General features: G+C 53.1%; 1 protein-coding gene across 1 annotated transcript; it reads right to left on the bottom strand.

Annotated features, from left to right (window-relative positions):
- Positions 1 to 48,307: 48,307 nt before the first annotated feature.
- LOC100903266 (uncharacterized) lies at positions 48,308 to 55,572 on the bottom strand. Its single transcript, XM_029111195.1, has 7 exons — positions 55,447 to 55,572; positions 53,175 to 53,323; positions 52,248 to 52,485; positions 51,578 to 51,908; positions 50,857 to 51,018; positions 48,498 to 48,738; positions 48,308 to 48,344 (listed from the first exon to the last, which is right to left on the bottom strand). Exons 1-7 carry the CDS (start codon positions 55,570 to 55,572, stop codon positions 48,308 to 48,310), a joined length of 1,284 nt encoding a protein of 427 aa, XP_028967028.1.
- Between the last annotated feature and the right edge of the window lie 12,231 nt (positions 55,573 to 67,803).

Raw genomic sequence — 67,803 nt, 5'->3', positions numbered from 1 at the left:
GTCTCTAGCGGGCCGGGAGCGAGCGCCAGCGAATAAGCTGTCAGGGAAGGTCGGGACCCGTTGTTTGAATGCGGGAGCCGCTTCTCCTCTCGCTAATTTAGCCGACAAAACGGACTGAATTGTGGACCGCGGGCGGGTGACCCGCAATCCCGCCGGCCCCGCGTGGAGCAAGCGTCCGCTTTCACCACGAGCCCCGGGGCCCGCCTCATCATACCTGAGCCCGTCGATGACCCCCAACAGCTCTCGGGCCCTTGTAGAAAGTTCAGATTGCTCTGATCGACGTAACCCGATCTCTCCGGATTCCAGCGGTGTCCCTGTTGCATCTGCCTCAGAAGCAGGGTGTTTACACCCGAGCTTCAATTCTCCCATCCTCGTACGTTTACCGCGAAAACCTTCGAGGTATTTGACAGAGGCTGAGTCACCTGGACTAAGACATGCCCGCGGTCTGCTCCCGCAGAACTCCCTGAATTGGGGTTTTCGCGAAAGCGATAAGCTGTAGTTCCATTCTGGCATTCAAAGTCCGTCAGAAGCACTCAGGAAGCAACCATTGTGCACTCTGTCGAGAGTCAGGGAATCCACTTTTTCCTCAGATTCTCATTCCTCGAGCGAAACGGACTAGATCGGCCGCGCATCGAACCCGATCATCGATCCTATGTATCAAAAAAGTGAGACTATGCGATGTCAACGAATCCTGTCGAGCGGAAAAAACGGGATCCTGAATGAAGATGATGTCTAAGCCCGAGTCCATACCCGACTCCTCATGAGAACTTTTGGAGTCTAGAGCTCCCGGCATCATCAAGAGAGGTCTTCCAGGACCTGCGAATCGATTCAGCAACGTCGACTCCGCGGACTTCACGCCGTCGGCTCCAAAAGCGGCATTAGAGTGTTCGGTCTCTTTTTGGCGGAGGACAGTAGCGTGCGTTGTCGTTGGCCAACGGGAGAACCCAATCAGACTGGCCGGAGCAAGATAAGCCGGAGAGACTGAGACGACTGCGATTCGCCCAGATGTGGATTCCCCTTGATTTAACCATCTCACGACCTCGATTCAACCGTTTCCCAGGGCAGACAATTTTACGCACTCTAATCAGAGCCTATCCCCGGCAACCTTGAAAACTCCGAGGGAATTCTAAATCATTTTCTCCAAGCCCCGATGCCGGCTCGAGTACGGCAGCCCCACATAAACCCATCATTGGATCCATCATCTTGCTTGAAGCGGTAGAAAACATGTCCTGTCCAAACCCCATGGAGAGTTAAGCTTCCGTGGAGGTTTCCGCACGTGGCGAAGGCGCTGTCCATTCCTGCCATCAGCTCTGATGTTCCGGTACAAGATGTTCGCTCTGCGACACGATTACCGCGGCCCGAGACGCAGGACCTTGAAAAAGAACCCCCACAATTTCTCCATACAGTTGTACGGAGCGATGGATGCCGCGAGATGATGGATCGAGTCCCGCGCGGCCGGTAATAGCCCTCATCCATCTATCGAATCGAATGTATGTATGTACTTCTGAAATGTTTCCGTTGCGGAAACCAGATCCGAGCAGGATGTTGACCGTGAAGCTGTCGGGCCATCGCAAGTCCCGAACCCGGGAGGAGACCGGTGGGGCGCTCAGGATTTTGCGTCCATGTCGAGTCTTCTTCCGTCTGCTCGGCGTTCGTTTCTTGCAATTCGAAAAGAAGTCGTCCCTCGGAACATACCTCGAGTGGCTTCTCAGGATGACCATGTGGTCGGCCTTGTTGGCGTACGCCGTCGAGAGAGCTCTGTGTGTATTCTCGCTCTTGACCAACATCAAGAACGGTGGGTGGGGTTCATTAATTAGCTTAATCTAATAGAACAGCGGTGTGCTGTAATTCTCCGCTGTGCGGTCAGAACTCGCTGTGTGGACATGTCGTTGTTCGTTTTCAGAGACGACAGTTCTCTCTTCGGACGGAATCCATTCCGTGGTCGGGTACGCAACTTCGGTCATGCTTCTCGGAGGCTTCCTTTCGATTCGACGCCGAGCCGAAGTGAACGATTTCCTCCGCCGAATGGACAAGTACACCACTGCGACGAGGGATCCCCAAGTGTCTTATAAATCGAGCTCGGTGTCGTTCCTCTACGCGCTCCTCTCTGTTCTCGTCCTGCACTCGGCCTGTTTGAGCTACACGACATCGGTCCTGGATTACAAAATCGTTGAAAGAGTTAGCACGGTCGTACCACTGCCGACGGACAACGCGACCTCGGATAAGAGCGCAGCTCCGTCCCCGACGAAAACGTCGAAAACCATATACTCTGACAATTTTCTCGGAGGCCGCTTCGACAAACCGGAAGACGCGGACGATCTCGAGAACTCGAACGACGTAACGGAAAATCAGTCGGCGAGCTCAATTCAACCCGTCGACGTCGACAGCGCGGCAGACGGAGGCGAAGGGCACGGAGACGTTGGAGAGGTCGATGACGAGCTTCATCAGGAGCGTCGAAGGCGCCGACGCTCTGCGAGCGTTGCCGGCGGTCTCCCGGTGAGGGAGATCATTGTGGATGCGGAGCAAATCTCAGAAAACGACGCAAACGAGCTCTATGATACTGACCAAGGTTCAGTCGACTATAACGTTCCGGAGTCGGGGAGGAAGGTTCGTGACCTCTCGACGAGAGCGTGCCCTAGGATGCGGAGTCGATATTCCCGCTGATTGTCTATTCTCTTGGTTGGATCAGAATATTCCTCCAGACTCAGATCACCGCCAGATAGGGGAATTCCAGCCGTGCAACAGAGGAACCATCAATAACTCCTAAGTTTCCCTCGAGCAGATTTTGTTCCGATCGAGGAGAGGCCTCATCGATTCGGCGATAGACGAAGACATTGATGGAGATGGAGTAAACTTCATCGAGCTCTTCAAACCGTTCCGTCTGGCCGTCATGACTACACGCTACTTGATCATCAAGAATATTATATACCTGAGGTAGTCCTCTCCGATTCGATTTCGACTCAGCAGCTCTCGAATAATGAGTTTTCTATGAGACCTCGAGAACGATTGCGTACACTCCGGACGTCTGCGGATCAGTGATACGGTATTTCGCTGAATCGACCAGTCGGGAGTGAGGGAATCTTCTTGGTTTCAGCGTGACAATGATCAGCTGTTTCTGCAAGATAATCCGCGGCCGTCTCCTCGAGGTCAGTTCCCGATGGTGAGCTCGCTCTCAAGAATTATTCCACATATTGGACCGAGAATTCAAGCATTGGAATCGGTTCCATTTCAGGTAAACACCCGAATGCTCGATAAACAGACCCCCGAGTTGACGGTTGACGTGCTGGCGGATGTGCGTCAGAAGCACACTCAGTGCCTCTCCTTGCTGAGAGAGGTCGAACAGAATTTCAGGTACGATACGATGCACTTTACGCCGGCCGCGGTCGGTTCTCTGCCATCGCAAAATTTTGCATCGCTGATCGTTTCCACTTGTCCACGGAATAAGATCGAACGACGACGAGGAGAGCTGGATGTACCCACTCTCATACCCGAAATAAAGGAGCTACTGTCGATCCGAGAGCCCGTTTAAAGTGGCTCTATTATTTTGACCGCGTTTATGCACATATTTCGATGGAAAGTCGTTATTGGATCGAGATCGCATCCGTCGTTTCAGTTTCTTCTGCCTGCTGTGGAACGTTCTGACTTTCCTCGAAATTGTTTACATGGGTCGAATGATTTATGAGATTCATGCCACCACCCTCTACGAGCTCCCGAAGGACCAGCGCTGGATATGGGGTCACAGCGCTGTGCTGTGCGTCGACATCATCCTTCTCACTGTCTTCCATCTGAATTTCATCAACTCGGCCGCAAGTGCGCGACTCGAGGCTCTCCGAACCGTCGACCTCGTAACCATCGGTGAGTTTCTCGCTGCGGAAACTTCCGCGGAGCTAGCGCGGTCCGAGGAATACTGAGGAGCGAGGAGTACATACTATATCGCATCGGTAGATTTCGCCAAGACGGCAGAGTTCCGACCCGATCCGGCAGCGTCCGAACCCGTCAGGGTCTCGCATCGGAATGGAGCCTGGCCGATGTTGGTACCTACGGCAACTTCTTTCGACGGTTCTCCGTTGCGTTGTCCGAACAAGGCGGAAAAGATCAACCAGTTCCTCCGAAGTACATATCCTGACCAGTTCCTTTAGCGGAGGTTCTGGCACGGGGCTCGGCACTGGCGGCTCGAGCTGCGGAATGGCGAAGGTCGGATAGGAACCGTTCCAGACGATTCGTCCGATGACACTCGAAATATTCGGAAATGGTGGCGAAATAGCTCGCTGAAGCGAACAACCCCACGCGACTCAGAGCGGAACGGGACAGAAAAAATCAGAAGCGCCTCTTGAACTTTCGAGCGAGTCTCGTTCGTACGCTCCCTCGCCCGCTCATCCTCATCGCAGGAACGGAAGGAGAAGTGGGCGGGCTGGCAGGCGGCAGACTGTTTCTTCGAGCGCCTCCCTTACTACTTGCCAAACTAGTTCGCTTGCCGACTTGCCGTGAGAGATGACTTCAGGCGAGCGCCCACGTAATCCCTGGAGCTTTAACTCATTACTTCTTCATTTCTCAGCTCATTAGAGGCTTAAACTCGACGGGCTCCGGTAAACGGAGGAACGTGGTGGCGTCACGCCAAGTTGCCACGAGCCGCAGACTCTCGTTCCATCGGAGCGGCTGGCCGTTCGCGGACCTCCGTGACCAGCTTAGTGTGTCCGTTGCCTTCAGCTAGTTCATCAAAACCAAAACGGATCCGGGCAGGCTCGCCTGTCGGAAGATTCCGGTATAAAAGGAACGACGCCCATCACACCCATGGCTGGCTGGTCACTTGCTCGCCTGTCCGTCTGTCTGTCTACCCGCTCGTCTGCCTGGCCGCTCATCTCTCCGTCCATGCGTCCGTTCGTTCGTCCTCTGATTCGCTCTTCCTGCTCCGGCGCACAAGGGCAGGAAGACAGGAGCGTTCCATGTTCGGGAGACGCTCCTCCATCCTCATCGAGAGGCCTGGTTTAACTTTTCAACTTTCCTCCTGCCCGTTGAAAGAGACAGCGGCGGTGTCCGGGACACCGGTTCGGGCCTTAGCGGCCGGCGGACAGAAGAAGCCGTCAAGGGTGCGGCGAGCTCAGTGACACGCCTATGAACCGCAACTTGCCGTCGCAAAGAGACATAGACTGCGGTCCATGAAAACGAAGGACGCTAAGGAAAAATGCAAAATAAGGACATTCGACGGAATTATGACGTTCTTATCTTCGTCCAGCGTACCGAGGCAAATGAGACTCCAAGATATTTGAGCCCCGTGATGGGCCTCAGGACCGATCGCGAAGCGAAATGTAACGCACGCCCGTCATGGCGTCTCTCTCGCCGGCCCACTCTAGCCTCACTCCCTCCTTCGAATTCCCAGTCTGGGAGCTTCGATGGGCGAAAAAGCGGAAAACAACTATGGATCTCTCCGCGCAGCTCCACGATGACGCACTCGACTCTCTCCTGTCCCTTGAACCGTGTTCCCTATTTCCGACAGGGATTGACTACTCGTCTCAGGGAAATCGTTCGCTTTCTAGGAACCGCCAACATACCACCGAGTCGTATCGAGGCCCACCAACAGGCCGAACTGCTGGTGTCGGTCGCAACGATCCGAGATCCGGGTCTCAGCGTTTGGGACATCTTGCCTCAAACTCGAGTTTTTGGGTACTTTGTCCTCTTGCTGGCCTACATAGTACTGTATGCGCACATCCAGTTCCTCAGGGACGGTAAATGGAGGGACGTATTTGGACAAGTTCTACAAAAAAAGCGGGTACGTCCATGATTCGTGTACGCCGCACGAATCCGCCTCGTTCTTCGTTCTCCAATCCTTCAGACCGGTCTCCGCTTCGTGCGCCACAACGGGCATGGGCTCTCCCTATGGTTCCCGCAGTTCTCTCTATCGCGACGAAATCAATCACGAACTTGCATGCATTCGGTTTCGAATCCTTGGAAACGGTTCTGAGATTTTCTCCCGCTACCAGTTTAATTCAACTCAATTCCAGAGCAAGTCGAGCCGCCGGAATCAGATGAGGAGAGCCTCATCGGGGAACTCGACATGGATGTCCCAATGTAGGGATAGACTCGCTGAGGAAATCTCGCTTGGGAGAGCCTCTTCGGAGCGAATTGTCTCGGTGATGACCAGAATGGATCCGAACGAGGTTGTGTGATCCACAATTGTGAATCCTGATTTTGCTGAGGCTGAGACGCCGCTGACGAATCCGAGAATCAACTCACCGGTCTTGTTTTTGTCCGTTGACTTCCCCCCTCCCACCTCCCTCCTTAATCAGGCTAATTCGATATAAGCTGGAGACGATGCGATCTCCCTGCGTGCCCCAGGGTCTGCTTCGGGCATCCTCCTTGGTTCCCCGAAAAATGTGAATAGATTTTCTCTCTGGCTTGAAAGAAAATAGAAGCAGCTCCGTTGACGAACCTGGATGCGGATTGTTCCATGAACGAGAGCAGTCAGGCGCGACTCTGAGAACCATTGAGCATCGAAAACTGTCGGAGATGACCTTAATAAGAAAAGAAGGGCTGGGTTGCCGATTACGAAAATAGGACGTGTATCATTGACATCGGAAGAACGGAAAAATGCAGACAATTGATGATTTCCTCGGGTGCAGTCTCAAGTGGGCTAGAGACCCGGCTGGCTTGTCTCTCATGCCCCCAGCTCAATGAGGGCCCTTGAGAACATTCATATTTATCACACATTTACTTCAGGCGCACGTTCAAGGGCGCAGCAACCCCCAGACATCGATATTGTGGCACTCACTGTGTACTTTCCGCACTAAACGGCTCTAATAGTGCGACAAACACGTAGCCGATGGTTTGTTTGCTTTCACTGCCTCATCTGTCATAGGGGTTGGTCGGTTTGTGGGTTCTAGGATGAGTGGATGCGGGAATCGACGGCCGTTGGCCGCGATCGGCGACTCAGCCATGACAGTCTGCGACAAACTTCCCGCGAGGTTAAAGGTTCTAACAGACTTTCCATCATGGTTTCCGCCATGAAAACCGATTCCAGTCTGGTAAAGACGTGCGCTTTCCTCCTGAGGATTTTCTCAATTGGAATCACTTGGCCACCGAAGGAAACTGCTCACGGAACAAAGTTGCTCATCGCCGTTTATCGGGTTTCTCTCTGGACGACGATTCTGTTCTACGCCCTCTCGAGAGTTGTTTACTTCCTTTCTCTACTGAGTTACTCAGGTAGTATCGAGTTCCATCAAGCCTCGCGGAGAGCGTTCTCGGAAATCACAAGTTCTCGAATTAATTTTGCACTGCTCCATTCTTCCGCATGCTTTCCCGGTTGATTTTCCCCTCCGTTTGCGAGTCGCGGTGCTTCTTTCCTCGACTTCAATTCTCCCGCTCCGTCCGCTTTTCAGGGTTTATTCGCTTCATAACACTGGACGGCCTCGACGACGCAGCATTTATCTTATGCTGCTTAGTTCTCCTGACTCAGAGCTACAGAGGACTTCAACTCAACGATCGACTTGACGTTTTGGCGTTCGCCGGTGGCACCGGTCGACGGCGCCGGAGGCCACTCAAGAGTTATGTTGCTACGAGTTTGTTCTCTGGATGTTTACTGTTTCTGCTAGGCTCTTCATCAGTGTTAGTTGTTCTCCGTCCGGTTCTGGACGAGGCTTTGCCCGAGCCCGCACCGAAATTTATAACCACGACGGAAGCACCGACAACCACTAAACGGAGCAACATCGCAGCCGGGGGCGGGGGACCCCCCAGCGGTGGGATGGGCCCCAAAGCGGGGGTCGGTGGCGACTTCGATGGAAACGCCGGTGGTGGGGATGGAGGGTTGCGAACTGCGTTCGGGAAAGGCTTGGGGGGACAGGGGGGCCTATTCGGTATCGGGAGTGGAAATGACGCAGGTGGCAGCAGTATCATCGGTGCCGATGGAAAGATCACTTATCATTACGACAGCGATTTGAAGGGAAAAGAAGAGAAGAATTTCGGAGGCTTTCCATTCGGTGAGGATGGGAACCTGAAAGGGGGGACGGGAAAACCCAGATCACCTGCAACTGGAGACGGTATGGCCAGCCTCAAGGGTCTGTTTGATGAAGAGGCTGGAGGGCCCTCGCGGAAACTTGGGGGTTTCGGCGTGTTTTCCGGTAATGGAAATTCTGTTAAAGTTGGTGGACTCTCGTCGGGAATCAGGAAGAAGCGTTCTCCGGGAGCAGGAGAGGAGCTCCTAGCTCCCCAACGCTTTGCTGCTGGAATGCAGGATGTAAGCTATGGAGCGGGAGCCGGTATTCCACGTATAAACCGGGGAATAGCAGCAGGATCCGAGGACATCGAGGAAGGTCATCTCATCCTCGGAGTGGGATCCGAAATATCGCTTGGAACAGGGTATTCATTGGGAGGAGAGGATACAGGCTCTGGAACTGGCGGGCCGAGCGATTCACATAATTCCGTGGGGGACAGCATCGGAACGCCGGATGGATTCTATCAATCTGACGAAGGGTCCGGCTGGTCGCTGGTTGAGGACGCGGCATATGAGAATCGCCTCGAGCGAGTGGAATCTCCCCCGAGTCGTGCGTTGGGAAGGGGGATCGTAGAGCTCTCAGCGCGGGTCGAAGAAGTTCGGCGGAGTCCCAATCCCAATCGTCGGCTTGTGCATGGAGGAGCGGGTCGGCGCGACTCACCAAGAGGAGAAGAGCAAGCTGGTCGCGAGACCTTGATCAAAGGCAGAGATCGCAACGAATTGGCGGAAGTTTCAAATCCAGCGAGGAGCTTTGATGCCACGAATAAAGAGCAAACGCTTCGGGGAGGCCTTCTACAGCGTCCGAGGGACGGTTGGGGCGAACTAAGAGACTCGATCGCCGATCAGGACAGCCCCGCATGGTCTGTAAGTATTTCGGAGAATCCTTAATTTGGCGTCACGGATACCGCCTGATCGAGCACACAACATGACAAGGCGAATAATTCCTTTCACAGGAACGAGTCTCAAGTCGACAAAGACGCGAGCTGGTATATGTGTCCGAAGAACAAGTCAGGAATACCACATCGAGGCGGATTTTGGATTTTCTGCGGCAGGGGTTCGATGTAACCATCTGGGTGCGCTTCGTGATTCTGCGAAACTTTGGACTGTTGTCGTGAGTTCCTTCTTCCTAGTCTCTGGGGAAGCGCTTCGAGCGAAGCAAATTAGCGGCGGGCTCTCTTCGGAATAGAATTAGAGACAATCGGAGGATGAAAACTTGGGCCAAAGTTCCTCTTCCACGAGCTGCTCCGGAAGGGGATCTGGCAATCCCAGCCGATGACGGAATGGGTTTAGGCGCCCGGCTTATCTCGGTGCTGAGTTTTCAATTAGGCGCTGAAGAGTTGGGAAACTCCTGGAGGCACCGCGCCGCTCTCTTAGGAAGCCGCAGTGCGGGCTGTCGGATCTAATCAAATCCGATGTCGATTTTACAGGGTGGCATTCTCAGCTGCGACATGTTGGACCGTCAGAGAGCAGCTCCGACGGCTGAAACGAGCTTTCGACCTATCGACAACGGATCAGGAGCTTCCGTCGGCGGAGGTTCTCGCTGAGATGCGACATCGTTTCCTACAGAGCACGATTCTGTGCCGATTCATAGATCTACACTTCAGGTAGGTAGTTTCAAGAGCGGTCGGAATCTGAGAAATCAACTCTTGGAGAAAGTTCTACTCCCGAGTCCGCGATCCCGACCTGCACGAGTCCTGTCTTCATTTTCCAGGCGCTTGAGCCCTGTGTGGATACTCATCGTTTTCATTGACGTGCAACTGCTGCTGAATTGGATCCACGAGGTGCCCCCATCGCTGGAGAGCCTCCCGATGCCACCAGCGACCTTGATCATGATTCATCTCGCGGCTTTCAGCCTCTTGCACATTTTCTTCACTGAAGGGGCAGAGAATCTTCGACGCGAATTCGGGAGCACCCTACAACTCGTCGCTACTCGTACGTAATGCAGAAACGTTCCGATGGAGAGACGGGATAGCCCACTCTCCTCCTGACGATCCCCTTGCCCCGTTTTTTTATTCGATATGAAGTGTCCCCGAAACAATATCGAGGAGTAGTTCCGCTGATTGGCAACGCCGATTCACACGGAGGCCATGATACGGTCTCGTCTCCCGAATTCGAAACTTTCCGTCCTCGGAAAACGACTCGTTCAATCGTCTGTCTACTTCACTTGTCCGGAGCTTCCCGAACAGGAACCCCTTCCTGGTGTTTCCCGGAAGCTATTGCTAAATCACTTGTCATATTGTCGAGTCCGAAGTTCTCTGAACACCCCACAGAGATGTTCTTTCTCTTGCTTGTCCTTGTCGCTGTGCTTTTATTTGTGGGGCGCTATTGCTCTGTCTGCAACGACAACGCTCACAATGTCGGACTGACCACTCTTCTCCAGAAGGCTATCAGCGACCGATCGCCTCTGGCTGGAGCATGCCCGAGACCCATGGGTTGAATCAATTTTCGGTTCCATCGAAAATGTGCCATCGCATTTATTTTTGACGCCTGCATGCCCAGAATTTTTCTGGGGCGTCGATAAATGGCGACATATCATTGTGGACCCTTCTTCTGCTGCGATTGGCATCCGCGTTATCTGAGAGGATTTCATGTTCTGTTCCTCCTGGACCTCTCTTACTGACTTGGCGGGTCAATCAAATCAGGCAAGGTCGGATTCGAAACTCCACTCCGCGACGAGCGCGGAGGAGGCAAAGGGAATGAATCTTCCTCCGACGGTCCTCACAGATAGAGATGAAATATCTGTCGCTTAGCACTCACTGTTCCCGGCGCCTCGACTATCTCATTGAGTCTTTCTTCCCACGCTCGACGATCCATTCAAAATTTCATCCCGTCCGGGTCACCTCTCCGCTGTCATGTCCTCGTTTCCAATTCAACAGACGTCGAAGGTCGAATCTGCAGTCAGTGAGAACAAATATGACCGGAGGAGTAATCGATAAGGCTCCTCGTTCGTTCATCGTCGACCCCCCCCTCTTTTCCCATGCTTCCTGAGGAACACATGGCACATTGAACTCTCCACTTTTCTCCCGTTTCCAGGCATGGCGAATGTACCCGCGGAAGCTACAGAGCTCTTAGGACAGGCAGCTCTTCTGATATCGGCCGGAAACTCCTCACCGATCGCTTCGACATTCTCCGGGCTTACTCCATATTCCCGAACTGTCGGAATCGGTGCTCTCTGCGCTTCCTTAATCTGTAGATTCTACTCAGGAAACGAGTGATTGTTCGGTCGCGCTGCTGCACGTACTGCGCTTCGTCGACACCGACGAAGATCGCGAAGTCATTTCTGTCGGTGATGCGATTAGTTGTTCGCGCCACACATGGCGGAGGTCCCCGATCATATTCTGCAAGTTGCGAACTGTTTCTGTTCCTGGCGATGTTCGAGAAAAAAAAATATCTAAGTGGAGAAGGAACCCCGGCGCGGCGTTAGAGACAGCCGCAAATGTGGAGCGTTTCTCGTTCCCATTTTTTCTAAGCACACTCCCACTTGCGGGACTTGTCACCAGAGTCACGTCGTATTCAGTACAAATGATAGGTTCGTGTCGGACGCAGGTGTCAGACGGCTGGAACGGGGCAGTCCCGACACATTCCTTGGTCTTGTCGGCTGTAATGTTTTCCGAGTAGCTGACGCGACGTTTGGCCAAAACGTGACTCCAGTCGAAATATTTACGTGGAGCAAAGTGACAGCGAGACACTCGCTTTCCGACTTATCTGAGTTTAGCTGAATATTGCACCAGTTGAGGCGAAGCATATATCCTCGGTAGAATTTCGCGTCTGGGATGATGATGATTTCCATAAAGCTCGCGTCTTCCCATGCTCCCCGCCTGGAACTCTTCGGAAGATCACTAATTTCATTCCGTTTGCAGCTAGGAAAAAATCATTTCGTGCGGTCCACTAAGGTCGCACAGATTCTTCGTGGTATTCTCCTATTGAAGTGCTTATTCCGGGAGAGTTGACCAGAGACGCAAGGTCGACATGCAGGAGGTCTGGTGAGCCGAGCGCTCCCGCCTTGGATTAGGTGGCTACAAGTTTCTGTCTCCTGTACTTGCGACACGAAAGTTCACGGAAGACGAAGAAGCTCGAATCCTCGACAAAGTTGCAGACTTCAGATATGCGCATATTCAGATGAAGTCGTAATCTCCTACACCGACTTCGTTTCCTTGAAGGCTCCACTGAACATGCAGCGAACGGTGGGAATATCTTCGCGTGTCGAGACGACTCCGCCGTCGCGCGTCGGTTCGGAACGACCTCCAGCTGGAACTTAGAACAGGATGACATGTTGCCTGGGATTGCGCATCGCCCGATTATAATACAGCGAGGAGAGGCCCGGACGGAAAGCGATACTCTGCGATGCTATCCATTATTATCGATGGAGACGCACAGAGCCACGACAATAGAACGGGCGAGAAGGTTTATCAATCAGCTTCGGGTGAAGCGATCACGGTTTTGCCGCAGCGACATACGTGACCTTTGCAGGTATCGGGAGGCGATGCCTCAAAAATCAGATGGACGACTTCAAACCTCGAGCCGCGAGCGTTCCTCGAGGCTCACCGTTGACAGAGCCGAGACTCTCATGAGAAACGAAGACGCGAAGGTTCAGAAACGTTTGCCGAGGGGAATATAGCGGACGAGCTCTTCGGTGGCTGCTTGGCTGGCTGGCTCGCTCTTCTCAGTTGTGTGCTGGCGAAGTTTCTTGCTAGATTATTAACACTTCTATGCAAACGGAGACGCCCGGTGGAGGGAGCGGCTCCTCGGCCCTGATTAATTACAGCCGATCGCGATAAGATCGCGACGCTCCTCATCTCGCTCCTGCCGAGGTTGCTTTTGTTAGTCGAGACACCGCAGCGGACGAACCGTGCTGTGGGAGCGCTGCTTCCGAGACGAAGAAGTGAGTCGCTCCCTTGTCTCCGAGAAAAATGCTTCTTTGATGACTAGAAGTTTCATAACACACTTATATGCTGCCTAGCTCGGCCTGCTCGGCGAGCGAAACATCGGTCCCAGTCTCAACCATGCCTAATATATATAATGCCATCATTTACTGTCCCTGTCGTGCCGCAGATGGAACTTCCCGCCCTGAAGTTGCTACGGACGATGAACAATGAGTGTACACACACATATATAGTAAATTCACGAGGGATGCCTGAGTCGTTTCGTCTCTATTCACCCCGGACACCCTTACAGTCAGGTTGAAAACCTCACCCATAACGATTCTGGGGGAGTCGCGAATCGTCTCGTGACTTTCTCCGGACCTCTGCCCGAGAACTCCCGTGGTCCCCCACAGTAAACCGGACATTCGAGCTCATTGATATCAATTTCCTCATTATTACTCTCCCTATTTCATATGACCGCAAACTCCCTCCGACCTCGAAAAACAGTGCTCTCGAGCAGAAAGGAGTGAAAGGCGAAGAATTTGTTGACTTTCCAGCACATGAAGGCATCGCATGGCTATTGACGCCAATGCGCTGGAAAAATGAACAGATCGAGTTCAGCATTTCCATCGGGCCATGGTGGACGAACTGTACGTCCACAGGTCTCAAGGGGCGCTGAAATAGTCCCTTTTGTTTGCCCATGGGCTGTATGGAGCTGAGCAACGCGATTGCGATTCTAGCGCCGTATTCACGCCGATTGGTCAGGGACGGCTCGTCTGGAGGGGTCTCCGTCTCATCGAACGGAGCGCGGAACCAAAACGAGTCGGGTGTTGCTTTCGGGAGCCGCTCCCGGCAGGAACGTCTGCGACTCCTGGTTCCTTCTCGTGGAGGGGACAAATCTGTTCTCCGATATCTTCTTGCACTGCTCTCGTTATCGACGTTTTTCAGCCTCCGCTACTGGTGATTTTCAGCGTGGATTTTCTTATGTGTATATTGACGGTAAACGGAGAAATCTCGAACGAAAAGGATGGCGCCTCTGGCTCATTGAGCGAGCGCGGAATCACTCGGCTACGGGATGGCTCCATCGTCGCGTCCGCTTGCTCCGGTTGGTCACTGATCATCAATATATGATCTGATCTTTATCGAGGTGATACACTATATTTAGGTAAAATGCAGCCAGCAGAAATATTTTCAAGCAAGCCTCATCGTCTTCCCTCGAGGTATTCTTTAAAATCGAGGTCGTCAGGAATTGCAGCGAACAAGCGTCCGTCGGGAATCGAAGATGGCGGAGAAATCCTTCGAATGCAGCGATGGAGCCTCGCCGCGAGAGTCTCGGCACGGCGAACGCTACCAGAGACCGTTCGACCGACCGACGACGACGAATCTTTTGCGACCATCAGGGATTCCATCTCGTGTTCCCGTCCAAGAAGCTCGCTCGGACACTCCGCCGTTCTTTCGCATCCATGCACGATGACGACGTCGACATCGCCATGCAAATATATGAACACGTCGACGCTTTCCGAGTGCAAGCTCTCGGCTTCAGTTCAACACTTCCCTCGGCGGCTGCCGCGGCATCCGCAGCGAGAGCGGAGGCCGAGGCCCGACAGGAAGTTCGGGACACTGGCTCTCCGCCGCATCGGCCGTGATTAATTCGTCGACTTCTCTAGGAGTCGAGCTTTTGTCTCGAGCGAGCTAGCGGGCTGACGAACGAACGAGCGTGCGAGCGGACTGCGGAAAGCGTACCAGCCTTCATCATTCATATCCTCCACTTCGTACATATCTGCGTCCAGTCGTTCACCATTGAAAGCTCGTTTCGCCGGTATCAGCCCTGTTCATAAACTTATCGCCCTCGTCGTCCTCGTCGAAAGTCGGTATCATTTCGGAACTCATTTGGCTTTTTTCCCCTCCGAAACATCGTTCATCGGAAAAGGTATCGTTCGGGATGAGAGCTGGATGCCGGCATGATTCATTTGCCATCCCGAATCGAGCTCTCGACCCGTCAGCTCTCTCAAAAAATCTCCCTCGACGTTCGCAAGAGCGATTCCGATCGATGTTGCGGGGGGAACGACACGTGCGAGCCTACGAAATGTACTCACGAGAACGCTCTGCGCCCAGGAATAGGGCGGATGACGGCTGAACGGGTCTCCGCCGCGACGTCGGATAACGTAAAAACATTCTGACCGAGCAAGGCCGCCGCGTAATGACGATGACATCGAATCAGAACGAAGCCGATCGTGGCCACTGATCGAAACGATCAGCAGCAGAAAAGGAAAAAAATTGTCCGACGAAAATGAGTTCGCGGCGGATAGGAGATATTTGGAAAGAAAATATTCTCTTCGACAAGCGCTGATACCGACCGACCGACCGACTGAATGCTCGCTTGCTGGCCGGCCTGCTCTCTTCTCCGCCTTTGTTTCCTTCACAGCGAGCGCCATTGCTATGGAGATAAGATTATAGACCGTCCAAGATGAAGATGAATTGCCGATAGACGGGGCCGGCCGTAGAGGAGTGAGGGGGAGTCGGCGTCCGTTCCGGCAGGCAAGATACGTTCGTGCGGAACAGCTTCGCCCAAGAAATCGCTAGCGAGAGGAGAAAAAGGACAAGAGTAGCCTGCAGGCTTTTCCGAGGACGTCAAGGTGGTGGGGCGAAAGGAGAGAGGGCCAGAAGGGCTCGAAAGGGAACGGGGCTCAGCGAAGGGCCTCGGAAGGGAACAACATAATCTGACCCCAGAAAAAAATAATGAGAGCGGTGGAGGCGCCGGAAAACCATCGACTGAAACAGACGCGACTGCCCATGATCAAGAGCCGATTATCCGATCGGAGTCAGCCAGGCGTTAGGAGCGTGAAGGAATTCCTTTGGCTGCAGCGATCTTCTTCCTCGTGTGAGTGGATACGCGACCGTTCGACTTTCCCTCGCTCTGCAATCTCAGCCTATGTCGACTGCATGCTTTTTTCGGTGGAACTCTCCGAGTCTTCTTTTCGTTATCGTGACCCTGTTCTCGGGACAGGACGTAAGTACTCCCGAGCTCCAACAACACAATCGCGGAATCGTTTAATGCTAAGACCTCTCTAGCTCGCGCACGGTCTCCCCTCGAGCGCCGACCGGTATCAGCTGTCCGAGTGGTATTCCATAGGTTTGACTCGATCGTGTCCATTCGGAGAATTTCACTCATAGAACGCACGGTGTTCTAATCATTGCTCCAATCGAACCTCTTCTCCTCTTGGTCCCGGATGCCGTCTCAGGGACGAAAGAAGAGAATGAGGAAGAAATCCATAATATCCCTAAGACGACGAGCGCGCTCTCAGTCACATTGTCTTCGGGAAAAATCGTCCAGATTCCGGATTGATGCGTTCAGGATATGAGAACGGAAAGACGAGCGCCGGGTTCGATAAAGCATCGGAGCACCTGACTAGCCAGATCTGCACAAATCGTCGCTGGGGAATTTCGAGCGCAAGTGAAACAAATGGAGGGAGTCGGAATGGAAGCGTCGGCTGGCTCGGTAGAATCATCCGGAAGAGGTCATGAAGAGGACGTCTGGCTTTGCTCTTCCTTTCGAAACAGAACAGAAAATCGCTGCTCGACTTCAGAGACTCGTGTCCGCCTAAACCATGAGCAAGCGGAAATGATTATTCTCCACCATATAGCTGGGCTCTCGAGAGCCGAGTTGTTTCCTCCGTGTTCTCATTGAGTGAGCCGCCTGCTCTCGGACCTCCACTGCTCCAGTCCGAGGAATGAACTCTCCAGTTTCGATATTTATCCTGATTTTCAGAAAAACCATTACGGAATCATTCATTTTTTCATCGTTCATTGAGCTGAATCGCCGAGACCCTTCTCATCCCTCAGCCGTGGTCTGCAGCGTAAATTGACCGATTCGACCCACGCGCATAGAGAAACGACGACGTCGGGAAAATTCATTTCAGAATCGCGATTCGAGGAACGATTCCTTCATATGCGAGGACCCCGGGTAAATCATCGGGAGCTGCGTGGGGCTATTTCGCGTGGTCTCTCCGTTCATTTTCCGCCATCTTGTCTCCGCAGAGCTCTCCAATCATCGGAGAATGAGGCCGCAGGAGTGATCCGCTTTTCAAAGTCGAACTGGTGGCCTCTGCCCTTGGTCCGAGAGAACCTGAACGTGGTTGGAATACAGCCCCGGTAGCCGAAGATAGCTGACAAACAAGCAAAGCGGCAGCGTGATATGCTGCCGGAGCTTCCCAGCGCCAGGACGAATAAAGGTCGCCTCACAGTGTGCTCCTCTTCGAAAGTCGAGCCGAAGCGATTCACTTCCGGATGGGTCATTTTCTGCTCGGAGACAAAGGCCCCACTGTTGCGTCAAAATCCGATGGGGACGTTGGTGGGCAATCGAGCGCGATGTTGAGCCGGGGCTGGGCGAGAGAACGGGGAAAGGAACTCTCTCCTGACACAATGAAGACGCCGAAACTTTCCATCAATTCGTGCTCCGTGGATGAAGGCACTCATCTTGACTCCTCGGAGGATGAGCTTCCCGGAAGGAGAGTTCCGACCTCGATATCGAGCCAAGCTCGAGCTCTGGAAGTTTTGAAGTATCCATAAAAGAAAGGGAATAGATTCACAGCTCCTAGCAGTCCATTCAAAGACTGCTGGGGGATTCGGATCTCTGGACCGACACTCCGTGAGCGGTTCATGGATTCGAGTCCCATCCCTCCCTTGTCCTGGGAACGTTAGGTGCTTCCCTTGGAAACACCGAAAACCGCTCGAAGAACTAGCAACTGCCAGACGACTGTCCTCAGGAGTGCAACTGATCATTACCGCTCCTTCGAGAGAAATCTGGGAAAGACTGAGTTTTCGAGTTTCTGTCGAGTTTTCGAGAGCGATCGCACGCTACTTCTCGTGACGGAAGTCCGAACGCTGTATACAGTGAAAGTTCGTCACAACGGGAGCAAACCAACGGAAACTTCACCACATATTATTTCTCAACAAAACTGCTCAACAGCATCTCCGGAGGGCCGGAGCGACAAAACTGAAAGATCCCAATCATAGCGAAATTTGGGTACAACGAGCGAGATTTCGGCTCACTGATTGTGCGTGATCCGCGGTATTGATCCCGCCTTCCTTGAGTCTGAATCTGCGCGTGGTACGCTCGATCCTTCGCAAAGTGGATCATCGACGGCAGTCTTGCCACAGACGATGTTTTCTTTCGAGACATTCAGTTCGGCTCATGTCGTCTATAGAGATGCACTCTCAGGTGCTCTCCGTTCCGGCAGAAGTGCGCTCCTAATGTCTTTCTCCGGGAGGGCGCCGAACACAGAGAGCACGCACCGTTCATCCTGACGAGCCAAGTGACTAGCTGAAAGGGTGCCGGAGGGGAGGCGGAGGAGTCCAGCTGTAGGGAGAAGTCGAGTACGGTTTTGACTTTCCAAGCGGAACTCCTCGCGACGGAGAAAATCTTAAACGATTCGTGTCGGACCAGTGTTCGTATAGCACGAGGACTATGATGATTATGATGAGAGCGACGTCGGAGACGCTTAATAAGTACAAAGATCCGACCCAGTTAGACGGCCCGCAGCGCTAGCAGAATCACCCTCAGTGTGTCATCGGCGTCCTCGTAGGAAAATTACCCCGTCCAAGCTCAGGCTTGTCGTTATGCTCGCAGTTTTACGGGAACTCCATCACCTGGTCTGGGTTTGAGCGGATTTTGATGGGAGCCCGGCGGAGCGCGGGAGAGGACAGCACGTTTTGGGCCACGTCCAACGTCACAAGCAGTCTCCGTGCATAGCTGGAGGCTCACGCTGGAAGTATTCCGCTTTTTACTGAGACCGTCCTTGAGTTCAAAGAGTAGGGAGTCGTCCCATGTGACTTTAGCGCTGCTTTGGATCAGAATTCCCGGTCGGCAAACCGCTCTCTCTCTCTCTACCCGCTCTCTCTCTCTCTGTGAGGGATGAGCTCGCTCGATTAATCGAAGCCCGTATTTGATATAGAATGATGAAATCAGCCGACTCAATTAGAACTGCCGATTGTTTTCCGCTCGAGTTGATCGGGACCTGGCAGCAGTACCCCACTGGAGTTCGTTTATCCGTATCGGCATTCGTCAATAGAGATGTTCAACCACCGACAGACGGGTATTCCTGATTGCATGGCTGGTTGGACATCTCAGGAATGCTATTAGAGCCCAGCTTGAGGGATCGATGTGGCTCTCCGCAGTCGGGGCCCGTGCTCCCAATGAACTCTCCCGTATCGAATCCCGGGTTTATTCCTCCGAGTGCAGGAGTTGCGCTCTGATCTATCTGTCGATGACCCGAGGGGTACTCCCGACCGCAATGTTCCCTTCCGAGAATAAAATCATTTCGCAGACGCTTATCTGGGAAAATACGGAGTCCAAATCGTCTTTTTTTTTCCGAACAGATAGGGTCCAGACCCCTCACCTGGTCCCTGTGCCCTTATTCGTGTCGAAAGTGTGTCTAGTTGGAACAATGTGGGACCTGTGTGACCTTTGTGTAGCCCAGATGCGTCATAATTACCGATAATGTATTATCATGAGAGCTCCGACAGGGGTCTGTTCTGCGTTGCGGGAAAGTTCAGAGCGGAACAGAAACTTGAGCCTGCTTACAGTCGGCTAACGACGGGAGGAATGTGGGTAAGGCTGACGGAGCTAGCGCGGCCGGTTGTTCTCCTCTGGAAAAGAACCCCAACCCACGGACGATTCCCGACTTTGAGTCTCGAACGATCGAGTTGCCCCTTGACCCTCAGTCCCCGGGGTACCAACTCCGGAACTGCGGGCGTAAGCAAATTTATCAATGCGACGAAAGGTCGCCTGACTGTCTGACTCGTGGAGTTTGAGCTCCGTACGCTTGGAATTACGGGAGGATTGATTTGCGTCTCACTCGCTTGTCGCATTAAAACTCATTTCTCATATCCGAGGCGGTAATTCCTCATTTCTCTTCACAACCAAGCTGTTGGAGAGCTCTGGACGCTCGTCGCTAACTCCCCACAATCAATTTGCATTGTTTTCGCAGAAGGAGGTTGTGCCCCCAAAATTATGCTTCCTCCATAGCCCTTGCGATGCCAGATCTGTCTATGTCAGCACAGAGCATTTAAGTCAATTTTCCGGAGGATCCCGGCGCGCCCAGGGCTCTTCGGGCGAGCTACTGGCTCAAAGGACCTGCTCAATATCGCTGGGGTCGTCATCTGATTGTTCGTATTTCCCGAGCAGGTCGACGAAATATTGTGTGTACTTCTAGCCTCGGACCATATGTTGGCCGATTGTGAAACCCACGTCGGGAGAGCGTCGATTCCACGGTGAGCTCCGAGGAATTCCTGGGAGCCTTCTCGGGAGATTTCGACTCCCATGTTCCGCCTCGAAGGCCTCCATATATCCCTTGCCGATCGCGTTAATGAATCAGGACGGTTTGACAGCTCGCGCTTCGAGATGACGAGCAAAAACTGGTTCTGAGACTCGTGATACATTCTGCAGCGATCGCACACGCGCTCCAACTTTGACAACCGTCGACGTCTAACGTGATTGACAGTTTCGGTCGGGAAACGACGACGGCGACTCTGCATACCCGGATGAGGATTTACGCACCCCCATTCGTAGAACTTCGGCTCCGGCAGAAATACATACAGAAGTATTCTCCGTTCCTTGACTGCCGGGCGGGGGTGTTGGTCTGACGACAATCTCTTCATCGGTCGCTCCGGCTGGCTTGCTCTTTGGCAGATCGTTTGAGACGTAGCACTCGGTCGCCTACCGCCGCCTCCGCCGACGTCGCTTATATATGGCTAATAAAGTGTCCTGCGGATGGCAATGACTGACGAGTCCCGTTGGCCGAGTCGATTATGACGGAGTGTTCAATTGGAGATAGAGAAGGGCGGAAAGAGCGACGGGGAGAGGGCGAGATAGCGCTACAGAAAGAAACGAGGCCCGCCGAGGGGACTGCGATCGCTCTGGTTGGCGGTTAGCTTCGTTGGCTGCCACCACAACATGAACGAGTGCTGCGGCCGATGTTAGAGCTCCGTTGTGATCAGTTTCTGACGGCTCGGTCTCCCTGTCGTAACGTTGACTTCTTCCCATTCCCCTGCTTGCGATACGTTCTCATTCGATGATCGTAAAAAGCTTTTCTCGTCTACATCTGTATTGGGAACGAGAACTAGTCCGACGGTGATCGAGTCGTGGAGTACTATTCATGTAGGAAGCCGACTCGAGTGATATCGACTGCTTTCCACGCCTGATTCCGGCGGAGGAAACGCAACGATCATCAAAATGTTACATGGGCTCTTCAATCGAGACGTTGCGATCGGGGAGAGAATATTTTCTCTCGCATCCAGCAGAGCTTCAGGATCAGATCGACGGGTCCCGGAGCCGAGAGCAAAAAATCATGAGAGTGCTTGCGTTTCGTTCGTAATTCGGGATAGTGGCAACTCTCCAAGCAAGATGCGCACCTGGGATCGAATTAACAGAACCCGTTCAGTGAATCGGGTCTCCGCGTATTCTTCTAGGGTAATCGATAATTCGAGCTAGAGTTTCGAAGCTGTAGACGACGATCTTCGTCGACCGCTCTCGCAGCTCTGCGAGGAGCTCGACTCATCGAAGACAGCGAGAAATTCCCCACGCGGCTCCTCGAACAGACAGTCAGAGAGGCAGACACACAGCCAGCCAGCCAGCCAGTCAGTCGTATCTGGCCTTGCAGGAGTGCTTCAGACCTAAGATGTAATCCTCGAAAGCTTGTCGCCGCCGCCCACGCGTAGACTGAAAAGAGGGATGCACCGTATCCATTCTCGTCCTCTCCTACTCCGGGCTCCTCTTTCTGTCGAAAAGGCTTCTAGAAAAAACATGGTGTGAAACCGAGCTCTCTTATGCAGCAGGTTCCTTATGCAGGAAGCACGCCATGGAAGCGACAGCAGCGGCGCAAACAGCAGCTGCTACAGAACGTTTATTCCGACCTTGCCGAGCTTCAAAACGCTCCCAGAGTCAATGCGGTGAGCAGGCGCACTTGTCCCGCGATCCAGCTGACTGACTGGGAGAGACATATTCTCCTGGCTGTCTTCGTTTTCCCCTGTGTCGTCTGCGCGACCGTCATCGCCGACACTGTTCGTGGTAGTGGATGCGTTCACGAACAATAGAGCTCCGCCGCTCTCGAGGTTGCCCTTAGGAAAACTGGGCGTTTTCCGCCAGGGAAACGTCAGAAGCGAAAACGATCCGCGAGAAGGACTGCGTTTGTTTGCTTCTTCGTTCGTCCGACGGCTCGTTCGTTCGTTCGGGGAACAGCTGGTTTCTTTTGTGACGCGAAGAACGGCACAACGCGCAATACCTTCCAATTCAACCTTCCCCGCCCCCTCCCCGTTCCCTCCATTTCTGCGCAGACCCGAACCCTTTCGATTCTGACGTATGTACAATACCTGTACTCTTGTATGGTTTTCTCTCCGACTCATCAGTCGCACACCCTCACTCCCTTGGCTTCGGAAGGCGGATGCTGTCAAGGTCGTTACTACCGAGGACGGAACGAAGCGTCAATTATTAAGACGATGTTTCATCCTATCCTTCAATGTCTCATTATACGTGCAAGCTACGGAGACCGCGTCATCAAGCGGGGGTCGGATATGATTCGGATCGAAAATTAGGCCTCTGCTAACTCGGTCTCCCGTTTCGTTCAGCCGCAATCGACTGCCAAAGAGCTCGCTCCAGCCGGCAAGATGCGTCGGCCCCCTCATTGCGGATGTTCTCTCCCCATGATAAACGGCGCGCTCCGTCGTCGGGGTGTCAACATCTCTTTCGAAGGGCGGTGCTTATCGGAGATCCCTCGAGAAACGCACAGTGGCTTTATGCAGGAGGTCACCGAGGGGGCGCGCTCATTTATTCCCCCAATTCGCCTTCATCGGCGCAATTGTCAGAAACAGCATCTCTTCAGCTGTCGATTTCGATGCTCGGCGTCGCTGCGGTTCCCGGAGCCTCTCTGCCACCCTTCTCTTCCCTCGATGCCAAACTTCTTCAGATACCCTCGACGGGCGCCCACAGTTGAGCGCCGTCGTTTCGGTTCCGACGAGCCAAGTTATCAAGAGTTCCGTACGATCAGCGATCAATTCGAACGACCATTCGCCCGACTGGTCACTCGGACGCCTGATCGGACGCACCGACAGCCGTAGATGGTCCGCTATAGCAACAAATGGCAAATCGGGCCATTAGCACGTCGAGGCAGTATTTTCTGCGCAGAGTCTGAAATGGAACATACCGCAGCCGGAAAACGCTCGAGGAGATCACGTGAAGCGATAGAGTTTATGGGATGTCGTCACTTCGCACGTTGGCTCTTCTTCGTCGTTCTTCTCGCGGCGTCGTCGTCGTCGTCGGTGGCCGATCGGACTGCTCCAGCGATACGTTGATTGATGAACCGCACGACGAACATGTCAAATGAACTGTGCACGGCAATGGGTATTCTTATGTAGGGGGAGATTCGAACGTCAGACGTTTTTGATGAACACGTCGATACGAGCGGGACGACGGATCCCCTCAAAGACATGACTTGAAAGACGAGAATAGCATTTTTGCAATAGGTTGCCTCGGATCTTCCTTCGCCTTCGTAGCGCCCGTGGAGCGGCGGTGGTAGCTAGCTGCCGACTGGCCTTCATTCCCCTTGTCCTCGGGGACGTCATCCTGCGGTAAATAATTGGACGGGATCCGAGTGATGCTATCGGTCTCAACGGGGGTTTCAGTTTTGAAAGGCTCTTCTCCCTGCCAACCTGGGGAGGGAAAGTATTTGGTGGGTAGGTTGGTACGTTTAGGCGGAGCTTGTTTGGTGGCTGCAACGTTTCTCCGGGTAGAGGTGAAATGGAAGGAAGGGTAAGGAAATGACATTTCTGGATTGACGTGTTTGGTGGCTCTCTTTCATCGGAAGCGTCTCGGCGAAGGCTCCGAGAGCTCTGGTGACGAGGCTTTCCAGTGGCGTTTTCTTCCGAGGTCTTCTGACTGAGATGCTACCGACCGGCGGAAGAATTCAAATCCAATTCATAGCAAGCAGAACGTGTAGTACATACGTACGTTCGTATGTGCACAAGGAGAACATGTGTTGTTCACAGTGTGTGCGACGATGCATTATTTGCCTCTCGCATTGTTGGGGCCTGATCGAAGACTCGGAGGCCACCGACCGAATGGACCACTCACTGTATTCCGTCGGCTGCCGACTGAATTCCGTTGTAGCCAGACCGGAGGCTCGAGCTGTGGACGGGTTTCTCCTAACTCGATTTATTCCCTTCTTCCCCTCAATCGCGGCTGTGCGGCGCGGCGGCAGTAGCCGCTGCCGAAAGATCGTTGGCTTCTTCTTTTGGCCGCCAAAATTACTTAAAAGCCTCCTGCTGCAGCAGCAACCGCAAGTGAGCTTACCGAGCAACTCTGCTCCGCCGGCAACTCCCTGTACGAGTCGTCGACGGCAGAAGCAGCGGCGGCTAGCCTCCTAACAGCTATTAGATGAGTATCTCTAGCGAGTTCCTTTTATGCCGTCGTTTTCCTCCTTTCTGAAAAAAAGACTCCGCATCGGAGCAAGCCTCTCCGGTCAGAGAGAGAAAAAAAACGAGAAACAACTCGTGTACTGGAACCGATGTACTCATTCCGACTCGAAGACGCAGGATGTCTAAGTCTCATCCCCTCGCTACTCGGGCTCTCAGACGAGTCTTCCTCGGAAGTCGGTGGAGAAAGATACCGACGTTTTTAAGTCTTCTCGCGGAACGGCCGAGATGGATCCCAGGATCGGAAGGGAATGCGAGGGTGGGTTTGTACATACATAAACATGTACATATATTTCTACATGATTTTCATCCTCGAGGAAATGAGCGTATTTTCCTTCGGAGCTCACGAGATCGTTTCGAGAAGCCTCTCGCTTGAGGTAGCGCGCCCTGCAGGCCGGAAACTCACACCGAGTTCGAGTGCACTTTCTGAGAACAGCGTTTGCGTTGCAATAAAGCGGTGTTGGGAAACAAAGCGGAAACCATCCAGACGATTCTGTCCGGAAAGGGAAGATATACAATACAAACGGGATGTCGAAAACGTGACGTCTGCGTCTTACGCAATATCTGTTTGTACGTTCGCCTCTCGCTGCCTCTTCACGCGTTCCGCAAGCGCGAACAAACACCGGTTACTCTCACTCAGAGCGTATCGATTGGGAGCCAGCATCGGCTATTACGCGCCGATTTCGTTCATCAGGACCATGCAAGCCTGGATCCACAGACTTGCTGAAGAAGTCATGAACTCAATTCATTGATTCATTATTCATTCAGTTTGATCTGGTAACTCGATAAATCTTCTGAACTTTCATCTATGGCGGGTCGAAAGCTGGATGCACGATCGATATTCGCCGATATAGCACATCGAAATACTCCGCCCGTGTCCGAAAATTCCCGCCGGAGGAATGCTCAGAAATTTCTGTGTCCTACTAAATCTGAAATCTGCGCTGCCCGTGCAGGGTTTTTCTCTCAGAGGACGTCATCGGATTGTGAGCTTCGCAATCGCGAAGCGTTCTTCCGATCGCGGGCCATTTCCGAGCGATGATCTCTCGGAACGTGCCGCTCTTCCGATCATACTGATTAGATAGATCATGCTCGACTCCGGGAGAGCGCTGCTTCGAGAGCTGGCGTCTGAATGCATAATTTATAAAGTCCGAACGAAGCTGTCGATTCCTGATCCCCCTCGAGAATATGACGGACATATTTCAGAATGGACTCCCGGTCGTTCATGAGAAATTCCATAATGAGTCCACGTCTCTCAATTAGATAGGAGCGACTCTCAGCCGACCCTACCACTGGGACCACCGGACTACGAGTTCAGGCTGCCGACGATTGACAGGTTCCATTCTATTAGCGACAAATTGTCCCTAGTATCTAATCATCGCGCACGCGCAAACTTTGTGGAGCTCGTGGTTCTAAAACGGGAATTCTCGAATTCCCGGACTCGAGTCAGCATGGCGTTCGGGAGCAATTTCTACACTTTTTGAATTTGGGATCTTGTTTACCAAGAACAACCTTGCTTTCGATTTGATCCGGAGCCTCTCCTTTGTTCCTCTCGAGATGCTTTGCATAGAGGAAACAACAGCAGAAGCGACGCCAGCAGTGGCGTCAAGCGGCAGCTTTGTTTCTGATGGAAAGTTTTCCCTAGCAAAGCTGACTTTTGGTGGAACAGCTCGTGGACATTGGGTCATGATGAGCTGCAGAGGATGAGCATTTGTAGGAAAACGCTGAGGAGAATATTCGGGTATGAAGATGGAAAGAAGAGATGTAGCGAAGGGGTTCGAAACATTTCCTTCTTAATCAGGTTGGGACGCTCGTTTCGCCTATTCCATCGGAATGGGTTCGACCATTGCCCGGTCGGAGTGACGTCGATCGGAGAATGAGTTTCGAATAAACAATAAACTTCAGAGTCCATTGTCCGGAATCGAATCATCCCTTCAAACCGTTGACGAGCGTCGAACTACACTGCACACCTCCTCCGCTTGGGGGAGCTCAAGGAATTTCATCTTCTGCACTTCATCATTCTTGAGGGGTGACAGGTAGATCTAGAGGCCGAGTCGAGTAGTTTGACTTGTCGAGTACATACAGTATTTCCGTCATCTGCCCAGCGGGCTGTCTCTTGACAGCCGTACGTCGCCGCCACCGGCTCGTGGAGCTCTCCGAGGATCCGGATAACCTGCTGGAAGCCGAAGGGTCCCCCGTTCGAGCTGCGGTCCGGCCGTCCGTCACTACGGCAGCTCGAGAAGCCTAACGATGCCATGAATATCAATCAGAACAAGGTGGCTATGAGTCGATTGGATTGCGCTCTCACTGCACAGGGCCGTACAGGCTGAACGGGTCTCCCAGCTCACCAGAATAGCGTGGCGAGGAAGTTCCCCAACTCATCTGAATATTCGCCTATTCCACGGATCGTCGGAGCCTCTGTCCTCAGATCGCGGTGATGTGTCCCTCGTTTGCGCCGATCACCAAGTGGATCCTCTCGTCGTTTTACGATAGACCGAGCCTCGGAATATTTTCCCCTGAGAAAAAGGAAGGTGCGATCTCGTGCCCTGCAGGACACAACTCGATCGCTTCGGGGGGATTGCGAATGCGGTCGCTCGCTAGGTCATCGACGGTCGAGCCGGTCGCCATCGAAGTAATGGACTGAACGCTTCCCAGCGCCCGTCAGACTCGCTGTCGCCTCGTCGTTACACAAAGTCTTGGACAGAATCAAACTCAGCTCGAGACTCCAATGAGACCCAAGACGCTAAATCAGATGCCATCCGGAGGACTCCAATTAGAAACAAGGATAAATTTTCTCATTTTCTCCTCCGCCAGCCTGTCGGCTTGATTACTTTGGTCTTCGGAGGAGCGTGGCTTCCTGCTTCCAAATCGAACAGCGAAGCCCGGCGCGAGAAAAACGAGGGGGTGAGCTCCGAAACTCAGCGGATTTCGGATTTCCGCTCGCAAAACTTCGTCGCTCCTAGAGACTTCCGAGTCTGCGCTTCCGCCGTAGACATTGACGCATGGGACCGTCACCTGACAACATCTCGTCGAGAACAACACCTGGCTGAAAATACGTCGGAGTTTTAGCTTTATAGACGACGTAAAATTTCTTCATTGCAGGGGAAGGGGACGAAAGGAAGTCTCCGCTATCTTTTACAAGGCACTCTTTTCCCCGCCGAGAAGAGCAGCGGTTCGCTCGTTGAGGTTTGCTTATCCAGAAGCGTCTCGTTTCCATCCTTCGCTGTGGTCGAGGATGGCGGGAGCTGTCTGCTAAGACAAAACCTAAGCCCACGCATCACTTATCGTCCACATCGCTTGAACTCACGGCGCGGTCCTAAATTGACGAAAGCTCCTGATCCGCTTCGGCGTGCTTTGGTCGGAGACTCGCATCAAATCCGACTTTTCCGAAAGTATCCTGTTCCCATTCGATGCTGCCATGGAAATGTATCCGGGCTCGAGAAGGAGGGAACGGATGGGATATTTGCTATTCCTGCCTTGTGCATCGTATTATCGGAAGAGTCGTTGTCGTTTGCGTCCACGCGAGAGCAAGTGAGCACCACCTGGGAGGCTTTGATGCATGGCAATGCCCGGAGCACGGAGCCAGCTGCTGCTCCCAGGGGTGCCACGCTAAATCGATGACCACCCGAGCATTTCAAGTTGTTTTGGCTGGTGAGGAGCAGAACAGGCGATGTTGTCTCGTCGGGTGCAATTCGCCAGCATTTGTTATATCAAACGAACTATTCAATGAGCTCGAACGTTCCCTTCCTCCATGGAGGCGCCGGTGCTCGTGTTGAGCCCTTGATCTTCGAGAGAGGAGTCAGACAAGGAAAACCTAGCCTAATTGATTCGGTTCGCCCAGAGGTGGAACTCCTGTTCGACCGCGGTCCGGGGGAGTCCAACACGTTCCTGAGGCCGAGTCTCTTTTGCCTTGTTGGGTTTGTCTTATCGTCCGACCAGCAAGTTTCCAGGGAGATAGAATTGTCTCCCGTTCGTTTGTCTAATCGTAGACTCCAACCGATACAGCTGATCCCTGCTCTGAAGAACCGATGAACCCAATGGAACTCGAATTCGTTGGGACTTTCGTTCATAGGTAAACTCATGACCGCCGGAAGCGGTTCAAGGTCGAAAAAGTCGGGGGTCCACACGAATATATGGGAACTTCGATGATATGTTTCAACTACATATTTTCGTCTCAGATGTTGATATGATCGAGATGAATCTTCTGAAAGCGGGTGAAATCGAAGTTGTAGAGTCGCATATTTCTTGTCGTACAGCGCAGATCGCATCTTTCATGCGTAGACTCTGTCCGCCTCCCAGCGACCGCTTTCGCGGACGTTGATGGTTACTCGGCTTGTTTGTACACAGCGGCTCCCGGATCTGTTCGTGTTGTTCAAAAGAAACGATTACGACATCGGGGAGCGCGAAGAATGTTCCGGACAAGCTGAGTCGTTGACGGAGGGCGACGACAGCCGACTCGCCGGAGAGAGAGTCAGTCACCTTCAGTTCACTCGTTTAGGGCACAAATGAAGAACGATGAAAGGGTCTCCCAAAAGGCTTCAGAGCCACGCTCGCAGTCGAAGGGTTCTTCCAAGCTGTGGGGAGAATAGTGTTTCCCATTGTCCTTTTGTCTTTCTGCCGTGGGAATCCCCTCCCGTCCTGCTTGAAGACTTTGAGACATCATCTTAGTGTCAGTGGATATAATAGTTCAGCACTCTTCCGCATGAATAGTTCCGCGAGGAATTGATTGGAGCAATAATAATAATCATTGGGGAAGGGGCATTGCCCGACCCACGACGGATGGTCCAGGTTCCCGAAGCGTCCAGGCGGCTGCCCCTCACGACCTGGAAGCCCGGCGGCCAGTCGAACGCGACGATCGCCCGACAGATCAACGCAACCGCTCGCCTGTCCTCTTTTTATTTGTGGAATTTCACTCAGTCAGCCGATGGCGCGAGATGAGAGACAGCAAGCCGGGCGGAAGAGCGAGGAAGATGTTGTCCCGCGAGGAAGTGTCAAAGCCAAAACCGGAAATGGGACGACGACGTTGCTCCGCGACCGCCGCCGTCTCGGCTCCCCCTCCTGTAGCGTTGTGGATGTTGTTGTCGAGAGAAAAATGAGAACCGTCACTATTGCACCTCGGACCATTGCCGCTGCTGCTGTTGCGGCAACACTGTTGAAAAAGAAACGAACCGCTTGTAGCTAGACTTGGGAAGGCTCCCGATTCTGAGCCGATGACCCGGATGAGTTGAAACAGGACCTTGTACCTACATATGAGCAACCGGCAACAACGAACAAACATTCCAACGAAGCCTAAGGGGGTTGGACAGAGAATGAGGTTCCTCCTCCCGGAACGAAGTGAATCCGCTTTATTGCAGCAGTCTCGTTTACGCAAACGCGTCGCGATCTAGAATTGAACTTCAGAGCTACGTATATCCCGCGGGAGAGGCGGATCCGAGCTCAGTCTAACAATAAGATGTGGATTTCCCCCTCAGCTTTTGCAGAACAAGGAGGCGTCGAAGCTGAGAAGTTCAAGTTCCTTCTCAAAAATCACTGTGGAAGACTGGCAGGGTCCATTCAGGTCGCAAGTCTCAGTCCGTCCTACATATACCCCGACATGCAGGATGGTCTCCCAACCTCCGCCCAACCCAGTCAGCCCAACCCAGTCATATGAGCCTGCATGTAACTCCCTCACGGCTTCTTGAAAATCTCGGGAGGTGACCATGTGCGTGATGAAGGGGAGTCCGCGAGGAACCTGCAGCAGCTTCGAAGTCAATCGTTATCGTTGTTGAGGAATAACGCCGTCCCTCCGTGTCTCTTGAGTCATCTCCTGCGGAGAGTGCAGAACCCATTGGCGGACGAGGCTCAAGTTCAAGGGGTCGGTTGGCAGATAGCCCTCCGCGCTCTGAGGCCCAGATTTCGATGTCAAGTTCCGCATCCTGCAACAGAATGAGCGATAGAGCGGCGGTTCGAGGACGTTACGAGCGGACGGAGCCCCAGCCGGAAGTTACTTAAAGAGCCTCTTCCGCTTCCGGAATAATCGATGTCGATGTCGAACTGACGATTCGCTTCGTTCAACGACGTGTCAACACGGCGTAACAATGAGCTGCTTGCTCGATCGTTCTCGACGAAAATTCTTCGTCCTCCCGTGACTGTGGGGCTGCCCCAACTTCTCGTTTTCTGTGGGGTTGCAATAATTTGATCTATGAACGAGGCATCTGGGCGAGAAGTCAAGCCTCGAAAATTGACTTCTCCGCCGTTCCGGGGACGGGCCTTCGGACACTGAATCCAATGCAGAACTTCTGATTGAATTCTGAAATTAAACGTAGATCGAGTCATGACAATGACAAACAACTCTGTCTCTTCTGCCTTGGAACTTCTTCGACATGTGGGGACTAATCGACGTCCTCGACTGTGTCTACGTCCAATAGGGGAGATACTCACAGTTTCCTCCACTTGGTCGGATGTTGGGTAGAAACACTGGCTCTGGTTGCGATCCTTCATGATTGCGGGGTTCTCGAGCGAGTACTCGAGAGCGCCTGCCAAGTTGACCATCGGAAATTGTTGCTGGCCAGTCGGGCGGGCGGCCGACAAGCAGGCGGGCGGCTGGTACGACCCGCAGACCGTTCATGTTTTGACTAGCCATCTCGATGTTAGCTCCCGCCGCCAGTCGACGGGCCGGAACCGAGAAGAACAAAAGCAAACGAAGGCGTAGCTCTCTCAATGACCGTATACTCTACGGAGCATGAGCCCGATAATTTGCACTGCGGCTTGGCGAGTTGATTCTCCGGCGGCGGATGAGTGGGTACGCAGTTAGGTGCACCTTCCAGGACTTCAGGAACAAGACGCGGAGGGGAAGACCGCCACTCACGTCGATCTGAAGAATAGAGAAGGCGAACGAAGTCAGGTCGAGGAAGAAGAGGCTGTTTAATGGAGCGGAGAACCGGTGCTGGCGGAGGGATCTCGTCCGGAGAAAGACGTCGAGAATCCACTGGACTCACACTTGGTGCGTCGGAGGAGGACCGGCGACATCATTCAGCATGTGACTGACTGACTGAGGCTGGGACAGACGGGAGAGTCCTGGCTTTACTACCTCCCTCATGAAGGAGAATTCATGGGGTGCTACCAGGCAGAAACGACACCGCCTCCGACAAACTCCAACCTCAGGCTTCCGATTTCTAACAATGCAACACTACGGGGCCTACCAGGTGGAGTATATTGGGAACGGGAACCGGTTGCCAAGATCTTCTGCGGCTCACCTCCTCTGCCGGAAGCTCGGGGGTCTATATCCACGCTGGGATCGAAATTGTTCCGTAGGGGTTGAATTATATACCCCGAGCTCTGCCAGCAGTTCGGGTTTCCGCGACAGTACGCCGCGGACTCCGCATTTTTTTTTTTCACATTTTTTTTTCTCTTTTTTCCCTTCTTCTCTTTTTCTGTCTCTGAATTTTGAATCGTCCCGCTACGGAATCAATTCCAGGACAATCTAGTCTTCTCGACATTTTACTCGCTTCCAGCCAGTGGGGTAGAGCTAATGCTCCAACATACGCGGTCTCTATCTTCCGTCGAGCAACACAGTCTGCTTCCTGAAGGTTCTACCTGGTAGTTTTATCGCCGATGGCGAGCAGCCGAGCGTACATTGGGGTGTCGAACACTGGAGGAACAAAGACGATTTTTCAGAGAAACGATGTCGGACAGGCTTGTCGGAACGCTTCGGAAGCGCGAACAGGGGCGAGAAAACTTTATGTTTGGGTCAGTCTAGAACGGCTCGGTAGAATTTATTCCTGTCGTAGCTTGTTTGGCATCTCAAGCTGTTCCGGAGCTTTCTTCCTCTACAACAATAACAACAACAACTACGATGAAAAAAATGACCGTCGGAAGTCGAGTGCCGACGCTTAACAATAGACTGCCTGGCTGCCTTCAGAGCACAATAGCTTCTCGCTGAGGACCTCGTCTACTTCATTAGAGGGAGCTTTTTCTTTCGCGTTCACTCACGATCGGATCTTTTCGCTCACAAAAAATAAACAAGGTCTTGTCTTTTATATGGTCACACCATGAAGCCAGGTTCGGAAGGGATTTCCGAGTCTATCATTGGGGAAAAATGGTGCGAAGCTTTCCAGCGGAAAACCGGTGAGGTTGAAAAGAGTGGTCAAATAGGGACAGACGTGACAACACTCCGAGGAGCAAGTACAGGCCTAGGATAAATTTGAGATTATGGATCACTTCGTGGCTCAAGCGTAAAAACTGCAAGACCTGGCGGACGGCAGAGCGATCTAACGGCCCGGGCGCGAAAACGCTCCGAACCATTATTCATGTTTCCGGTCGAAACTCGCTTTGTTCACTCGCCTCCGAAAGTTTCCGTTAGGAATCTCGTTCGCTAGCGATACCTCGATCAATGAGGGGTACGGCGACGCAACGCCCGAGGAGACTTTTTTACGTTCAGCTGATCGGATCGCCGTCAATCTGCAGGTGGCGAGAAAAACTCGTAGCTGCTGGCCCCGGTGTACCTAAAAATATTCCCATTGATTTTCTCCCTTCCCTTTGACACTTCCTCGTCTGGCAGCCGATGCCTTCACTCCTTTGCCGCTCGCCTCATCGAACCGAACTCCGGCTCTGCATCACCTTTCCGCGCTTTCTCTTCTGACTGTCATCCGCCTCTCTGAACAACGACTTGTATTGTTCCCAAGCTGACGCAATAATTGCTCTTGAATAAGCTCCCGTACAGCCACCTGCCGGTCCGGTCTAGTCCGATCCTTCCGATTCTCAAGAGATCTACAACGATTTTCATCTCGCCCGAACTTTCGGCAGTTCCCGGAGTCTCAATGCTCAGCAGCCGTCACTGAACAACTCTCACGTGGTGATACTCTCTCGTATCCGTTGGTAGTAACTCGCCTGCCGCCCTTCCCCATTCCCACCCCGAACTTTCATTTTACTTTCCTACAGCTTGCAACGACTGCCAATTTTTCTGCTGTTCTCGTTCGTGCAATCGCTCCTCATTAGAGAAAATCAGCGATTTCTCTGTTCGCTCGGAGCGCTCAATGCGACCCGGTGGCACTCTCGCTCAGTCAGGGAAGGTGGCGGGAAACGGACGACGGACGCTCGTTCGCTGCTTGCCCTGTCGGTCGAGTGGGAGTGGAGCATGCGATGGATTGGCGCCGTTCGAAATGAGCGCGCTTGCTGCCACCTCATGAAGTTGAGCGGAGCCATCCCTCTTTGGCCTAGGGCGACAATTAACGCTTGCTTCTAGCGATCACTCACGTTACTCTCGACACGACGAAGGTGACCGGCCAGTCAGTTCGCTCGACGCAGCATGTGGTCTCTTCATTCTCCCCATACGGTGGTGGCGGCGGCGGCCAGGGCCCGTATTACTCCGACCGAAGTCGTCGTTTGAAAAGCTCCGTGTACGCCGCCACGGGAAGCGTGCCAATATCCAGTGGATTGTCTCACAACGGCAGTTCATCAAAATGGCAGCGCCCCGTGCCGTCGAAAACTCCGTCCTGGTCGCAAGTGATGTTCAGAGACAGAGGGGTGTGCGAATAATATCGGTCGACTCCTCTCCGGACTTGTTTCTGGTCTTCGAGGCTTGGGCTCGCTCCCAAGGACTCTGGGGAGTCGCCCGTCAAGGGCGCCGCGAACGTTTCTCGGCTCTTCTTCCCGTCAACTGGCGTGCGGGTGAGCTGAAGCAGAAGCCTTCCGATAATCTCACACTCGATGCCTCTGATGATTTCCCTGAGCCGTTGCCGGAGCCTCATCATTTGATAATCCCTCTAAACACACACTCTGTGCGACGACTCACTGGCTCATGAGTTCCTCTCACGCACGCACGTAGGTACGGACAGACGGACAGATTGTTTTATCAGAGGAGGACATGGAGTACCTACTCTTACACTGAGCTGAAGAGCTCTCGAATTCAAGAGCCCAGCCCACGGAACGTATCATCCGTCGGGAGTGACTACGGCCCTCCCGCACTCCCATTGAACTCCGACCTCCGAACGACCACGTCCCACTGGATCGGCGAGACAAAGACGAGGTCCCCGAAGGAATCCCGTGGAGCTCGAGCACGCGACGAGATTTCGCAGAAGATCGACCCACCTCTGAGAATGAATCACAATTCGATCATCGCTATCGACGCCACCCCGCTCGGCGCAATTACCACCTGTCTCGTGGGAGGTGTGCGTCGAGCAATCGTTTACGTTTTCCGATGTCCTTCTGCGGTTGCGGTCATAAACTCCCCGGCACGGCTACGAGCCACGTCACGGCGCGATATACGCCCGTTCCTTCCTCGCAGTCCGCGGAGTTCGCTGGTTTACAAGCGCCCGCACGTGAATCACTTAGCGTCCGATTTCGCGTCAGGCCCGCAGAGGACAAGCGAGCCGGCCTGTCACACAGCGAGCGATAGAAGGAGCGCGTGGCAGGGACCCTGAAGCGGTTTGTAATCTGCACAAATTGAGGCCATGTATCCGGCGTGGCACGGTCCGTATTCATGGAATTTTCGGGGAGGCCTGGCACAAGTGGAGGGGAACTCTTGTTGTTGTCGTCGCATGTTGGCAACACTGGCAACAATAACACTCGCGTGTATTTCCGACCGTCTGTCTCTCGGACGCTCCGCCGGATATTGTCCGCGGTTCTGGTCGGCAGCGGACATCGCAGCTCGAGTCCACCGGAGAGACCGACGGGTAGCTGAAGCTGTCTCCATTGTCTGTTTCTTTCGGGTGATTCATAATTCAGGCTTGTTAACTCCTTGCCGGGATAATTCAGCTTCATTTTGCGGAAATGACTTCACCGCGGCCGTCTCAGAAATATTACCATGCGAAAAGCAGGCGAACCCGCAGCCTACGGGGAAACGAAGCCACTTTCATGCGGCGCTGCCTTCGCCGGGACCGACCGACTCTGATGATTCCGAGCAGGCAAGTAAGCAGGCGAGCGCGCAGCACTTGAAGCCGTCCTTCAAATTGTCCTTTCAGGAAGCCTCACGCGAAGTCACTCATACTGAAAAAGAAATTATCTGCATCGCAGCGCCGAAAAATTTATTCCGGTTCGTCGTTGCATCTACCGGCGGCGGCGCCGCCACGGTCCCGACGTCAGCCCGTTTTACTGATCGATTTTTAACGTGATAAAATAAAGTTCTCCCCCCCACCGCTGCCTCACGGCTGAACGGCTGTGCGCGGATGCTCGGAGAATAAACTCGGCGTTGAACTTAGGTCGTGAATTATTCTACGGAACTTGAGGCCAAGGGAGCACCGATCGTAGGACGGAATGGAGGAGACTGCGACACGGAATCCCTCGGATCACAATTGAACTGTTTCCCGGATCACAATGGAACTGCTCCCTGCTATCAGAATGGGTGAGCATTCCGAAGTCTTGCGCCTTCTGGCAGAAAATTCATGGGAATGAAATCGCGAGAGCGACTTGAGATGCGAGATCTCGATGCCGGGAAACGGAAGCAGAATCGAACGAGCATCCCTCCGAGTCTGTTCTGGAGCTTCCCACCCAAGCATGGCAGACATCGCTGCGGCAATGTCCCTCGAACGCCTAGTATATGCAGGTACTTGAATCATTCGGGGTCTTCCTCTCCACCTGCCATAAATTCCCAAGTTTATGCTGCGCGGCACATAAAAAGGTCATTTGCCGTTCTGGGCTCGGCAACATGGTGACTGGCCATACGTGGCAAATCGGCCTTTGCTGCACACCGAACGGTGGCTTTTTTAGATTCGGCTCCGCAACGCCAGCTTCTTCTTCTCCTATCCAACGCTTGCTCCTTTCCTTGCCGGCTGGCCGGCCGGCTTGCTTGCTCGCTTACTTGTTCGGCGCGTTCGGATCGCTAAGAGCTCATCGAAGTATCTGCGGATCTCTTTGTGCGCCATCTCTTGAAATTTATCACCTTTCCCCTTCGATGGCGTAGAGATTCGGTTCTTCGTTCGCTGTTCTCTTGGTCAGTTCGTTACTGCGACCAATGTCCGCCGAGGCACGTAAATCTTCGCGATACGATGACCATTCCGAAGTCTCGGAGCCGGCCAGAGTCGGGAAATGTTCAATTATACTCCTTCATGTCCGTGGAATGTCGTATCGTTTCCGATCTGGGAATCATCCATGTAGGAGTGATGGGCGGGGGGCGCATATTTCTCCCGGAACTTCCCTCAATGCTCTGAGATTGTGACCTTGAACGGGAACTTTGAATGTGAGAATCTGTGAAACTTCAGAAGCGTTCGCCATGCCGGGGGCTTTCCTTTACTGCAACAAACCACCGGAGGGCGTCCATCCCGGCACCCCATCAAACGACCGCCGGGCGGTAGCCCCCGTGAGTGAACTCGCAGGCGGCCCGGAACATTCTCGGGCAGTCATTAATTACGAAGACTATCCGGACAGGACGCTGCGGTACCTCCGTACGCACGCAGTAACAGCATCTGAGTCGGTGGTGGTGGCGTAGCAGACTTGTGTTGGCCGCAGAGCTCCTCAAGCCGAGGGCACTCCGGTGCTGTTTTCCCACTCCGTCGTGCTCCTCCTACTTTGAGGGAGATGGATTAAGTCGCGAAAGACCGCTGCCTGATATGGAAAGTATTATAGGAGAATGGGGAGAAGCTGAATGGGGCTGCTGCGGGTCGGCTGCTGGAGCCTCCTGAAAAGCCACCAAAAGAGGATGATATCCTCTGCGTTGATTCTCTCACAAACCTGACCGCTCCAGTCTGTTTCCAGCCGTGACGTGGCTCGAGTATGGTGAAGGGTGCAAGAAAAGTTTCAAAGATCAGCCGAGCGATCAAAAGCTGATGACATTAACACCTTCGAAACAAGCCAGTGGCCTCTCCAAGATCCTGGTTCTCAACTCGAAGCGACAATAAAATAAATCATTCTGGGTCGCAACATGTTCCCACGGGGTTTCCCTCGACTTTGTTGTGAGAAACCCTCGAGCTCTCGGACGGGGTTAGCGAGGGAACTTGCCTGGAATGCCAAGGTAATTTTGGGATGCGCCGGAATGATGGACGTGCGAGAAGGTCCTATCGGTGTTCATGAAGACCTGAAGCCTTTTCTGTATTGATTTGCATTGATGTCTAGTGTGTGGCATAAAAATGTTGTATTTACTCTTTCTACAAGTGAGATTCTCGACGTCCCACGAAGTTTCTGGCTAGCTCGCTCCCTCGCTTGCTCTGAAGGACGGGCTGTAAATCTTTTCCCGATTCCGACTGACTATCGTCCTGCAGCGTACTCCCTTCGCCTGTCGCCAACGGCATCGTAATTCTGCGACCGTAACTAACTTGGCCGTATGATTACCCAATAAATTGTGCCGACATTGAATGAACTGTAAACTCGGTGCGAGGTCTATTCCCTGAGCGGGTCGACTCGCCCGATCATTGTTTCCCGCCAGTCTTTCGGATATCGAATATATTCAGGGGCTACATAATTCACACGAGCCGTTTTCCCGGCCCTAAAATCGGAGTAAGCCTCGGCCAGGCGCCCCAACACACATTCCGTCTGCGGTAGACCCGACCAAAATTTCCTCCATCGGGAGAACTCTGCTCGCAACCGACAAGAGTCCAGCGTGGAAGACGAGCTACGCGGACCAACACTGACTCACGGGGAGGAACAAACAGCTATGACCTTCTCGAAAGCCGGCGTCCTCGGACCGGAAGGACTAGCGGGAAGTGATTTTCAGAGGGTTGTAGGAATGAATTTCACGAAGTCTAAACAGCTGATCCCGAGCGCGGAGTCTCTCTTCGAGGAGGTGCGCCAATCCCTCGTCGCTGTGCCGGTAATTCGGTACCACCAACCGTTTCAAGTGCCTGGTCAGAATGGCGTTGTATCATGGAGTTCTAGCCGCCGCCGCTGCCGCCGCCGTATTGTCGAGTAGCTATGTTAGAGACTTGTCTCTGCGAGCACAAGATACAGACGATAAAGGCGCGACCGTACAACAGCATAATGTATGTCCTGTTGTCGTGTGTACCGCGGGCAATCGTCGACGAGTTTCCCGCGTGTACGCTGTTGCCTTCCCGGCGGCGTTGACGGAGATAGCCGCCGCGAATTACCGCGATAGCGGGGAGTGGTTTGGAAGGACGATCAGCGAGAGAATTTCGGTCGTCTAATGGGCTCCTGCCTCCCCGGCGCTCACCGAGCTTATTCCATTGCCCCGAAGGTTGGTCAACTGCACGAAGGACACCCCCTCACTCCTACTCCTGATCGCGACAAAAACTTCAGGATATTCACGACCAAAGTTCTAAGCTTCTGAGCTCAAAGAAACGGGTCGCCGTCATTTCTCTAATCTTTGAGCTGGCCTGATACGGAAGCGAGCGAGTGAGCAAGCGGGTAGGCTGTGAGGATCGCAAACAAGTATGGAGCTTCGGGAAATCGTGAATAAACGAGAGATATCTGCTGTGTCACTCGCTAGCCCTGTCGCCCGCTTCTTCGCTCGGTGGCGAACTCGCTGCAAATAATCTGCGCGGCTCCATGGGGCGTGCTTAGACGGGCGTGTCTATCAGTCGTGCCACGCGCCGGCGTAGCTTAGTCTGGCGCACTGCTTGCGCGAGGCTCGCCTTGTTTAGGCCAGAGAGGCGTTCAGTCGAAAATCCTCCGCCTCGTTGTGACAATACGCCCTTCTCTCCTATCCTCCCGGAGGATGTCAATTCATCCCGTGACACAAGTCAGGGCACGCGGTCAATATCCGAGGATTTGATCCTGGCCCGTCTTGGTCGGCTCGCCTTCGTCTCAAGCGGCGCGAAGTTCCCTTCTGGCAGAAGGCAATTCCGACGGGCAAGGGAAATAAGTTTGATCTTCATGTCTCCGATGACCAGAGAGCGCAACGATACTTTTTCGCTCCACAGGGACGCAGCGAGCGTCAGAAGTTTCCTCGGAGCTCGTCCTTCCGATAGAAGCAGCCAACCCCGCTCGTCGGCCTCGGGTACTCGGTTACTTCGTATGAGGACAGCAGCGATCGAGTCTGTTAAATTTGCCGGAACGTGCGCTCGTGACAATCCCAAACGTCATACAGAGTGATGATCACGGAGAGAAAAATCCGGATCTCGTCGAGGAGCGGAACGAGACAGAATGAATATTTTCCTCAGCGAAACGACGACTTGACGATCGTCCCGCGCCGTGCCGCACTTTAACCCGAGGTTGGCGGGAGAGGGGGACCCCGCAAGCGTCGGAGGGAAAAAAACGACGTGTAATTTAGCTAAGAGCGACTTAAAGTAGCGGCGATAAGACTTGCTGAAAAGTCACTGAAGAAGTACGCGTTACGAGATTATCTGTCAGGCCGTCGCAGCCATGAGGCCGCGAGGATGCTCGGTTTTGAGAGTGCGGCTCCCGAAAGGACACTTTGTGGCGAGCTCCAGTTTGTTACGAAGAGGCTAATGAAACCATTTCAGCGACGGCGGAACTTTCCCTTATGGCAGATTCCGGATTCCAGCGATTCAGTGGTGAATGAACCGAGTTGGAGTAGCTCTGCCCGAACGAAACAGCGATCTCAGATCCCGGATATTCTCCTGGTATCGAAGACTCCCGAAAGAAATTCCCCATTGGAAGCCGAAAAATTCCCCGCAATCCCCTGACCCGCGATGCAATCATTGGACTCATGCTCGATGTCGACGTTCGGGAAGCTGTATCTTCGTCAAAGTCCGAGACATACACAGACCGTTTTGTCCGTCCGACTGCGCGGCCGGCACTGGGTCAGCGGGCCATTCGCGCCCAATTCAACCTCCGAACGAGTTCCTCTCCGGCGTGGCCTCATTATGAGATGCGGACTCGGGCAACGCGAGGAATTTCTCGCTCGGAGGGGGATTCCGCCTCTGAGCGGATGAAGTGCTCGACGGTCGATCTGCCGCTGCGGCTCCTGCGTCGCGAAGAAGCCGTTTTCAGAATAGATCGCGCCGTCGAACTGTTCAAGAGTCGTGTTCGGGTTCGGCGGAGGGAAACTCCGGTCCTGTATCAATGCCCAATTGAGAGTTTCCTTGTCGTTCGAAGAGGAACAATCGATGCAGGCGATCAACGATGGGACGACGACTCGTTGGTAGCGTTTCGATATTTTCAAAGTTTCGGAAAAGTTCTCGGGAAGGTGGAGGGATCACGGAGTGAGTAACTTTGGAGAAATGCTCGCGCAAACAGCCGAATGGTCTTACGCTCTCCACACGCAAACCTGCTCTCTATGCGAGCACTTATTCCCTCTCGTATCAACTCCTTGCCCGCTCTTGCTCCTCGTTGCCGGAGAGAGAAACGAAGAGAGAACTTATGCTTGAGCGGTCCGCGCCGCGCTCCCGAGCTCCTCGATGGGCTGATAAGCGCTATCAAGAGCACACCTCCCGGAAAGACTTAACAGAGCTACTTTGCCTGCCGTTTTTCGGTATCAGCGAGAGGAGGAACCATTCTCCTAAACACAATTTGATTCTCTTCATGGTCGTGACCGTTCGGGAGCCCAGAGCCGCGGCGGCGTCGGTCGAGGCAACCCGGAACGAGCTAGTGTTCCGAGCGGATTCGCTTGGCAAGAATTTTCCGCGAAAGTCATTCATTCACTTTGGCTTTCAGGAAAGGAGCTCTGTGGTGATAAGCGACTCGGCTCCGAGAGCATTGCGTTCCAAGTTCGAATCGGCTTATAAATGAAAGGACCCGAGCCGGCGCCCATGTTTAGGCTCTACCCGCAATCTTGCGCGTCGAACTCCGGAGTTCAAGCAACTCCGTGCATTCATGTGAGTTTTGCCGAGGGAAAAACGATGTTAGCTCCGACGATGCGATAAGCGCCGGAATCGACGTCGAATCGAGCTCCTCTCCCCCCTCCCTTCTCGTAAAAGCCTCCACCCTGCAGCTGCACGTTTGCAGATCTGATTTTGGGAGAAAATCGTATTCTCAGTGGTGTCCGCTGCGTTCGGGAACGGAGCCAGCGCGAGCGGACCTGAGGGTTCGCGCGGCGGAGCGAGAAGTCGGGTCGCAATATTCTCGACCGCGGAAAATCTAATTTCATCCTCAGCTCGTCTGGATCGCTGCTCGAATCTTGAGAAAGTCTCGCCAGCGACGCCGCTGTAAGTGTCTTCGCGTCTTCCTTAATCACCGTCAGAGACAACGAGCCATGACGGGAGGGGGACCCTTGATCTCTATTCAATGGTTCGATTGATATTAGCTCCGATAGATTTCCTTCGCTCCCATAACGCGACGCTGCTCCGTACTGTCCGACTGTCGCTTAGCGAGTTGATTATGAGATCTAAAATGGTGCGGTCTGGATCACTATATTCATCGTTCGCTTCTGAAACAGGAAATGGATACGAATCGATAGCTGGACAAGCCAAGTACCCCGGAAGCGGAGGAGAGCGAAAAAACATCCCCCGGTATCACAGCGGTTGGAGCTCTAGATCAGAATTGAACCTCGAAAAAAGCAGCGCGGTCGAGATGTCCGACTGAAATTTCGTCGCCAAAACGTCACAGGACGACCGTCCGTAATCGGAGCCCTCCTCGAGCGAGCGCACCCGTGTGGCGCGCCCGGTGTGAGCTCAGTCAGCTCGCGAACGAGACCCACAAGAACGATTTCATTACGAGAACGAGAATCCAACAAAGAAAACTCCGCGCTGCCAACGCAACGTCGACGTGCAGAGGGAGAGACCAACCCACGCTTCGTGGAAGACACCGACACGACCGAGTGCCCCGTGTCCCCTTGCCCTTGTTCCTCTCTTTGTCCTGGTTTCACCTTCCCATTTCTCCGGGCTCCGCGTCAGCCCTTGTTTGCTCCTTTCCCGGTTTTCCCTGACCCGATTCCTGGTTTGCTCATATCTTTTGTTCCCCGATTCACCCCTGATTCCTCCGTGTGCTTCGTACAGTCGTACTTGCCCGAGTTCTTTTCCACCCGCCAAAGTCATCTTTATAAGCTGCTCAGCCGCTTGGAAAATGAGCACACCAGACTTAATACAGCCTCGAGAAAAAGCGACGAACAGAAAGCAACGAGACAACTTCTTCAAGAAGACAATACGAAGTGAGCAAACTCAACAGCTGCTCGAGGCTGACAAGGCTTCCCGACGAGCTCGATGCTTTCTCGGGCTGTGACATGAAATTAGCATCGAGAGAAAATCTCGAAGTCCCCCGAGATCTTGCGGTGATTCGGAAGAAACTCTCAGATATCGGAAATTCGGGCTCTTGCAACGTCTGTTTTCTCAGATATCCTGGGAATTTGAGTGAGGTCCGCTTTGTTTGTCGATACGGGAGACTCCAGGATGCGGCCGTCGATGGCGGGTAATCCATCGAGGGCAAGCTGTCATTCGTTGCAAAAGGAAGAGGCGCCAGCAAGCCAGCCAGCAAAGGAATCAGCCAGGCCTGGCGCCAGACGAGCAGCCGTGAGCCGGCGGAGAGAGCTCCTACTGGCAGCGAGGGAGACTGCGATACCCGTGTGGCGGTGCATTGTACACCGTCCTCAGACTTCGCAGGTGCCCGAGCTCGGTCTGATGTTCATGTGAAGGATATATACGTCAGATATCGGATCTCGTTCAAGGCGCTCTCATGCTCCGGTGTGAACCAATTCATCGCTTCGTCCTCACAGAATTAGAGGTCACTTGCGTAAACCGTTCGGGTACCACTCTCATGATTTGCAATATTTATTCACCTCCCTCGCGGCTCCACAATATTCCTCACGAGATATTATGGTACGCACTCCCGATGATCAGTGAGCTAAAAGAAAAGGAGCTCATGCGCGGCGAATCTCCGCTCGGTTCCCCGGAGCCGGGTATCGAAAATTAATCCATCTGCGAAAAAGTCACCGAGTCAGTCGTTCATTGCTCGCTATTGCGTAGTGTTTGCTCGGATCGGGGTAGGAGGGGAGGGGGGGATGGCGACATGAACGTCAAAGTGTTGGCGGACAGACATCTGCATACAGACTAGCTCGGACCTCAAACTGGCGAGGAAGTGAGGCGGGTCGTATCAAAAAGCTGTCCATGTTGAAAATTGCACTCCGTTGCTGCGGCCGACCCTCGATTCTGCAAGAGTACATGAGAGCTGAAGCAACACGTGACCTCTACGCACTCCGTTGACGCCTCAGAGGCGGAACCCGAGTAGGACTCGTTCAGCAGCTGCAAAGCGCAGGAAACCAGAGCACGGAGAGAGCGGGAAACTCATAGGGAACGATGCCTGGGAACAGCCGAAAGGGAATGGAGAGATCACCAGTCACAAGAGAGAGTTCGAAGGGAGAAACGTTCCCCGGGTGAATCGCTGAAGGACATTATCCTCAGCGATTCGCTTATTCGCTGAAATGAGAATCTTGTCGCAAACGCAAGCGGCTCCACGATTCAGTTACCGATCGTTGCCAACTTTTCCCGCTCTACTTGGTGATCGATCGGCAATCGACGCAACAGTGACAGGCCGTTCGGTGGTTCCCCCGTGTCGAGATCTCTGATTTTCCTGCTGATGCATCGGAGCGCGGAGATCATGCAGCTTGCCGCTGGAGAAGCGTCCCTGCATTTCCTGTTCCTGTAGTCCATTAGGCTCGAGTTCAGATGCGGTATCCTGCGTGCGGGAAAAATACGCGGAGCGGAAGTAAATGAACGAGGCTCTTGGCAAAAAGTTGAGTTTATTTTTTTTAGTGTTCATATATAATAATGATCATCGGTAAGAAGTCGACTCGGGCATTCAGTTCCGACCGGTTCGTGTCGGAATCGAAGTATTCGTTGAGTTGTCGTGTTCGTGGAGCGCGGCCCAATTGGCTCGCTCTCAACGTAATCTAAGGAACAGTCGTTCTCGCGCCGGCGCAAAGACGTAAACGGATTTTTTCTTGTTTCGACCCGGCGAGGGAAGACTTGAAACATTTGTTCGACAACAACATTAGATCGTTCGTGCTCGATTGGCGGACAACTCGAGAACGGTATTCACAACATTCTGTACACAACTTTTGGGATCAGCTGAAATTCACGCAGAAGTGAGAAGGGCCAAACCGCTCGCGGCAGTGAGACCCTGATTCTTCTCTCGGTCGTTTCCGCATATTTCCCCTTGCTCTCTAGCGGAATAATTTTCATTTCGAATTCAGAATCTTCGGCCAATCTGTCCCCCATCTGAGAGCCGGGCTCTCCGAAGGGCTCATCTGACTGAGTGGCTCCTTGAAGGTAGTCTCAGACCCTTCCTAAGCAGATGGACTTCGTGGTGCTCTCGATTATATAATTACAACGTCATACTAGAAATAAGAAAAGATTCACAGTCACAGTCAAGTTCACGCATCACTCACCGGAGGTCGGTTCTCGATCGGCTCGAGTTTGATAATTGAACTGAGGGTCAGGAGGTACCCACAGCTGGGATGTTTGACGACCCATGCGAAGCTCTCATACAGATTAGGACCTTGATCACAGAACCGACCGTATTGGGAGTTTATCGGCAGGGGAGCAGCTCAATCATGGAGCAGGAGTTGAATGATCGATGGGCTGCGCGGGCGATTCGATGCATGATTATCAAGAAGGAGTGCGCAACCGCATCGTCTCGCCCCTGCATCCCTCGATAATGTGTCTCTACTACAGGATCCAAACATCATCAATAATAATATTCCATTCTTATCTCACAGCTGATAGTCATGACAGTAGAAAACTAATTTATCCAAATCACTTCTTCTTCCGGTCAACTTCTCTTTTTGCTTTTCATTCTTCCGAAGTTGGTCCCTGTGTGTTGGCCCCGAAAAGTGCTCCGCGATCGGGTCACTTGATCGGATGCCTTTAGCATGCTGCCAGAGGGGCGTCGGTACCGCGGTACCACGATACCTAGAGTGTAGAAAAATATATGCGAACCGATCATGGTGATCGGTCGCTGAGCTTGTTACGTAAAGCGAGCTTCCAAACGGGAAGTCATTCGGATTCAACAACGAGGGAACCGAACGGGAACGCTTGGCCAACGTTTTTCTCCTCAGCTAAATCGTCGATACACCTGAGCATTGGGACCACTCACTTGCGCGTAGACTTCAGCATAATTCTATTATCAAGGGATCGGGCGAGGGTGGAATACGTAATGAGGCTCTTGTGATGCCTGGCGAGGGGCCCCGCAGGAAATCACTCTATCGAGAGCCCCGACTTTCGGCCTGTTTCCAGAGGGCTCAACCGAAGGTAGTCCCTCCTCTTCCTAATCCTTAGTTCGTCAACAGATGGAGTCTGGTTGAGTTGCACTCATCAACGAGCCTAATGGAACGATTGTTTGATTTGGGTTTGTGTTCATTTCCAGCATGTCGAGGTCGCTGGAATTGAAGATTTTCAAAACGTTACGGCTTTGCTCCAATGACGAGTGCTATGCACCTTTCAAAAATCTACCGCCGGTCTGCGCGAGAGCTCCCGGATGTCTGTCGTCGAGAGATCGTTTCGACGCCCTTGGAAGCACTCAGATAAACCGTTTTTCCGTAGGTCGACATTTTGTGCCAAATATAAGTTACCTCCTCGACTGAAGTCTTATCGGCGGATAGGCGAAAGAAAATGACAGTTGTACCCTCTACTTGTCGGGAAACGTCGGTGCGACTCGACCGTGGATTGCGCAGGAAGATCAACGAATGCCGGAGTACTATTCGAAGCTGAGGATATACTTGGACGCCGAAGACAGGAGTCAACTCACCCCATGCTTGATATTTGCATCTGGTTAACGTCAGGCATCGAGGAAAGTTGAGGCATAACCGTAATGCCGCTCAACTGAGACCCGTCCGGCCACTGAATAGAAGCTTGCGGAGGGAGCTTCGTAAGGCAGTCGTCTGACGTCAGGGTGGTCGTCTCCCCCAGAACACCACCCCCATCCAAATGTCAGAGGGTCGTTTCCCTGAAAACGAGCGGAAACGTTGATTGTCTCGTGGAAAACATGAGCCAGCTCGGGTTTGCTCGTACCGACGTTTCGTTCCTACGCTTCATTCCTCCTATGGTCCTCGTCCTCCGGGGGACCTGCGGACTCGGATCTACTTCGCGAACACACGTCTCTAAGTATTTTTAGATCCTCGCTCTCATCGTCATAGACATCAGACGTGATTCGCGTCCGAAACATTCCGTCGTTCGTTCGATTGACTCTTATTTCGAGAACGAGTCGTCTCGGTACGGTTTCTAGTCCATCGAGTTTCCATGGGATCTGATCGACTGCCATGAGTCATGACGCAATGATGCGGATTCGATCCAACAACAGGGGGAGCGAAGGCATCGATGAATCGCGAGGTCTCCACGAAGGGAGCCGCGTGGTCCGGGCTTGACTCGACTTGGGCCTTACAAAGTATCCGTCGAGCGTTTCTCGTTTATTCGAAAGGTTACTCGACGGGAGTCCTTTTGCGTCTTGTCGAGCCGCCGTCTACGGATCTGCTTTTCGTCGTCTGGACGCGATCGGCTGTCGGTTTTGGGCTCGTTGCTCTCCGCCGCTTCCGAGGCTCCGAGCGTAAAGAAAACAGTTTGGTTTCCCTGCAAACATCCACATCCCAGCTGAGGTACGTAGACGTAGTACAATAGAGCCGGGAGGGAAATCCTCAAGGTCCGATCCGATTCTTCGAATATTCTCCTAAAGCTCCCGACGATGACGTATTCCGGAGCCCTGTTCCTGTTTTCGACTACGCAAGGAAGATGGGTTCCCGAAACGAGAGAGGCTCGCGTAAACTTCGGCTGTTTTGGAGTCGATGTTTCGGCCAGAGTTTCGCAACTAAGCGGATCGTTTCCGAGAACAATAATTTTCACGAGGCATTATAAAAGGAACTTTCTCTGTTGCGCATTCGTGTTATTGATGTCGCTCTTGCCGTCGGTCGGGGGAGAATTTTTATGAGGCGCACGCATCGCGAACTCCTATAGTCGTTTTCCACGAGACTCGGGCTGAATCGAAGGGCATGCGCGGCCAATTGATCAGCACTATTGGCATATCGATGATCAAAAAGTGGAATGAAAGGCTGTTCATCATGCATTCTCCCTCTCCCATTCTTTGCTCGGTGAAGCCGACATGCTTGGGAAGGACCGCGGTTTCTGGGGAATTGTTAGCCCCATATACCGATGGGGAACGTCCCAATCGTGAATTCATTCTTCGCTGATTCGAAGGGCAAGAGAGGAATGGATTCTCCGTGTCGAATACCCCATCACGGATGCTGATATCCTACCATAGACGGTGACCGGCAAGCGGACTTCGAGGGAATTCGTGGAAGAATAGTCGGACTGTCGACGCTTTCGCAAACGAGACGGAACCCCCAACTTTTTCGGGAATCCATCGACAGTGGGACAGGTGGCCTCGTGAGGGTAGCTGTGGTATCGATTCGATTCGAACCGGTGCATCGGTGTTCCGGCAGACAGAGGGATTTCAAGCGGGGCGAATCAGAGAGTTCCCAACAGAGTGAGGAAAGAACTCAGACTCTGAGAACGTTCAAAAAGCAGAACCGTTAAAAGTCTGCAGAAGAAAGTTCGTCATGGACTCGAATGAATTGTGTAGGAGCCCTCTATTGTTTCTGCGTCAGAACCCTCGAGAACTTCCGTAACGACCGGAACGTCTTCGCTCACTCAGTCAGATCCAGGGAACTAGAAAGGAGGAAACAATTTGTACTTTTCAAGGAGTTCGTCGAGGGAAGACTCGCTCACAGGCATGCGGTTGTCGGGCAACCCATGGAATCCGACCCTGTGGGCGATCGATAGGTGGTCTGCCGGCCGAGGCCTACCAACTTGTTACTTTGTCTGAGCTACAGAGGGAGGAATGCAGACCCCGATGAATTCGTCTGGGAGCGACCGAAGTACGTGCAGACGAGGGAATTCCACCTTCTGGGGCCGATGCTGAACTCTGGGACTCAGAACCCACAGAGATTATCATTCGCGTCCCCTTCGATGGGAGGACTTTCGTTGGCCCGTTTTCGCCCGTGATCGATCCGGCGAGACATCATGCTGGTCGTCCACGCAAGTCCGCGTATCGACCTCCCGAATCGGAATTAGTGTCATACAGTATCTTCAATGTCTTCCAGGAACTCCCTCAGTTTTGTCTCGCGTCCTGTATAGCGTTGAAAGGATCGGCGGGTCCAGCAGACCCGGACGCCGATCTGCTGCATGGGCTTGCCAAAATAGGTCAATGACACTGAGGGACAAAGGAAGCAAAACAAGCAAAGAGAAGATACTCACGAAGCAATATCTCCGTTGGTCATGGCAGAGAGACTGAAAGGGTGCGAAAACATCGATTAGTCCTCGGTAGGCTTGGCTGGTGTCAGCTTGACGTACAAGGCGTTATTTATGTCGCCTCCCGCTAAGCTTCAGGAAGGGTACGGGGTCGAATAATAATCTATTACTAATTGTGCACAGAGTACTTACATATAGCTTGTCTTGGCGTGTAAGGGTTCGGCCTCATCATTGTATGGCGGCAGATGCGTCGACCTGATGTAGTCGGAGTCTTCCGACGACTCGGATCGTGTCGTGTGGCACGAACCAGACGCAGCTGTGCGAAGCTCCCCATGCAGACTAAGCAGAAGTGTCGGATTGACGAACGAGTGCACAAAAGCCACGTGCAGGCTGATTTGATACCAAAGATTGTTGCTAAGACCGGCGATATTAACTGTGGATTCAGAAAGAGACACATTCAATTATTATAATTCTCGAACCTGCGAGGACATCGATCGGCCTCGAACCCTCGCTCTCGAGTCGAACCTCACTCGTTCGGTCATTTTCTTCTTGTTCCCCATCATCGTTCCCAAGATCGACGTCTTTTTCCGAAAATAAACGTTACTACGTGCGGAAGCGCGCGGAGCAAACGACGGATAGGGGAATGCGAGTCCCGGAATGCCCTAGGGGGAGTTGCGCAGAGTCGTATCGACGTCGGAGTAAAATAAATTTGAACAATGGGGAAGGAAGGATGCCACAGAGGATGGAAAGTAAGGAGGACGAGCTTTCAATCCGGAGATTCGTTCTGGAATCACTGTAGCTTATATGTGGGGCACGTCGCGGATCCACTGTAACAACGCGTGCTTCAACTGCCAACTATCTGCGATCTGACGGAAACTTTATAGATGTTTGTCTAGTCGAAGCCCTGGCTCGTCGCCAGATCCGAGCGGCTCCAGCAGACGGGCAACGAAACCGACGGACCGGCGGACCGAGCGACCGTCCACCCGACCGACTGGCGGACGAGTGAGCAATAAATGGCCGGCTCCGTTCGCACAGTGAGCTCTCGTTCTCCACGGTTGCCGCATATACGCAACGTAGAAATGAGCCCAACAGGATGGTCATGAAATTCCAAGGCGCCACGGGCTCTACGTGGTCGAACTTTGCGGTCCGGCCCATCGGTAGGTCGAGCGTGGGATCGCATTCGGCTACCGGGTTAAAGGAAAAAGATTGCACCGAAATGGTCCTATGCAGCCGGCGGGAGTTTGGCGAGCATCTCGGTGGGAGCTCGTGCTTTTCTCCGCTGTTGCCGGCGGCTCCCGGAAGAGCGCACTCCGCAGCCTTCGTAAGCCAACCGTGTTCTTGGAAAAGGCTCCAGCGGTAGAGCAAAGCTCGTTAGGAGTATTGCGCCGAGGGGGTAAGTCTGGAACCCTCTTCTCCGTGCATAGCAGAGTACAGCTCAATCTGGGATGCTCTCCGACCTCGGGCAGAGGCAACCCCCGCCGCCGAGTGCGTGTCCAAGTAGAAGCGGACGGAAACGACTCCGAAAAGTCGGTCATTTGTTGGATTCGAGCACCAAAGAGGGTTAACGCTGTGTAAGGCCAGGACGTAAAGTATGGGCACTCCTCGATTTTCGATTCCGTTTTTCTCTTTATCTCCATAAGGAGGAAAACGGAGAGAATAAGTCGGGTCTCCACCCCCTGGTCCGGCTATGAGCGGCAGCTCAGTCTGGACAAAGACAATGGAGTAAGAAACGATGCAAGAGCTTTTGTGTTTTTTCATCATTAATTTCTCCGAGGGACAGCTTCTGATCTGAGGGGAGAGAACAAAAAAGGAGCAGTGAGCCCTTGGCCAGGGATACAGAGTGTTTCTCTCTCAGAACATCGTGTTGAAAAAGCGTTCTTCTCCTTCCGCGTACGCCATCGTGCGCCAAGCCGCTTCTCCGCTTGTTCGTCGGATGGCATGTTAGCCAGACGGCCGACTGGCTGCCTGGTCACACGGTCGGACGGTTGGCTGGTTGAGTGCTCTCGTATAAAATCCATATGCGAGAGAGAAAGACACGGAGCAAGGACCTGCGGTACAGTAGAGAGGAAAGGAAAGATGGAGTAGAAAAAAGGAACGACAAGAATCGGGCGAAAGCGAGTTTAGCCAGAAGAGGCACGGCGAGGACCGAGCGGAAAGGAATGCGGCAACAAGGACTGCTGCGTACTGGCAGACGTAACCTGGCGTAGTAGGTTTTGTCGTAGGACCCGAAACCCGTTCGGCTTGATATGCAAAGAGGAGCGGAAAGCATCCTGCGCCCGTGGCAGGTCTCCCCCGAAGATTATCTCTATGGTTCCGAGGTAATTTTGTTAAGACCGCGGAAGATATCTCGAGTCTTATCGCAACTCTCGAAGATTCATCAGCACTTCACTTGGACGAGCGGATTCCGTGCATCGATCAACAGGATCGATGCGAGAAAATTTACGGGAAGAATCAAAACGAAAAATGAAAGGAATAACCAACAGGGCCACCTAACGCTCTACTGAATCGATCGTTCGAAAGTCGTCTGAATATGCGCTTAAATTTCACTCACTAGGCTGCAGGAGTGTGACCGAAAAGAGAGGTCCCCAGAAGATGAGATAGGCTACGAGCATGATGACAAACATTTTTACTCGTCGAATGCCTTCCCGTTCGAGTCGTCCTATGTAGTTTTGGACAGAATTGCTGCTATTGCTGCACTGATCAATGTTGTCGGCTGGAAAGAGAGAGGCAATTCGGAGTTGAGCATTCTGAGACAAATGTTTCCCGTGGAGCGATCGAAGAAAAGTTCCGAGGGAAAGTCGTTTTTCTCCCCGACGTTTCGGCCGCTATATCCGTGGAGCTCCAGAGGTCCTCGACGATCAATTCACAGCTCGAGACCTCGCAATCGAATCCTCGGAATCCCACCAGGAGCGAGTCGCCGCCTGCATGTCAGACACGACAGATGCATGAACGAGCGTCCCTGCCCAGGAGCGAGTGTACGCTCGTACACTCGTCGAGGGGAACAGCTGTTCTCATCATTGCGGTCGAGTAGCTGAGCGAAGCACGCCGACCCATGTACGTAAAGGACGGTGAAGAATTGGCTCGAGACGGAACTATTCCAATTTTGCCGTTATGTGGTCCGGGGATTCAAGCGGATTTAGCGCAGCTCGATATTATATCGAACTCGCCGATCGGGCCTAAAGTTCTGAAGCCGGCGGCGCAGCGGTGGCGAGGAAGACGAGGGTGCCCAGGGTGCCGTCGACGACTGTAAAATCTACACGCGAACTACTCACCGTTTCGCATCGAAATAACCGTGGTTACGAGACTGGCGATCCGGAGACTATCGACATTTCCACGGGCCTTATGAAGGTCTTTGAAGAGTTTCCGGAGGTGAATACCCATAAGGCCTACGCAGAGTAGGTTCACTCCGATCCAGAGGATGTTGAGCACGTAATGTCGCACCGGGCCATAAACTATTGGGCAAACGTCTAGGCCGTGCGATGCAGGATCACGGTTTTGATAGAGGGCACCCGACAGAAATGTGGGACCCAGATTAATGGTGAACGCGGCGAACCAGATGATGAATAGGCCAAACATTATACACTGCGGGCTCTCGAGGAGAATCTGCAACGAGTTCCATTGCTTTGAAACGGTGCACTCTGCGGTGAATCGAGCCCTCGTCCTTTGACGGGGCTCAATAACTCGCCGTGAATGAGGCCGGCGGGAGTTTCTAAAGGTCGTGTCGAAATTCGCTCGGTGAACTTTGCGAGAGAACGGACGACATCTCTCGCAATTTCGAATTAATTATTGTGATCGGGGCCCATGAATCATCGACAGGGCGAGAGGAACGGAGGAGAGTCTCCGCGTAGAACAAACTCTGGCCACTGATCTAGTGATCTGCTACCCGAGAAGTCGAGATCTCGATGCGGGAGCGTCGTTGGTGTTGAATCTCGAGTTACCTACCTGGCTCGCGTCTATGACGGAGTTGGGGGTATCCTGATCGGGTAACAGAGGCACATCGTTGAGGACGGCGACCAAGAGATTCACCGTGGAAACAGTCACCAGAAGTAGAAAGCAAGTCTCGATCAGCGCACACGGCGGGAGACGCTGACAGAGCAGCACCGATATCCCCATCGGTACCAGGAGTAGAGCTCTCACGCAATCGACGAGTCCTTGATGGAACAACAAACCTTGCGACCATCTGCGAAAAAAGCTGTTAGGATCTTCGGAGCGATCGATCGATATCGGATCTCAGAGCCGACGGGTTTCTTCTTCCCGGTCGAAGCGAGGGTGGGACCCCGGGAAGAGCCAAATACGGGAATAAGCGGAACGGCGAGCGAATTCGCAGCAAACACCCGCTGGCGTCACGGGACGAGGGACGGAGCAGCTGGAAGAGCCCAATCGGAAAAATTCCCGCGAGGGAAAACACTGGCTTGAAATACGAAGGAATCGGATGCGTGACATTCCGGAAGATGAATGAACGATTCGTGGCCTGCGCGCGTTGTGCGCCCGCGAATCGTCTACCGCGAGAGTTTTGATGACATGCGTAGAACTCCGCCGCAGATCTCATTGTGATATGCGTATCCGGACATTCCCGAAACAGAGTATCTGACTGTTCCTCAAGCAGGCGTACGTGGAATCAAGTGAGCGGTATCTCGAGCGGGAAATCCCCGCCGTCATGGAGCAGCGGCGTATCGGGACGCGAAACGACCAACTTAAGGTCGAGATCGTGCAGGCTTGCGCAGATGCGCTCGCTCGTATATTCCCCGTTTCCCGTGCATGAATGGGGCCTACAGTGGGGTTCTTGCGTACGAGCCAGCTGACGTGCGTACGTGCAGGGGCGCAGGGTTTGTGAGCGAAGCATTGCGCGGCAGGAGAGCCTGGGCTTACCTTCGCAGAGCTTTGTTGGTAAGGATCAACGACATCAAGAACACGTTGGCACTCACTCCCAGGAAGGCGATCGTGAACAGAACGATCGCTTCGGACGTCTGAGCCGGATGGCAAAGAACCCCGTTTCCTCCTCTATGTTGGGAGGCCATCTGGAAGATTGGGAAACTTTGGCTTCAGAGAATACTTTATGGCGATACCTCACGCGGGGCGCACTCAACAAGTTCTCCGGAACCAAATGAAGTGAAACGAGTGTGCTGTACGATGTGGCGGTGCGTTGCTCCGTATCGGGTGGGATTCGAGCGCCGGGTCAAACTCGGGCCCGTGTTTTTGTGCCATGTGGGACCATGGAGTGCCCTCGATGCCGTAGGGGGGGCGCGTAGTCTTCATCTTTCTGCTCAATGCCGCGAGAGCATCGGGATTTCAGGTCAAAGGAGGGAGCTTCTCCCACCGTTGGGGGGGCAAATACAATGTGCATTGTCATCGGGCTCTGAATGAGTGTCGATGTTTCGCCGGAATTTTCCATCCCGACATTTGATCATACGTTTCGGACGGTTTAGTCAGCTGTGGGCCCGCCGGAATATGATGGAGCTCTGCTCCACGCTAGCTTCCGCGCGATAGATTTGAATTGTGGAGGAAATGCGGGAACTAGCAGGGAAGCGCTGCCATGGAGCACTTGTCGTTTTGTTCAACTACTGCAACAAAATCTCTCCTCCGGTCGAAGAAACTTGAGACTCCGACTAAAGCGGTCGGTAGCTGAGGAGGCCGTCTGAAATTGCGTCCGAGTTTCTTACCTTCTCCTCTCCGCTCTTCGAGGAGCAGAAGGAGGAGGGACTATCTGCAAAGCCTTCCCCGCGTTAGAAGGAGTTTCTGGCAATTCATCTGCTGGAGAGAGTGATCACTCACTCGAGACAGAAAGAAAATTATGCTCTGTTTCTATGTACTCGGAGCTACGGAGTCGGATCGAGAATCTCGTTTCCGTTTATTAAATCTGAGTCTTCGAAGGACTGAGCCGAATGCGCATGACCGCTTCGAATGGTCCCGAGGAGCGTGAAATATATGCTTCCCGTGATGGAATTTGTAGCTATTCAAAACTTTCACCCGTGGCCCAAGCGACCGCGTGCTCGGAGTCAATAGAACAGGAACACGTCCGCTCTCGCAGAAGGAGAAGCTCCCGGATGGGAAAATGCGGAGCGCGGTTTTTGCAGTAATCACCACAGAACGATTATTGAGAACACGGGAAGCATGTGAAAATTGGCCAACTGTTGATTCATTCGAGTCGAAAAGACGTCGGCATCGAGTTGGAGCCCGATCTACATACTTTGCATGAATTAAAGTGGGAGGCGAGTCTAGGTTCGGCGGAAAGAATGAGAGCTCGGAGAGGTGGGAAAAAATAGCCTCGAAGGAGTCGGTGTGCGCGGCTGGATCGGTCGTGGATTCAGAAATGGGCGGGACAGGCACGTTTTTGGCAAAAATATTTCTTTTTCGATAAGGCGTGCAGGCTCGGTAGCGAATCCGAGGAAGAATGGAACGGGCGCGCTCTCGCAAATTGCAGCCCTTTTCAGCATATTAACAAAAATAGTTCGTCTGCCGCCTGTTCGTGGGTTCATTCGCTTCTCCTTCGCTGCAAAAATTGCTCTCAGACCTCTCTTAGACTCGAATAAAAGGAAGCGAGCACGAGGGGAATTCCCGGTAGAATACTCATTCGGGTGTTGGATTCAGGAGAACCTCAATGAGGCGAACCCGATCCTTCAAAATATGGTGAGAGACTCCGCGATCCCGTCGACGCGACGGTCATTTTCGATGCTGGAGTTCTCTTTCAGGGTCCGAAATCATTGATCGAGAGCAACGGCTTCAAGCACGAGGAACTCAGGACTTGAGTCCCAGCCGTACACTCGCTGGGGATTCCGAACCCGTTCTCGTTGACGGTCATGTGTACCATCCATTGAAGACTAATAATCGATCTAGAAAATCCGAGAGCAACAAGGACCCCAGGAAACTCGTATCGAAGGTCACAAAGCCACGGGGTTCCGTCCCTGATCGACCTGATCAGGCCTACAGCCTCGAAACGAGTGATGGCGGAGTTCTGAGTTTCCGGACGATAATAATACAAATAACCTGACTCGAGCATATGGTGAAAATAAATGGAGAAAGTAATTTTTCTGGGCATGGAGACCCGCCATCACCCGGACTCCCCGCGAAGTCGAGGAGGGAGACGAAACTCCGACGATTCGCAAGGTGAGCACGCAATTAATCGATGACTTGTAAGACTCACCTGATGGTAGTAATGGTAGCCTGTAATCGCAGGTTGTGAACTCTGCGTCGTTGTCGCATGCTGGTGTAGGGAGATGTTGCTGGCATTGATGTGAACGTAAGGGGCCAACACAGCCCCGTCACTCATGGTGCGCGCCAGATGTATTTCCCCGAGCACCGGTTTTGGCCCCCGAGCAGGCCAAAAGCAGCCGATCACCGCACTTCAAGCCGCCGTCGCAACATACCTGTAACGAATTCAGAAACCCTGAAGTCATTCCATAACGAAAACTCGCATACTCCGCGAAGGTTTAGAAAGAGCAGCACGCGGGAAAAAACAACATCCGTTCGCTCTTAAAAGTTCGCGCTCGTGTGCTCACAACTTCTCACCATTCGCCTTTTCGCTCTCTCTCGACTCTTCCAGCGAAAGGGGGAGTAAGCGCAACTAGCTTCATTAGGATGCTGGAGTTTCCCGGAAGCGTTTGCCGAGAACGCGAGAAGCGTCAAGACGAGTCGAACAGCTTCCTTTTCGTTTTCACTCCCTCGGTCGTTTTCTTGGTCCCTTCTTGACGACGTCGCCGTCGTCGTTGTTGTTGTCGGAGCCGCCGCTGCGAGTTCTTCATTGTTCCGATTGAAAAGTGAACAATGTCTCACAGCAATTCCCTATTCAGCTATGACGTCAACCGTCCAAGGAGTCATCCGGAGTCCAGCTCGCTTGTTCAAGTGCTGACTGGCATGAGAGGAGGGAATTCTCAGCGGGAAGAGTTTGTTTGCGCGTATGACTTTTCAGGATGAGTTCTAGAGTTTGCCGTTTTCCAAGACGCGGATAATATAGCCGCGGAGCGGGAGATGATTTTTCTGAATATCGGTGAGATAGAGTGGAGGTTCCGGGGACTTGACGGGGTTCCCGAAATTCTCAACGAGCTGAGGGGCCACGCCATCGCATCGACGAGCTCCTCGGGGCTATCATTACCCCATGACTGCACTTCCAGAGGAGCCGAGCCGTGCCATCACTCCGGCCGGGAGGTCGCAAAGCTCCGGAAGCGCATCATGGGCGTAATCGGAGACCCCCACTGTTAGGTGATCTCCCGACTCCCGATCAACTAGGTTCATTTCTCGTCTCGAGTTTTGCTCGACGATTTCCCTTGAATCTGCGACACGAACTACCACGGACAGCAAACTCGCTGCCTGCTTCGGGAGTTCCTCTCTCGCTATATGTGTTCATGTTATACTCGGTCGACGATGCTCGAGGTCAGAGGGTCCCGGGCTCGTTTACGCGGCCGTCAGGTTGCAAATGGACGAGTTGTTATTTTCGACGGGCCGGAATCCCAGCAGCAAAAACGCTAGTAATGGTATAACTTGGAAAAAATAACGGGGATCATGATGGTTATAATGATGATGACGAATCTGGTACGAAAAAAAGCTCCATCAAACGCAATGTTATCATCAGCCAGCGACTAATATACGCCTCCTGGTGGCAACAAGCTATTTTTGCAGCGGAGCTATCATCACTAATGGTGAGATCATAGCTGAAGGATTCCTCGGCATCTCCTCGAGGAGGCACGGACAGGGATAGGACCGAGCAATAGAAAGTGAAGGAGCTCCACGGAGAGACGGCCAGAGGGGCCGGACAAGAACGAAGGCCCGGGGATTACAATGCGCCGTACAGCGATGGCAAACCGACGAAGCCAGAGGAGCCGGGGAAGAGGACCGAGGGGCGACCTGGACTTGAAAGTTGCGATTGAGAGAGACAAGTGAGCTCCAGTATCGCAGATTACGGTCATATGTTGGAGAATTAGGAGGAGCACGGAGGGAGAGAGGAAAGAGAGCACGAGCGTCGGGAAGAGGTCAGAATGCCGAAATGAGTCCAAGTCTCCAATAACTCCGCACAGTAGATACAGGAGACGGTGCCGGCGACGGGAGAGAGTCGGGATCGTCAAATGAAAAACGTGAGGCTATTCCGGAGTCGGAGCGGGAATAATATATTCCGAGAGAGAATTCACACATATAGCTCGGCGTTTGCATCTGAGCGGCGTCATTACGGGACCCGGACAGATCTCAAGGCGATTCCGAGACGTCTCCCAGGGCTCGGGCGTGTGGCCTGATTTGGAGTGATGACTGACTGGGTGCTCGCTCGAGGCTGTCCGCACTCCTAACGAAACCGACAGGAGTGGCGACGGCCGCCGGAGGCGCAGCAACAGGAGAACAATACTTGTCGGATTGTAAAAAAACGTCTAATGGTTTCAGACACGTCCGCTGACCGTAAACGGCTAGTAGCGAGGTCATCTGCTAACTCTGTGGCCCTCCAGCTCTCACTCATCCTTAAGGCCACCCACCCAAGGGACTTTGTCAGCGATAAAAATCACAGCTGTTTCTTTCTCGCTTTCCCTCGATCTCTCTCGATATTTTTTTCTCTGCTCTGACTAGCCCTCTCTCGTAAACCGAGCCCTCGTTAAGGCATTGCAGGCGCACAGATGTCCGGACAGACGGACCGGCTGTCGGTCGGCCGCTTGCTCGAAAGGACGTATGGTCGCGCGGACGGACGGGCGTCCGTTCGTCAGACAGGCGGAGGAGCCGTCCGACAACTGAATGCAATTCTGTAACGATTGGCCGGACAACATGCGTAAGACGACGATTCAGCATCTCCCGAACAACGACGTCGAGCACGGGTAACGGATATCCGAGCGATCTCGTTCCGTCTGCTACGCCGACGTACTTATACAAGCGGGGCTTCACTAACGTGTGTACGGGTCGACGAGCAGATACGTTACGTATGCAGCTTTTTTGGTGCGCTGAGAATCCGACGGAATGATTCGTTCTGACAGACATTATCGCGCATCAGACATTCACGGATCCTCTGGAGCTCGCGAGGAATGGATACATCGAATAATTTTAATTCACCGACGCGGTGATATTCCTCGAGTTTAGGAATATTCGGATCGAGGAAAGGGATCTCTCCCTCTCCAATATTTGGGAATTCGGAGGAAGTTCGTTCTACAGACGGACGTGCGTCGTGGAAGACGTCTTGGGAATAGATCCGCCAGTCTGGGGGTTCAGTCGGACCGGAAATTCCCCAGGGTGTGACTTCTGCCGAAACAGCAGGAGTAGACGAATTTTCGGAAAAATAATTTCGTTAGCGGTGGTCTCCCGCAAGGACTGCGTTGTCTTGGCGACTTCAACTAAGAAACCGCACGACGCCGCTGCTGTTTCCCGCCGTAAATGTCATCTTCGCCATAATAGTTTTGCTGAGTCGGCGATCGCTCCGAAACCGCCAACTAGGGGATCGCCCGCGCGACGACGGCGCATCGCAGCGAACGAGCTCGACGTGGGAGAGGACGAGAAGAAAAGAGAAGAGCGACCGCCGCGGAGACAGGGCGGCATTGATTCTCTGCTTGTACTTATCCTCGGTGAAATGCCGCTCCAGTCGAGTTCCTTATTGCCGCAGTCGGGGCACGGGACAGCGGAGCGGGGACTTGTATTGCCTAGGGTCCGACCGTCCGTCCGATCGACCGAGCGAGCGACCCAGCGGTCGACTAGCTGCTCGGCCAGAGAAGAGAAGCATCCGAGCAAAGCACTCCTTCGATGAGCGATACTTCGGGGAGAAGCGGAGGATTAGCCATCGTGTCTGAATCCCCGTATAGCGGTGGCTGGTTCCATCGTTTTTTCCTTCCATTTCCTCCTCCTACTTCCTTTCTCGTTCCCTGATCGCCGGTTCTCCTCAGTGGGCAGCGTTTTTGCAAGGATGGTTACCACCACTAATCAATTCCAGGAGGGCAACGGAAAACGTTGGAGCCGCTCTTCCACTTGCTACCATCAATGGCGCATCAATGCTTATACGAGTACTGCAAAGGTTCTCAATCCCTCGAAGCCAGGGGAAACGTTTATCTAATCGAGGGAGTCTCCTGGATAGCATGTTCAAGTCCGGCCCCGAAATCGATGATCTGGCTCTGTCGGCTACGCTATGCGGCCGGCGGAGTACAAACGCCGGAGAGGGGGCACCAACATGTCGGGCTCTTTTCCGCAACTCAAGTAGGGTATGGGGCGGTCAGCCATCATCTTCCAAACCCCCACGCAGCACCCCTCCTGGCAGTCGGAGGGTTCCCGTCCGAGAATTCATATATATTCCTCTCGGAGCGATTGGGGAGGAATCTTGCCGTGAGACTCAAAACTCGAAAAATCCCGAGTGGCCCTCACATACTGGATAGCGCAGCTGTTGTGCAACGGATCATGTTGCTCCCGCAGATATATCATGTCATTGAGGTGCAAGCATCGATTCGTATCGGGAAATCGGATCGTCGGTAATCAAATCGTGGACCTGTCCTCTGACGTTTTCCTCGATTCCATTAAGGCACGTCTCGACTACGGAATACGGAACCGGAGACCGGCCTAGGTCGATGGTGCCCCGGGTTCGGGTTCCCTTCTATGTCGGTTCTCTGCCCGATAGCAGCGCCCTACAGAAGCCATTATTGACTATTTTTCCCCGCAAAACCAACGTCTCGCGACTACGAGACAGCGACCGCGTAAGGAGCAAATATTATGTCACGTATGTCAGTTTTCCATAGCCGATCGGAGTGTCGGTGTCTCTCTCGGTTGTCGATTGCAGGCCTAGATTCGCCATCGTATAAATCTGTCGAACGACATCGAAATGCCAATCAAAATAATGCTAATGAGGCTCCCTCTCGACGGAGAATTTTATTCGTCGACAGATTGTGGGCTGACATATCAGCCTGCTTGTGCTTGGTATGGCTCTGCGCATTCGGAATCATATAAACTCAAACAATGGGATCATGGGGAGACGTGAGCCGGGGGCCCTCAAGGCTGCATCTCAAACTGACGAGCGGAAAGAGAATACTTCGCTAGAGAGCGGGACGATCGGAAGACGGAGCAAGAAGTCAAATCAGACGAGCCTGTTGTTATCTTCGAGGGTCTGACGTCAGAACGCTCGCTGCAGTCGTACAACGCTGCGAGCATTTTGTTCGAGCTGCGGTCGCCGCACGAGTCGGAGAATAATAAGAGGGAATCGATCGGCAGATTACTGGGCAACGACGGCGCTCGCAGCGGACGGAACTGTGAGAAAATAATTAAGCAGCGCTGTTAACGCTGCTGATCCGGCCCGACGGCACCAAGTTGCGTTTTAAGCTCTACTTCAGACCCTCGTTATGAGCGAGCTCTGATTTATTTTGAATTCGGGACGCATCCCTCCAGCGCCGCGTAGGACCGAAAACTGCAAATCCGCAGGACCATAATTGGAGGCCTGGACGCTGGGCAATCGAGGTCCTCCGCAAGGTATGAAATTGAGAGCTGGTGGAACTAATACTCACTACTGCGGAATCCCATCGAAAGAATCGACAAACGGCTCAAGGAGAACCACTCCTGACTGACAATGAGCGGTGAACGAGAGCCCCGTTGGAGAATTGCGTTCGAATGTTTTAGGCCGGAATTCAGTCTCAGCGCCGAAGGGGCAGGAAGGGTCTCTTTTGTGGAAGCCTTTTTCGAGTTCTCAAATCCCTCAGATCTTGCGTTCTCCCTTGTCGATGCCTTCCATCAATTACTACAATGGTACTCCGTGAAGGGTCCCTCGCGGAGCCCATTTTTTCCTCCTCCTCCAATGCTTCATTCCCTTCCCTTGAGCCGCCCGGAGAGGACAAGCTGTACCGAGCCTTTATTGGAGCTGTTCCGCGGACAAGGGATGTTTCCTGCGCTCCTGCTACCGTATTCCGCGCCGGTTGACCTATGTCTTGCGTTGCTTCAAAGCTTGGCTGATCCTCAGCCATAATTGGTTGCATTGTTCTCGGTGCGAGTCTGGAGTGCCCCGCTCGGGGTCCGCTCGGAGGAGCGTATTCCGGTGGCTCACCTCGGATGGATGTCAATGCAGAGCCGCATTGATTATGACGAATTTCCGAGGGGGCTTCTAATTTAATTGTTGCATTTATGAAACTGCCAATTTTCTCCTGTCTGATCCTCACTGCCAACCTGGTACCGGTGTCGCTCCATACTTACATATATCGGAAGTGATTGGATGAAATAGTTCATCAAAACCTCCCGCGTTCCTCCACGAAATCGAACGGCAATATAAATATGTCTCATTTAGGGAATTTTTTGATTCGTATGCGTTAAGCGACGAGTGAATGCACGAGTAGGCAACTCTGCCGATCCCAGCCAGGATTTCCCCATTCGGCAAGAAACGAAGAACGCATCTTATGTACATTATTGGCCTATATATCTAGTCTTTCCGTGACGATACATTAATGATCGGCAAATCACATATCCGACCCGATTTTGACACATTCCAAGCCAAGGGTAACCTGGGCTGGACGAAGCCGACGCTATCGGATCATTTCTCTCGCTTTTATCTATGTGGGAGATGGCTTGCAGTGAGGAGCAGTCATTTGTGAGTCTCGACGTCGAGACGTTCAATTACCGTGATAGAATCGCGTCTGCATTCCGGTACGTCGGGGTCGAGCGCCCCCGATCGGGCAATTTTTTTCTTGTAGCGTTCTTGATCGTATGGGAAAGGAGTTGCCGCAGTGCCGCCCTAGGGACAAGATGGAAAATTTCTTAATAGTCAAGACGATCATTGTGGTTGGAAGTTTGTTGCTTATTAAATTTCCATCAGGGAGCTTTTGTTTCTCCTCTTGGCCACACCCATGTTCGCGTAAGAATCACGGGCTGCCCCTTGTTGCGTTCCTCACGGTATTTGTTACCGTGGCCGCCTCGCTTGCGGCTCTCGCGCCCGTCCTAAACCGAATTCCGCCTCAAAAAAGAAAGTTTGTTCCTCCGCCGCAACGCTAGTCTGGATTCTCGCTCCATTCACCCTTAACGGATTTCCGGATCCATAAATCTAAATAATCTGTGATCACATCAGCCATCAGACGTTTCATTGTTCATAGTTATACCCCGCGAGAGATCGTCCAGGGTGGAATATTACATTTTCCCACCTTACGAAAGGCCCCCTGCTTCACTGCGTGTTGGCTCTTTCCAACTTAATCTCTCGCTCGCCGTTCCCCGCAATATGGCGCCAAGACCCACACTCACGTTCGGGTAAAAGATCGACAATCATGAACAATTTCCGTACGAATTCTCGTCTCGATCTCGACGACTCTCCCGAAATTCTCCGCCTTTTACCGATCGCATACGCCCCTTTATCCAATGACGTGCGACTGCCGGAAGGATCCGCGTCGCATCCGCGCCCAGAGAGCTCATCGGGACTCCATCGATGTCTACTGGAAGTCGAGGAAGGGAACCCGAGGAACTCCGACTCGCTGACGGGCTGCGAGGGATCGATGAGCGCGCGGATTAATGGCTGGTTGAGTGGCTAAGCAGGCGAGCTACACAAGTGTTGAAAGGTGAAAGGAGCAAGGCTTCGGTTTCCTGTCTCGGGGCGTAACGGAATTCGATTACAGTCCAAGTTCGAACGCGCGGAGAAAGAAGAGGGTTCGCGCTCGGGAGAAGAAGCTGCGGGAAACCCTACGTCTGCTTTCTTTCTCACGTTCCCTTCGGCGAGGTCGACTAAAAGGAGCTCGGTGCGGGGTGGCGAAAACAAACGTCGCTCGTTCTGCAATTCGTGACCGGTCTGTATCCGTAGTCTGCTTGTCGACAGCTCGAGCTTGTCGCCACCTTCGAAAATAGGTCCCGGTGCACACATTCCTCCTCTAAAAGGCCGATTTGACAAGAGCCGAACTAAGAGTCCGCGTAGATTACGTCAACGCGGCAATCCCTCATCGCTCATAATCGATTGCAAAGGAACTGGGAGGACCATCGAGAATCCCAGTTTCCGAGTTCCGATTCTCCGTATCCGAACGGGTCGAATGCGTTCCCGGTCCGAGATATTTCTCTGTGCTTCATTAGACTATCTAGGCTGGACCCGGACTTCTCCATTTTGCTGTCATCAAGCGAAGCCCTGAGGCACCCGCTTCTGTTGGAATTTTCGAGGCCGTCAATTTCCACGTACGTGTATCGGGGAAGAACTTGGGATATAGCAGCTCATTGGCGCTTCGAATGTTTCACAAGATTTCCAGCCGGCAAGGTTTCCAGTCTCAATCCATACATTCCTATGGCATAACTCGGAAACTCCGAGGGATCAGTCACATGCCGATTCGTTTAATATTCCTTTGGGTCGATGAGTCTGGTGGGTGCTGGAGAAGCTGAAATAATTTTAGGCTCATGTGGCTGTGAATGACTTCGTAGGGTCACCGAGCTTCTCGCTGATCGAGAGAGGGGTGCGTTCAGAGAAGACGCCCGGAATTCGGACTCGAGCGAATGCGTTCGTCGGAGGGACCAAGGCGTGAAAAGTACTGGCTTCGTTCGCAGAGGAACTCAGCTAGGTTCCAAGCTACAATTTGGAAGAGCCGGCGATGGAATCCTAAACATTTTCCATGAATTTCAGCTTTGATCCTGTGACAAGCGCTTCCGGAAGATCAGGAAGCGCTTCTGCTCTGAACAATGACGAGGAAAAACGGCCTCATTCACGGAGTCTCAGCACAGACACACGTATATTCGAACGCATGATGTGTACTTCTGCGCCAACACCACGCGGAAAGCGAACTTCTGTTTCGTCGAATGACGCTAAGCCAATGCTTAGGTTCGAAGACCGCACGCTAAGGTTTGCAAGTGGATCTTCCTCGGGCGGCAGCGATCTCGGAGTCGACCCCATGATCGACCGCAGTGATTTCAAAGCCTGACCCGGCCGATCATTAGACAAGTTCATCTCAATAATTCACGTTATTTGCGTTGGAGTCAGTGCGGGAAACCTTCGGGATGACTCTGTTCAATTTAAGATTTTTTGTTCCACTCGCCGTCTCATGTTTCGCTCAATAGAGAAGTCTCTGCCGTGACGTCCCATCCGCTAGAACTGTTTCTGTCATATCGCTTTTTTTCGATAGGCTTAAGAGCTGAGCGCGATGACGTATTCTAAGTCCAAGAAATCGAAGGAGCAATCATCGATTGCAATCCTTCAAGTTTCTCCAACATCACTGATATTGAACGAGTGGGGGAGCATCACGAAAGAGAGGCCTTTGTGAAGTTCGGGAAAATGGAATTGGGAGCTGAAGAAACATTCAATCTCCCTATGAAATCTCTGATCTCCTCGCTGACATTCGAGGAGCTGGCTCCTCTCGCCCTAGCTTCACCGCGCTCTCTTTCAGTACACGAAAATCCTCTTTTCGGCTCCCGCACCGACTGGAAGATTGGCTCCATCCGCAAAGTTCGGGCGTATGATATTCTCGCTCGCGACTACCTGCCTCGGGGAAAATTTAACTCCTGTCTGTCAAAAGGAACAACTCTTCGGAAACCTCATCCGGAGATCGCAACAGGGCCACGGACCAACGAGCGACAGATTGTCAATCGAGCGCTGAGGACATGACGGCGGCAGGGCTCTCTGACGGGTTCGTCGGACCTCCGACGTCGGTACGTAGGGAAGGTGTAAGCTCAGAACAAGACATCGAGATTTTGCCGTTTCGAATCCTGGCTGCCGGGCTTGCCCCACACCGGATGACTGGCAGACCTGTGCTTCCATCAACGCCTCGGCGCAGGGGAGCGAGCTAAAGAGAAGTTGAAATGGCTGACGGATGTAAGTTGGGCGTCGAGGAATGATTGTCGCTATCAAAAGGAAAGCAGAGAGTCATTATTCTCGTCTCAGGAAATACCCGCGGGCACATAACTGGTAGCCGACACCGCCGATGAGCTCTCGCGGTCGGTCGGGCGATCGGCCAGTCAGCCTCCCTTGCACTCGGGCGACCGGTCGACGTACCGGCCGGATGTAAGTGTTAGGAACTCGTCGTCAGCTCCTTCCAGTCGTTTTCGAATCCGGCAAATCGTCCCGAACCGGATTCGTATACTGACGTCTGTCAGACAGCTTCGGACACCGACACTTCGACCCGAGCCTCAGGTCGCCAAAGGAATCTATTGGGGCTCCATGACCGAACCTGCTGCTGCTGTCAATCAGGAGTTCGCGAAGTTTTCCTCGAGTTAACGGAAACGCTCCGGTGTCGCCCAGCGGCAGCTGCCGGCCGCATAGCGCCGATGAAAGGTGCAAGGGCCAAGGCGCCAGTGAGAGCAGTGGCAGCTGCAGTCAGTTGTCAAAGCATTCGTCCGTCGCTTCCTTGCTTGCTTGGCTCATTCATCCATTCAGCAAGCAAGCGAGCGGACGACCGACCGACCGGAGCTGTGAGTCGCCACTTGAGCAGGACCAACGACGCTCATCCGATGCTCGATGCAGTGGTGGCAACCAACTCATTGAGTTGTCCCACCACTCCAGGAAGAACACATATTTATCAACAGCGTATGTACATGTAGACAGACACACGTGGAGGTGGCGTCACTGCTCGTCCAACTGACAGACGGGGAGACCTCGCCGAGAGATGTTACAGAGTCTTTCAGCACGACAACTTCTACGGCTGAATAAGTGCGCCGGACGGAAGCACAGCCGAACTAAGCCCAGCGCAAGTTATGCATCGCGAACCCGGCTCGGGAGGGGAGCTCACAGACCGCAAAAAAAAACACAAGGGTTTTTCCCCAGCTGTACGACGAGATTTGTACGGAGCAGTCGTTCAGGATCCTCGAGCGCCATCGCATGGTAGCGTCTCTCGACTAACCAAGGCCAGGAATGCGCTCGCGTTTTTTTTTTTATCGCAGGCATCGGGTGAGTTCCCCACTATCTTACTGCCTTCTCTCTCCGTCTCGTTCTGGAAGACGCCCGGCGAATTCCGAAGTCTTCTGCAGGCAGCGATGGGAGGCCGGCGTAGGCTCAAGGAGTCTGCGATAACCAGCAGCGGCTTCGATGGAGTATCTGACTGAGTGAGTGCGCGAGCGAGCGAGCTTCCAGGGGCAAGTGCGATAGTAACGAATGGACGAAGTACAATATCGAACGCTCGAGACTGGAGGCCCCGGGCGTTGCGCTCGAAAGGCGAGCAGCCGAAAACTTATCTTCTGTTAGCCGTCGATGCTCAAGTTTTCGATTCTCCATCCAGCCAGTCTATCCCTACCGAGCGACGGATGGAAGAAATTCAAACTTTGAGGAATCTTTTTGGAGTGCCTCCGCTGTACGTACGACGAACGAGAGCTCACTTCGTGCGAGCTAGGTACTTCGGTCCATCCGAGGTAGTTCCATATCCAGGAGGGTTCTGTGGAAGCCTAGGAGCTTGTGTCGCTGCTGGGAGAATTGTGTCGGGTTCAGCTGTGTCATTTCGAAGGAAGGAAACTTGTGGATCAAGTTGTAAGACAAACTCCCAGATTTCCAGACGGAAAGCCCCAGCGGTCCTTAGAGAGGAATCGTGCGGAGATTGGAATCGCTCCGATGTCGGTAGAGTGACCGTCGAGGAGCCCAGCGACCCCCTGACGACCATAGCGCTGATCCAGCAACGCACCGCGTTGGAAATAACTTGAACTGGAGGATGAGCAGCAGTAATAACCGCAGCGGCGGCCTTCTGACGGAAGGGGTCACAGGAGACTTTTTACCGTTTCCGAAGCAGAAACGTTCGGTCTTCCTCCTTTTTCGAGATCACCGCAGCGTGGAATCCGTTTTCGCGGAACGATCCCTCTTCGCCCCCACGCGCGCCGACCGGCGCGGCCCAGGGCCACCGGTTTCTCCAGCGCCAAGTTCCAAGTTGGCTTAAACGTGACGGGCGTGCCAAGGCGATAACGCCAAGCGTGTCAATGAGATTGCGACGGCACCGACCACGAAGTAGACGGCGTGCCAAGGAGCGCCGAATTTCAACTGCCCGTAGAATGCCGCTATTCCTTTGCTTCCGCTGCCGCCTTCGCTCGGAACAAAATCCGGACATCGCAACGGAACCGAGAGCGAGCAAACCGCCGCGCCGCAACGGAACACAACCGACAGGTGGGATCAGGTGTCCCGACACAAAACGTCGTCGGTCGGAATCACATCTGCCTATCTGTCAGCGGGAATCGCGTGTCAATATCAACACGTATTCTCCAGGGTAAAGTCGCCAATCGTCGAGAATCTCTTGGAATTGTGAATACACGAGAGGTCGCAAAGCGCAAGTGGGGCCTTAACGAGCTCGTCGATAGAGCTCTCGTTTGAATCTTGGACACGGCCGTTTTCCGTCTGACTGACACTCGGAGACAAGCAGCTTCGCAAACGAAAATTGAAACAAGGTATAGTAAATGAAAAGGACGGGAGAACGTTTCCCGTCCGGACTGGAGACGACAAGGACAGCGTCTGCAAAACCAAGTACCTACATTTGCATCGTGACAGCACGGGACCGAGCGTCTGAGGCTACGAACGTATGTATGTACTTGCAAAACGATCGTGACGTTTACCGCACAACGCTGTTGTCGAGCTGGAATTGCACAAACACACACACGCGAGCGACTCTAGGAGCCCTCGAGTAGAAACCACGCGCTCACGTCGGTACACGCGTAT

Source organism: Galendromus occidentalis, unplaced genomic scaffold (assembly GCF_000255335.2).
Source record: "Galendromus occidentalis unplaced genomic scaffold, Mocc_1.1 scf7180000077384, whole genome shotgun sequence".
In the NCBI taxonomy this organism is placed as follows: Eukaryota; Metazoa; Arthropoda; class Arachnida; order Mesostigmata; family Phytoseiidae; genus Galendromus; species Galendromus occidentalis.
This window is presented reverse-complemented; position numbering and strand designations above follow the sequence as displayed.

Excerpts from the sequence above, each read along its gene's own strand:
- LOC100903266 (XM_029111195.1), bottom strand. The coding sequence starts at position 55,572 with ATGAGTGACGGGGCTGTGTTGGCCCCTTACGTTCACATCAATGCCAGC. Across the intron at positions 51,019-51,577 it reads GGTTATTTCGATGCGAAACG|CCGACAACATTGATCAGTGC; the intron begins GTGAGTAGTTCG and ends CTCTCTTTCCAG. Across the intron at positions 48,739-50,856 it reads GGTCACACTCCTGCAGCCTA|TTAATATCGCCGGTCTTAGC; the intron begins GTGAGTGAAATT and ends CTGAATCCACAG.